Source organism: Chiloscyllium punctatum, unplaced genomic scaffold (assembly GCF_047496795.1).
Source record: "Chiloscyllium punctatum isolate Juve2018m unplaced genomic scaffold, sChiPun1.3 scaffold_202, whole genome shotgun sequence".
Classification (NCBI taxonomy): Eukaryota; Metazoa; Chordata; class Chondrichthyes; order Orectolobiformes; family Hemiscylliidae; genus Chiloscyllium; species Chiloscyllium punctatum.
Window position 1 is genome coordinate 157667 of NW_027309936.1, and position 60000 is coordinate 217666.

The 60000-nt window shown below is 42.3% G+C and overlaps 1 long non-coding RNA gene across 10 annotated transcripts; it reads right to left on the reverse strand.

Moving 5' to 3' along the window:
- Nucleotides 1-1967: 1967 nt before the first annotated feature.
- On the reverse strand, nucleotides 1968-57779 carry LOC140471917 (uncharacterized). Of its 10 annotated transcripts, XR_011957277.1 has the most exons (10): nucleotides 57694-57779; nucleotides 56948-57055; nucleotides 54130-54212; nucleotides 51939-52040; nucleotides 50901-50987; nucleotides 49791-49882; nucleotides 47066-47170; nucleotides 30013-30119; nucleotides 9487-9556; nucleotides 1968-7283 (listed from the first exon to the last, which is right to left on the reverse strand). It is a non-coding gene; the product is annotated as an uncharacterized lncRNA (long non-coding RNA). The 10 variants fall into 10 exon arrangements; XR_011957276.1 differs by lacking the exon at nucleotides 49791-49882; XR_011957273.1 differs by lacking the exons at nucleotides 49791-49882; nucleotides 51939-52040.
- Nucleotides 57780-60000: the final 2221 nt, after the last annotated feature.

Here is a 60000-nt window from a genome sequence, read left to right on the forward strand (position 1 = left end):
CGTGAGCAGTCGAACAGACTAAATGATTTTGCCACAGACTGCGACGGTAAGCTCCGCAAACACGAAATTCTTTAAAGCAGGTGTAAGCAACACAACGTTATTGGGGTACACCGCGTGGAAACAGATACTTCGGTGTATCTCGTCCATGCTCACCACATAGCCAAAATTAAACAAGTCCCATTAAACAACGAGCTCATGGAAACAGAAAGGTGAAAGGTAGAATGGCTTCAACTTTCAGTGCTGTATGCCACTGACCTCCAGCGGGGCTGACCGAGGCTTGTTTCTGTAGTGTAGTGGTCATCACGTTCGCCTTACACGCGAAAGGTCCCCAGTCCGAAACTGGGCAGAAACTGCTTTGCTCTTCAACTGCAGCCTTTGACAGACAAGAACGGAGCTTTCTTGCTTGCTTTCCCATGTGCAAACCTGCTTTCGAGTTTGCTTGAATAAATCTTCTCTCGTAGTGCAATGCAATGCAATTCCATTTTCCATTTACTAACAGTGCAAAGCATTGTAAAGTTTTTCTCCAACCTGGTTCTGATCATATGCCATTCTGTTTGAGAGTGTAGTTACCCCCTTCTGATCCGTCCAAGAAAAGCATTACCGCATTCGCATTCCTTGCGCAGGCGGCCCGGTTCAAAGACAGGGAAGAAGCTGATGCGCTGGTGTCACAGCGCACCACGGATTCCTCAACTAGTCTGTCTGTCAAATGTACCCCAAAGTCGTCTGTGAAAGACCTCATTTGGAAGGTGTCTGTCGTTATTCAACTTGCGAGAATTGGCACCAGAGGTTCTGAATCATGTTTTGGAGCAGTTCGCACGTTAGTGGCTCATTCAATCAGCAACAGCAATGAAAGAAATTACACTCTCAGAAGGACCGTTGGACTTTCACCACAGCTGCAACTTCCTCACTTCCCCACTCGCCCTCGCCGTTTACATTTTCCTGCTCGTCACTGATTTAAAGAAACTCAAATGGATGCGATGTCATTCTGCAGCCTCTCTGGAGATTCCTCCGTTTCAGTTCCAACATGGCTTATATCTCGGGCTGCACCTTAATACTAGCGATGCCACGAAAGCATCCCTGTTACCTCAGTGCGATAACAGGCCATTTGTTTGAATAAAATGACCCTCCAAAGAGTAACCCACCCAAACACTTTTTCCAATCATATTTCTTCATATTTACTGCTGACTAATACACATATCCCTGAACACAATGTGCATTTTAGCATGGCCAGCTCACCTAACCTGCACATGTTTGGATTGTGGGAGGACACCACAGCAAAGTCACATAGACTTGGGGAGACCGTGCAAAGTCCCCACAGTCCCCCGAGGAGAGAATCAAACCAATGTCCCTGGCGCTGTGAGCCAGTATTGCTAACCACTGAGGTACCATGTAATCTTTTGCAATAAGTAAAATCAGTGAAAGATACGTCAAAAACAAGTTTCAAATGAACACTCTCCGGCATTGTCAAAGAATGTCAATCTTGCATTCAATACGAATAGGTGTAATGAAAATAAAAAATACAAAATCCCGCCAATTCATGAATAAACAATAATTAAAAGTTTAATTTGATCAAAGTTCATAACAATGTTTCGACGAATTGCAATTTTTAATGACAAATGTCGGTAATTAGCTGACTAATGAATAATTGGAAGTGGCATATATTTACTTAATGCCGAAGAAAGCGACTTGTTTTCCCTCTTGTTACACAGCAGAATAACAATGTGTGTGTGTGTGTATGTGTGTGTCTGTGTTCGAAATGTTTGAATCAAGCTGTTTCTAACACGAGCACTTAGTCTTGTCAGCTTTAAAACCACAACATTTGTCAAATATTTTCCAGGAAATTACAACCAGAATAACTAGTTAACTTCTTTTCATAGGAACCCAAAGAGAATAAGTAGCGGACACTGTGAATTAGTTGAGTCATTGCAAGAATTCAACTGAAGACAACATCCCTTCTTTCCAAAATGTTCAAAATTTAAAAAATGAAAATTTATTGCCATTGTTGAATGAAAGAATAGAGATGTTAATTCTTTTTCATTTGATTTTGTTGCATGAAACATCCGTAAGCTGTATTATGATTACAAACACAATAAATGTGAGCATTGAAGTCAAATATAATCAATTGAATTCAACTATGTTTCAACAGATAAAATAAAAATTGATATTTACAATGATTGAGAGATTGTGCACTGCAATACATTTGCAGTGGTTCATATACTGTGCCGTAAATCCACATTTGCGCGACCTACTAGATTGAATAATTATTATTTTTATTCTAAATCAGCAACAATTGAATTATCAAAGTCTGTCAATGCATTAAAGAATAATGAATAATCTCTTTTTGCAAGTGATTGAGCAATGTCTGGAAATGAACTGGAATTAATTCAGTTAAAAGTAATTACATTTTCCTGAATTTTAAGACTGAGATGACCGTGATCATTCAAATGAGCTAACATCAGATACTTGCAATGACGTTGGATGGGAAGTCATTGGTTCCTTTGTGGGGTAGGTGACCTGAAAAATAAAGGCATTTTCATACTGTACTATTAGTACTCAGAAATAATAGATTAAATCTAAATGTGAATCTCATTGTATGTGTTCAAAAGACTTATTTAAAAATAATTGTGCCATTATTGTAATGGCAATGACTTGATAATGAATGCTGTATTTTGAAGAATTAAAATGAATCAATATTTCAAAAGCATTTTGCTGTGATGTTGATTGGATATTTATTAAGATCAGTAAATTGAGGCATAAAACATTGTACCTAGCTTTATGGATTGAAGAAAAATGAGCCATTCAGTGATTATTGAGCAAAATTCTTTTTTTAAGTAAAAAATGTACGTAATACAAGAATTGTGAATTTCCATTAGACGGATTCCTTGTAGAGATATGTTACATCAATTAAATGATCAATATTATGATCAATGTTGAAAGATTTGTGTCAGAATTAGGAAGAGAATTCGTAAGTCATGAAAGTGAGCTTGAAACTGAACAATGTAGTCAATGACATGTAGCGTATATGTGATTTTAATAATATTGTCATTTTTGTACAATGATGAATAATGTTGGAATAGAAATGCCAAAAAAATCAACATGGTCAAAGCAGTTCTTTTCTCACAATGAAATGAAAACAATAATCATTTTGTAGCACTCATTATTTGAAATAGCAGGTTTTTAAATGTGACATATACAGTGAAGGCTAACCCTTTTGCAAAAATGTGGGAAGTTCACAAATTTAAAATGCAGTATTTGTTCAATTTGTAATAAAAATGGTTATAATTTGAATTGTCTCTTGTACACACACAACAAAAAAGGAGCTTAAAGATTGTTAGATTGACAAAGATTTGCTTTACAACATTATTGTAGTATAGTCAATATCTGTGATAAAGTAGAATTATTGGTTTAAACAATATAAATCAACATTAAAGACTGAGCTGAAATATAGCACCTCAATTGCATTAACTGCATAGAATAGTAAATAAATGTTTATTGTTGTCATTTGTCCTAGGAACAATAAGATACTTACTCAGGTTATTCCACTGAATAGTAATCAGCTGATGATGAATATCTTTGTGTCGCTTTATGTGCACTGTTTTGTGTGAACATTGATTTCAATAAATTTAGATATTTACATGAATTAGGAACAGACTGATAACTGGGTGTGAAAGATCTTATTTAAGATTCGACAATTTTTCGGAATTCAGGAGGTTTGCTGAACAAAACACTGTTAAGTCCTCATGCAATAAACTGGATTAGAGAGAAATATGCAAATTCAATTTTCAAATGAATGCACTCGGATATTTTCAGAACATTTCAATCGTACATTCAATATAAATAGATGAATGGAAAACTAAAAACAAATTTCAGACAACTCATAAACAGATCAATAACTAAAAATTGATATATAGTAGGAAGTGGCATTTGTTTATTTAACTGAAGAATAACTTAATTTTTTTCTAATATTTATACCTTTGAAGCATCAAGTTCTATCTTTACTTTGCATATTTCATCTTTGTGAATGCAACATTATCAAATATTTTGCAAAGAATATTGATTGAGTGTAATTAGATACATTCTGTTATTAGCGGACTGAAGAATATATATAGCAGATACTGTGATTATTGGAATGAACAACAAATGAAAACATATCTCATGTTGAATTGAAAGGCAATTCATTCGATTCTTAGATATTTTCTTCTCAACATTCAGAGCTGCTCTGGCACAGCTCTGTGCAAGGTGGGAATTGAAATTGGTCTGGTAACAGAGACACGACCAGACAACTCTGGTCTGGTAACAGATACACGACCAGAGTTGCACTAGATTCCTTCATAACATTCCCAACCAGGCTGGGCAGGGCTGAAAACTAATCAGATGTTTATTGCGATAATTGGATTGGAATTAAATGGTTGGATACTGTGTACAATCTTCTGAAAATTCAGTAGTAATTTACAATAATGATGGGAGTTAACAAATGTCTTAATTTAACATGATTTTTATGATCACTTGTGGAACGACAACTTGACAGAATTGTGTGATTACTGTGCATTATAAATAAAAATGAATATAATTATTCTATATGTTCATAAGTTCCACATTTTCAGAAATGCAAATTACAATGCTTTTGATCTACACGTAAATTGGAACAAAATGATGAATTGGTCAATCAATGTGCCTATTCAGCTGAAGACAACTTTCATTCTTTCTAAAATACACGATTTCTAAGTCACCATTTCCTGTGGTTGTTTAATGAAAGAAGAGAGATGCCAACCCTTTTTTGTGTGCTTCAAAAAATTCATGGGGATTTCAATGATTTTGCACGTGAAAAATATTCAATTGTTATTGTGATTAAAAACACAATAAATGTTAACATTGAAGTGATTTCTAATCAAATCAATTCAAAAGTGTTTCCAAGTTTAAAATGAAAAGCAATATTTAGAATGATTGAGTGATTGTGCATTGCAATGTCCTTGCATTAGTTATTATATGAAAACATAGTTCCACATGTACACCCCTTACCGAATTGAACAATTATTAGGTTTTGGCAACAAATCGATTTGAAATATTTTATTAATGAATTTAAGAATAATGAGGTATCTCCTCTTACTATTCCACTGAGTAATGTTCAGAAATGAAGAGAAATATTGCAGTGTAAATTAACTGGTGTTCTCTGAATTTCAATGGCTGAGAAGACTGTGATCTTTCAAATGAGCAAAAGTCAGATACTTACAAATGATGTTGCAATGGTAATTATTGGTCTTTTGTGGGCGTATTGGCCTTATCAAACAAGTTTTAATGTTGTAGCACTCACACTAAGAAATATGGAAGGTATTAAAAGCACATTGTACTTGTTATAAAGCCTAAGTTAAAGTATTGCGTAATTATTGTAATTGATAATTGTTTCTAAAATCCTGATAGATAAATTGACTTAATATTTTGAATGCACTTTGCTCTGATGTCGATTGTCTATTCATTAAGATAAATAAACTGAAAATTAAAATATAAAACGTGGCTTTAATAATTAAAAAATCTCAGCAACAATTGAACATCGTTCAACTTTTTTTTGGTTGGTTCATGTCTATTTTATTAATGTAACTTTTATCATGATAAATGTTTAGATAAATGTCAGAACTAGGAAGAAAATAATGAGGATGGGAAAGTGGGTATTATTATGCACTAAACATAGAGTCAATGACATTTGGTACAGGGAGTCATTTTGTAGCAAAAAAAACTAATAATTGTGTGATTATTGTTCATTGACAACTAATGTTGGAAGAAAATAAAACTACCTCAAAATGAAATTAAAATAAATATCATTTTGGAGGTCACATGATTTGAAAAATGGAAATTGTCACTTAATGTGACATTTGAGCTGAAGAATCGTTCTTCCCCCCGCCACCCCCATGTGTAGTCCTGTCAATAATTTAAAATTTAGTATAAGTTGAACTAAATAACAAATGGATGTTCCTCCATTGTTTTCTTGAAAACAAAAATTTAAAAAATTAACATGAAAATGATATCGCTCTGCAAGGAATAATTTCACAGATAATAAGTGTTTGTATTGAATTTAAATGTCACCATAGCTGTAGGAGTGATTTCCCCTGACAGGGAATGAAGACTGAGGAGATAGGCCGAACTCAGGCAAGTGGAAGATGTTTACTCATGCTGCAATCAGTTAATGCAGGGATCATCCCCCCGAGGCCAATCTAGGAAGGGAGGTCCATGACACACTAATGTGTACAGTAAAAAGCAGTATTTTTACACACCTTCTGTATTACAATGTCCACATGCAATGTGGTTACAGTCGTTCCATCATGATACAGACACCCAATCCTGTAGAACACCTAATCTTGGATGAACATCAATATGGATAGCCCGAATTTCCTATTGGTTCATGGTGTTTTACAGGTGCTATAATCTCCAGGCCTTGGGATCTCTGTGCATTTTATTTCCTCACATTACAAAATTAATTTCTGCAGTCCTTTGGGCCTCTCACTATGCCTTATTTACAATTCTCAAGAATATGTAATTAGAAAAGTTTTAAATGTTCTGAGCAATTTTAAAATAGTAACTATTTCTGACAATCAAACCCTGCCGGTTTCCCTGACAGCCGCTGTGGAAGTTAGCTGGGCTCTATCCTGCAGTTGGTGTTTATTCATTCACTGGGACAATTATTCTTTCATTAATGAAAGTCAGGGTTGGTCATTTTTCTGTGTGCCTGCATTCTCTTATCACTATCTGGTGTATGACTGTCTGGAATTGCATGCTTATGGACTTGGAGTAGGATTGTACAAAATGTTCTTTTTTTAACTTAAGACTGAAACACACTGTTGGTCTTATTTATCTCCCCTCCACCATTTTGTGTTTTAATTCCAAGGCAGGCTGCTCAGGGCTTCCCTACAGCAGCAAATCAATAAGGATTTCAGCATTAAAATAAAAATCAACATTCGCTACCATTAGGAAACTGTACCATGCAATATGCTTACGTCACTGAGACTTAATTCCACACTTAAAGCCGACTATACTGATTTGATCAATGATTACATATTAGATATAAGTAACAATTAGTGTTAAAACTAGTCACTGTAAACTTAAAATGATTAGAAATGTCATATTACAATCCGCAACATGTAGAATTGGAGTCGAAAACAATCAGATGTATCTTCATTTGTAAGGCTGAATATGAATCCAATGATTTCTGTGAACATTCAAATGAGAAGATATCAGATATTTCCTGTCAGTGTTGGATGAGGGATCATTGCTTGGTTTGTGGTTGTGTTGACCTGGAATAAAAGATAATTTTTTCTTAGTAAAATTAGCACTATGAAATAATGATTTAAATTGAAATGTGAATCTCACGATATTTGTTACAAAACCTAAATTAAATTACTGTGTGATTGTTGGACTAACAATGAATTGGTAATCTATTTTAGAACACTGACACATTAAGTGATTCAATATTTCCAAACGGGTTTGCTGTGATATGGTACTAAGCACATATGCTCTTACTTAAAAATTAAAATCATGGAAATGAAAGAAAGATAAATACACATACCATGCGCTTATTGTAAATTCATGCAAAATACAACTGTGGAATATGTTTAAAGCAGTTTTTCCTGAAATGAAAAGATAACTAGAATGATTAGCAGCAGGATGTAATCGCAATAAAAAATCATTCAACGTGACTATTCAGCTGCAGGCAGCTCCCCTTCCTTACACACATGTATAACTTCCAACAATTCAAAATTTACTCTGATAAAGAAAAGAACATACGCATGTAAATTCTTTTTTCTTGTTGACAAAAAAGTCACAAATTTGAATTTTTTTAGCTTTAAAAAATTTAACTATTACTGTGATCAGAAATACAATAAAACTTCATGTTGAAGAAAAATCAAATCAAATCAAAATACACATCGATATTCACAATAATTGGGAGAGTGAACACAACAATATCTTTCCATCAGTTAATGTACTGAGCCATAATTCCACTGTTATATCCCTTACTGGATTGATCAATTATTAGATATTAATAACTAAATTATTAATATGCTATCATTGAACTGAATATTAATGAGAAATCTCATTAATGTTTGAACGAGCAATGTGTCAACATAAACAGTAATTATTAGTGAAATGTCTAAGATATCTCTTTATAAATGAGGCTGAGATTACTTTGATTGTTGAAACGAGTAGCATTCAGATATTTATAATGAGCATTGGCTGCAAATCAATGCTTTTTGGTGTAGACCTGAAAGATTTTGTTATTGTAGTATAGGCAGTAAGAAATTATGATGTGCATCGCACCTTTCTGAATATTTTCAAGTTTTCTAACAGGTTTCTGGTCCAATCTTCAGTTTAACAAGGGTAATTTTGGGTCAGAACATCAATAACTGCAAACAATTTAAACACATCTCCATCAAAGTTGCTAATCTGATAATTCAGAACAAATATAAAAAAATTACCTCTGTAAATTTAATTGACTATATTTTTAGATTATAGTCAAGTTCGTTATCTACTTATTTCCTTCCTATTTCTGACACCAGTGGCTAAATATTGATTAGATTAAATGTCATATGAGATAGACATTAGCTTTCTCTCAAAGATCTGTACAGCACAGGAATGGGCCATTTGGCCCATAATGTTGTGCTGAACATAATGCAAAAGAAACTCATCCCTTCTGCCTACCCTTGGTTCATATCCTTCCAAATTATCGAAATGAACATTAAAGAGCCTTAATGTATCTGCTTCCACCACCAACCCTGGAAGTCCATTCCAGACAGCAATCACTCCCTGTGTACAAAACAAATTGCCCCTTACATGCCCCTTGAACTTTCCCTCCTAACCTTAAACACATGTCACGTAGTTTTTGACGCTTCAACTCTGGGAAAAACTTTCTGACCGTCAACCCTATCTACGTATCTAATGATTGTACAGACTTCCATCAAGTCTTCCCCCAGTCTCCGCCACTTCACAAAAAAGCAATCTGAATTTTTCTCGCCTCTCCAAATCCAGGCAGCATCCTGGTAAATGCCCTCTGTACCCTCTCCAAAGCATCCATACCCTTCCTGGAACATGGCGAACAAAAGTGAATACAATACTTTAAGTATGCCTTAACCAAAGTGTTAAAATGTTACAACATGACTTCCTGACTCTTGTAACCAGTTCCCTGACCAATAAAGGCAAGCATGCTATTTGCCTTCCTAACCACCTAATTACTTGCATGGTCACTTTCAGGGAGCCATGGTCTTGAACGTCAAGATCCCTTTGAATAATAAAGCTGTTAGGGTCCTGCCATTAACTATCTACTTTTTTTTAACATTTGAGCTTCCAAAGTGAAACACCTCACACTTGTATGGATTAAACTTCACCTTTAATTACTCTGCCCATATCTGCAATTTCTCTTTTTCCTGCTGCATTATTTGACAACACTCTACACTGTCCCCAACTGCACTGAACGTTATATCATCTGCAAACTTATTAACTCACCCAATTAGATTTTAATCCATGTCACTTCTATATAATTGCATCGCAAACAGAAGGGTTCCAGTACAGATCCCTGTGGATAAAAGACAGAAAATGAGGTAAATGCAGAATTCTTGAAGAAATGAGGTTTTTTCAATGACAGAATAATTCTGATGAATAATCTTCTAAAGTGAGATTTTTTAAAAAATTAACCCAATATTTTAATTCATTATCCAGTACAAACTGCTTTGAAAATATTGTATCATCTTAAGTGTTGCATTCTCACATTAAATATTATTTAATTGTCATTTCAATTATCACACCATCATGAGATTTACATTTTCGTTCAATCCATTATTTATTAAGGCCAGTATCATAATGAAATATTGACATTCTTTTCAGGTCAACACACCTGCAATCAACCAAAGTTCTCTCACCCAACACTCATTTTAACTCACTCATTCTCTTTTATTTGAATTCTCGTATTAATGGAAGGATCATTAATCAGTCTTATCAATTAAGAAATTGCTAACTATTTTTCACATAAATATTTAATTTTTTTCCAACATATTGCACAATTACATTGCAATAGGGGTTTTCTCATCATTCTTAAATTTGTTATCAGCCATTTTAAAACTAATTATTACCAAAATCTAACCGGTAATCATTGTTGAAATCCAATATCTCCAGCTGTATATGTGGAACTATGTCTCAGTACATCAACTGATACAAACAATATTGCACTCTACAATCTCTTAATCTTAGCAAAAATAATTTTAAGTGTGGAATCTTAGCTGGATTGAATTGGTTGTAAGAAAAAGTGCAGTCTGAAGAAAGGTCACTGGGCCCAACTCTCTCCACAGATGCTGCCAGACCTGCTGAGTTATTTTCCAGCAATTACTGAGTTTGTTTGTGATTTCCAGCATCCACAGTTTTGTTTACAATCTTGTATTGATTGTATTTCACCTCAATTCTAACATTGTTACAGTTCTGATTATTACAATAAGAGCTAAGTACTTTTCATGTTAAGCATTATTTAAATTACACGTGTTCCTTGTGTAAATAAACCAGAATTAACAAATGTTTGTTCTATGCTTTTACAATAAATCTTGAATTCTTAGAAATCACATTTTTTTGAAAATGAGGGAAGTTGTCCATCGCTGAGTAGTCACATTGAATGACTAATGCTTTATTTCCAATTCATGTGCATTAAAAAGCAGGTTAATTTTAACTTATGCACATGAATAACTGCTTCAAACAAATTGACTTACTTGATTATCATGAGATTTATGTTTATTTAAGACCATTGTTGCTTCGTTCCATCATTATTAGAAATTACTAATTCTTTTTATCCATTACACAATGGAACTGTCTAATACAATCCTAGTCCAATTATAACAATAAATATCTGAGCAGTTTTCCCTGTGAATAAACACAGTAAGTATGTGCTTATAGTCCTGCCCTTCCTGCATGGGAATATTATGGTAATGTGTGTACTAGTAGACCAGGAGCCATGGGTTCAATTCCCACCTTCAACAGAGATGTGTCAAAACACCTCAGAGTTGATTAGAAAATATCTAAGTGTCGACTGAATTGCTTTTCAACCAACATTGTCTCAACTTGTAACTGTTGTTCATTATAATGATCACAACATCTTGAATTTATTTGCTTCACATCACTGATTAAAGTATGAATTGGGCTTGGACTGCTTTAGTACCTGAGAAGTAAATTATTTATTAACACTAAATAGTCACGAGATTATGCAAATTCCTTTTTCTATCAAATGTCATGGACTGTATCTTGTGGTCACTCTCATATTCACTTTCATTATCTTTTTATTTTCTTCTTAATTCAGACACAAATGTTTGAACACCGATAAAGTATGAATAAAGTATTATGCTGCTTCTAAATACCTCTCAACTTTTAATAACTTTGCAGTCTTAAAGATTCTACGGTGTAAATAATTTTTAAGGTGAGGAGGAAAGATTTAAAAGGGGTCTGAGGGGCAACTTTTCCACACTGTTTTTCACATATTGGGATGAGCTGTGAGAGGAAGGGCAGTGGCTGGTACAATTACAACATCTAAAAGACTTTTGGACAGTTTATTGGATAGAAAACGTCCAAAGGGGTATGGGAGAAACACAGGGAAATGGGACTAGTTTAGTTTAGGAAACTTGGCCGGAATGCCAAGTTAGGCTGAATGGCCTGTTTCCGTGCTGTATCAGTCTAGCATTCTACAATTCAAACTTCACTGTGATTGGTCAAGGAAAGAACAAACGGGTGTTAATTCTATTTTGTATCCATAAAAAAGTGAGATGAATTTTAAATAATTTTGTCACATGAAATAGTTTGCTCTTATTGTGATTAGAAATACAATGAATGTGAGCATTGAAGTGAAATATAATTTAATCAATTCAACTGTGTTTCCATGGTTAAAATAAAAATTGATATTCACAATCATTGTGAGTTTGTACATTGCAATATCTTCACATTACTTCATGTACTGAGCCATTATTACACATTTATACCCCCTACTGAACTGAACAATAATTAGATAGAGCAACACTTAGATTTTCGAAAATCTATCAGTACACTTGTAAGAAGGAGAAATTTAATTTTGCTACATGACTGTGCAATGTGCAGACATGAACAGGAATTATTGCAGTGAAAAGTCGTTCCAGTTTTCTGAATTCATAAGGCTGAGATTACTGTGATTATTCAAAACAGCAAAAGTCAGTTTACAAAGCGTTTTGCATGCAAAATGATTGGTTCCATTGTGGGATAGTTAACCTGAAAACAATCGCATTGTTTCAATGGATTAAATTAAAATATGGATTAAAATAATATATGGATCTGACGAAACACATTAGAAAGACAAACAAATTATTCTGCAATTATTATAAGGATAGTGAATTCCTAATAAATGTTGTATTCTGAACAAATAAATTGACTCAATATTTTAAAATCACTTTGCTCTGATGTTGATTAGACGTACATTAAGATCGGTAAACTGAAGACTGAAATATAATACTTAGATTGATGGATTGAGGACAATAAATGAGCCATTCAATAGTTATTGAAGAGAATTATTTTTTGTCAAAATGCAGACAATACAGAAGTAATGTATTTCATTCAATTAGTTTACTTGTCGAAACATGCTATGTGATTTTAATTTATGTAATTTTATACTGATCGATGTTCAAACATTTGTGTCTGAATTAAGAAGAAAATAAAAAGATAATGAAAGTGAATAGGAGAGTGACCATAAGATACAGTCCGTGACATTTGATAGAAAAAGGAATTTGCATAATCTCGTGACTATTTAGTGTTAATAAATAATTTACTTCTCAGGTACTGAAGCAGTCCAAGTCCAAGTACAACAAGATCTGGACAATATCCAGGCTTGGGCTTACAGGAGGCAAGTAACATACATGCCACACAAATGCAGGCTATCACATATAAGACATAACCTAACCACCATCCCTTGACATTCGATGGTGTTACCATGACTGAACACCCACTATCAACATTATCCTGTGAATAATCATTGATCAGGAACGGAATTGGTCTCACTACATAAACACAGTGGCTACAAGAGTAATTCAACTCCTGGCTCCTGAAATCCTGTCCAAACGCTACTAGGCACAAGTCAGGAGTGTGATGGAATACTCCCACTTGCCTGGATGAGTGCAGCCCTAACAACACTCAAGAAACTTGATACCATCGGAATAAAGCAGCCCGCTTGATTGGCACTGCTGCTACTGAACATCAGTGGTGGTGAGGGTAGATGTTTGTGGATGTCCTAGCTACAATCTCTGCCTCTTCTTATTAACAAAGATAAAAGAATCTTACATTGCTCAACATTCTCATCAAAACCGAGTACAGTATTCACCCAAGCCCTCTTTTATACCAACCAGCAGCATTTCCACCACCAATAGCAGCTTCTCTTAAAATATTTTGTCAGTAACTTGTAATTAACTGGTTACTACAATTACAACTGAAAATGTGTTGCTGGAAAAGCACAGGTCAGGCAGTATCAAAGGACCAGGTGAATTGACGTTTCGGGCATAAGCCCTTCTTCAGGAAGGTCCTGAAGAAGCAGTGAACCACATTTTGAAATGATCTTTCTGAACATAATATAGATCAGGTTAAAACTGAAGTCGGTGTCTTACACAACTTGCTGAAAGGACACAGACAGTAGAATCTGAGGTGATCCTGAGTATATGGAGGTGAATGTGGGAGACAAGCTGGGACTGTATTGGAGTAGTCACTGTGAGGGGGAACAAATACTGGATGCAGGGTTTCAGCAGCTGATGGACTGACGCTGAGGTGAGCCATCGGAAACTGAGCAAGTGACCACCATCTAATAGGACAGAGAAACTGATCCATCAGCCTGAAACTGACTGACCACGTGGCTGTCAGTGACTCCAACACAAGTGAATGGAAACATTGCTCAGAGCCTGTTTCTGTAACATTCAACACAAGCAGGAAATGGAAAGTGAATAATGAGCTGAAAACAAGGCCACTGCTCTGTTAGAGTCAAAATCATTCAATGTTCAGTTATTGGACATTATTGACTCTCAGAATATTCTAACCTGCAGAATCACAGTAAAAGGGGAAAGTAAACAACATTTTTGGCAAAGACAGAATGAGCCAACTGCTTGTATAAAAACAGCTCAGAACAAATGTGCTGAATCCTCCACAAACTGACAAACACAGGTACCATCAGTTTATAGATAGACAATGAAATTCTTCAGAAAAACCCTTCCCTGTTTATGGTGTGTGGTAGAAAACATTCTCAGTGAGAACTGCCACTTATTTCCTTTGAAAAGAATCTCTGTTTCCCCTCAGAAAAGCAGGTGTGCCCCAAACTTACAGACTGTCTTACAGACAAAGGAAACCTGATCAGGGACTCGCAGGTTAATTAAGCTATGAGTGACAGTCCATTGCACACAACAAGAGCTTAGACCACAACAGATTCTAGTGAAACCAACAATGCAATGAAAAAGGTGAATTAGTCTTAATAATCATGCAGCCTCTCTCAATCAAATAATCCCAGTCAACTTCTAAACATTTTAAAACTATTAATACCAATGTATACATATTTATTTACTTTCCTAATTTCCTCCAAAAAATATATATGACTATTCTCTTTAAAATATATTTTAAATGGTCAATTCATAATCACAATTCAGTTCCAATTATTCTTAGTGCAAAACAACTAGCAAACTAAAATAGTTTTCACGTCAATAATGACACTGGAAACTTTGTTATGTAGTTTACCCATATTTCCAAATATTGTTTTGGTTCATTATTCCAGTGAAGCTAAAATTCAAGTCTATTTATTTTCTCTGATATCCTTCCATTACTTTATTCCCTAATAACAATGCCCATGGTGTAATGGGTGACAAACATTAAATAAAATTGAATTTTCAATGCAAGAACTTGTACAAATAATCACATATTATTCAGTTCATTCATTATCGTTGATTATGAGGGTTATTTTCACTGTATGATCATGTTAAATTCACTTAAATAATCAGAGTAGAATTTTCACCTTTAAAGATATGTAAAGTGAATGTCAAATTATTAATATTTCAAGTAAAACCAAATTCACATTTTGCTCTGTGTTATTCCAGGAATGACAGGATGTGTTGAATTATTATGGGAAACAGGAACAAGTGAAGGTGGTGGCTCTCTGACGTGAGGCCTTAAAGCCAAAGGGCCAGGTGGTAGTTACAGTGGGGGAGGTACCGAGTGCCCCGCTGTCCTCAGAAGGCAGTGAGGATGGTGACACTGACTGGAACGGGTTAGATGACAAAGCATCCACGTATGGACAGAGGGACGACAATGGGTGGGATGACCCACCGCCCTATAAGGTCCAGAAGGCCGTGTCTGTGGCACCACTGGGCATCAAAGGTCAACTTGGACAGACAGTAGGGAGCAACAAAGGGAACTGACAGAAACCAAACATGAACCGTTCACCTGCTGAATAACAGATGTTGGTGTGTTAACACCCAGCCTGATAGAGAAATGGTAATAACGGGCCTTATTGGGACAATATGGATGAATTAGTTGAGGTACAGTCTCACCGATGATGGTGTTAGGCCAAAATCCTTGATGCCAAGATGCCCGGACGTGTACAGCAGAACCTGTCTCTGCAATGAGTGGGTGAGGGTTTGAGCCCCCCCCAGTGCACAGCCGATGAGTGCCTCCAGGCATTCACAGATATTACAGGGATACACTGGGGAGGGGACAGACTGAATGGGCTAAAATAACCTTGGTGTCTCAGGGAACCAAGGGTATTATCGAGGCTCATACAGAGAGGAAGCCTGAGGTGTGTAAGGACCACGGGGGATTACCAAACCCCAACCTGTGATGATGAAATAGGTTTGATGTATTTAACAGATGACATGGGACCCTATTTAACTGTAATTATAAACGTGGGACTGCCAGTGGGAGATCATTCTGATCACATTCTGAATTGGGCCATGAGAGCTGAGACAAACTCAGAAACACAGGGAGGGTAGTACAGTACAGGGAGGGTACTGCAGTACAGGGAGGGTAACCAGACCCACAATGTTACAAGGGAAGCAGGAAAGGGCACATAGACAAGGAACGTAGGCAGAGAGAGGGAGATAGATGTTCACATTGTGTGTGTGCCTGTGTTCACGTAGGCACATGAATATTCATTGACGCTGTGTTTGGGAACCAGCAGAACAAATATTAATAAAAGGAGCATCTATATCAGTTACCGAAACGGATTTGCCCCTCACCCCTCAATTACTAAAATGAGAGCAGTTGGAGAGGGAATCAAGGAAGCTGGATGAAATAAATCTGTCCCAATGCAGATCATCGATATGGCAAAATATATTCAGATATGGGAGTGTGAAACTGAGGAAGGGACCATTCTGGAAGTTGCCATTTTAGAACAGTTCAGAGCAACTATTGATGTAGAGGCACAAACTCTAATATGGGTACAATCTGGCCAGGCCCAGGACAGGAAGCAAAGGAGAGGCGACATCTCCAGAGTAGTTACCTTGCAGGGAGACTGGAACAGTCTCAGAATCTGGGGAGTTATAGCTAGGACCCAAACAGCAGGGCGGGTAACTCAAACAGGAATGTGGGTTATTATCTGTAGATCCTGTAAAGATCGAGGGCCCTCTCACTCCCCACCCAAACTGGATCCCATTAAAGCTGGGGCTGAGAAGGCAATAATTGTGACAGTAACAGATTGAGAGAAGCAGGGAATAGTCAGACCAACAGTATCCCAGACTAACTCACAGAAGCCGGACAGCTCATCCCACCTCACTATTGATTAGACCTCCCTCAGTAAATCTGCCACTAAAGAGTATCCTACAGTAGTGAACCACACCACTTTATTTAATGGATTAAAATTGCAACAGGATACAGTCTCAGCCCTTGATATTGTGAATGGGTTACTGTGGACCTAGAACGGTCAGAATAAGCTAGTATTTACTGTCTGAGGAAAGCAGTAGACCTGGATCCAGTTACCTCAGGGACCTCATAATATTCCAGTATATCCCACCGATATATGGCTGATGGAGTGCATCGATTTAATCTTACCAACACCTCATTGCCTCAGTTGGTGAAGAAAGAACATATCCGGATATTACATAGAGTATTGGGTCAGGTCAGGCAGGCCGGGCTTAAAATTAACCCACAGAGCGTGGGAAGGTAGGGAGAGATGTACCTGGGACATCACATCAGGAAGATCAAATCAGGAACGGAGGGGGACAATCCCAGTGAAACGAAAGACCATGATTTCAAAACTATCCACCCGCACACTGTGAAGGGGATAAGGCAAACTTTAGGATTGTTTAATTATTGGAGGACTTTTTTGGAGAATTACCCAGAAATGGCAGAACCATCACGAGCCCTGACAGAAGCGCGGACATTAGCCAGGTGTCAGGCAGTCAGCATATACACAGAGAGACAGCATGCCTTTGGTATAGTTCATGACCAAGTGATAGCCTGGGCTCGGTGAGGGTAAATCACCCTGTCTGTGGGCACGTAGAGCATGAAGGACAGGTCAGAGAGTTAGTGGAAGCAGCTAACTTTCCCAGTGAAGCAGCAATAATGAGAATTAGAGCTCACAAGGTAGTCAAAACCCCACACCAATGGGGCAGTAAGTTTGTGGATAAGGCAGGTGAATAGACAATAGACAATAGGTGCAGGAGTAGGCCCTTCTGCCCTTCGAGACAGCACCACCATTCATTATGATGATGGCTGATCATCCTCAATTAGTATCCTGCTCCTGCCTTATCCCCATAACCCTTGATTCCACTATCCTTAATCACTCTATCCAATTCTTTCTTGAAAGTACCCAGAGACTTGGCCTCCACAGCCTTCTGGGGCAGAGCATTCCATATACCCACCATCTCTGGGTGAAGAAGTTTCTCCACAACTCTGTTCTAAGTGGCCTACCCCTTATTTTTAAAATTTGTCCTCTGGTTCAGGACTCACCCATCAGCAGAAACTTGCTTCCTGCCTCCAGAGTGTCCAATCCTTTAATAATCTTATATGTGAAATACTGACTGAAATAGTGCAGACATTTGAGGAGATGGCAATGGCCGTAGCTACAGAAGTGAGAGAGGAAGGTTTAAAGATATTCCCAGAAACAGTCCCACAACAGCAGAAACAGGAATGGGAAAAGGGTGGGGCAGTAATAGGACACGTCAGAGTCTGGATGATCCAGCAGTGCCACTACACTGTATAAGACAAACATTATTAAAAACATATCATGGGCTGGCCCATATTGGGGAGGATAAAATGCAATATCAGATGATCCACTACAATCCTTGCCTGGAACAGGGAGAAATACAGCAAGGTTTTGTCGAAGGTGTGTAGTCTGTTCACAGTGTGAGCCAGGGAAAGCAATAAAATGGAGGCAGCAGCAGGGACCCAGGGGCCCATGGGAACAATTACAGATGGATTTTACACACACACCCAATCCCAGGGAAGGAAGTCCTGCTGGGTTTTAGTAAATAGGTTTACTCAATGGGTGGAAGCATTCCCCTGCAGATTCTGACCAAGGGACAAATCTTACAGGGAACATAGCTCTTTAGCTATGTGCCCTGTTTGGTACTGAACAGAAATCCCATCCCCCATACCACCCCCAGAGCTCTGGGACAGTAGAAGGAATGACGCAGACACTGAAAGCTAGTCTGACTAAGGCTCTCTCAGAGACAGGACAGTGATGGGTTAGAGTACTATTTAGCAGCCTAATAAAACTGAGGACAACCCCAGCAAAGGGGACGGGACAGTCCCCCTTTGAATTAGTGACTGGATGGACTATGCAGATACCACAGGGTATGGTAGTGGGAGGACCGGAGATGTGTGGTAGTGGGAGGGCTGGAGATGTGCAATGACAAGGATAGGGTTAAACCATTTGTAAAAGAACTGGCAAAGCAGCCGCATGAGCTGAGAGAATCAGAGACTGGGAAAGGAAACATGGAAATATCCGAGCTGACATTCCAAACTCTGGAGTTCAGGTCAGGGGGATCGTATGAAGTAAACACATCAAAATGCTGGACTTATCTGGGGGAGCCAGAGAGGGACCTTTCCCATCCTGTATTAGTAAGGAGCTCTGAATAAACATTGGTCGTGGTGCTCAGCACAGAACTCAAGGCTCCTCTTTGATATTTCTTCCAGTAACAGTTGTGTAGGGGTATGTTGCTGGCTGGAGGTCTGTGACCAGTGCCTCTGTTCCACAAGGGTCAGAGCTGGGACATCTGTTGCTTGTAATATATATAAATGAAAAGTTTGAAAATGTAAACGTTTTAATTAGCAAGTTTGTAGATGGCACAAACTGTTGAAGTTGTGAATCGTGAAGAATGATGTCAAAGGATACAGCAAGAAAGAGATGAGTCAGAAAGTTTTGTGGGGAAATTGCAGATATATTTTAATTCAGACAAGTGTGAGGTGATGCATTTTGGAAGACACAAAGCAAGAGGAATTTGTACAATAAACGGAAGGGTCCTGAGCAACACTGATATACAGAGGGATCTTCAGTTGCAAGCTGAAAGATCCCTGAAAGTGGTGAAGGAGGTGAATGGCAGGCTTGCCTTCTTTAGTCAGGGGAGTGATAATAAAACTATGATCAGGCCACCTTTCGGGGATTGTGTGCCGTTTTGATCACCACATTATAGGAAGAAGGTGAAGGCTTTTGGGAAGGTGGAAACAGGTTTACCAGGATGTTGCCTGGATTGGGAGAGGTTAGAAAATCTTGGATTGTTCTCTTTGGAAAGTCAATGTCTGTGGGGTGACCCAACTGGCACAGAGTTTGTAAACCATGGTTTACTACAGAAATTGTATCTCTTGTTAAAAAGAAGAAAGAGGCTTATGTGTTGATGAGGCAAAATGGTACAGATGAAGCAATAGAGAGTTACAGATCAGCTAGGAAGGATTTAAAGAGAGAGTTAAGAAAAGCAAAGGGAGGACACGAGCAGTTTTTAGCAAACAGAATTAAGGGTAACCCTGAAATTGACTGCGGTTAAAGTGGGCGGCACGGTGGCACAGTGGTTAGCACTGCTGCCTCGCAGCGCCGGAGACCCGGGTTCAATTCCCGCCTCAGGCGACTGACTGTGTGGAGTTTGCACGTTCTCCCCGTGTCTGCGTGGGTTTCCTCCGGGTGCTCCGGTTTCCTCCCACAGTCCAAAGATGTGCAGGTCAGGTGAATTGGCCATGCTAAATTGCCCATAGTGTTAGGTAAGGGGTAAATGTAGATGTAGGGGTATGGGTGGGTTACGCTTCGGCGGGGCGGTGTGGACTTGTTGGGCCGAAGGGCCTGTTTCCACACTGTAAGTAATCTAATCTAATCTAATCTAATACTGCCCACATTTCTGATCCCCTTATTCCAGGGTTGATGTGATCACACCAGAGAGGGTACAGAGGAGATTGATCAGAATGTTTCTACAATTGGAAAATATCTGCTCTGCGGAAAGATTGGATAGTCTGGGGATGATTTCTGAGGAGGATGAGCTGAGATTTAATTGAAGTGATAAAATGCTGAGGAATCCAGATCGAGTGGATAGGAAGGAGCTATTCATTAACTGACAGGTCAGAAACTGGAGGATTTAGATTGAAACTAATTCCCAGAAAGAAGGGGAGGGGAGAATTCATTTCACTCAGAGATGGTGGGGAGCAGGAACTCATTGATGGACTGGCAGAGGCAGTAACCAGCATCACATTAGAATAAAAGGACATGGATGTAACTGAGATGCTGGAACATGCAGGGCTGCGGACTAAAGTCTGCAGAATGGGATCATTGTGATTGATTTAACATTTCTCCAGAATATTAAAGTCAAGTCCAATTTGAGAATTTATGAACATCATCCGACCTGAATTCCAAATGTCAGAATAAATTTATCAGAAAGTTCAGCACAGATCGAGGACACTTGGCCTATCCTGCATGTGTTGGCTGTAATAGAATGACCCAGGCTTTACAGCGTTATGTACTCACCAATGAGAGCAGCAATTTCAGACTGTGTACCCTGCCCTCTATGTTGTTATAATCTGTTTTTTCAATGTATTTCTTTCAGAGCTGCTCACCTTGTTTCCTGGTTTCTTTCCCAGCCCTAAATCCATTCCCCATGGCCTTGAGGGACTACCATTTCTGCAATTTAATTTCTCCTGCCTTCCCCCGTGTGACAGACTGTCTTTTTGTCCTTGTCTCACCCCCACCTTGCACACAACTTGTTACATTTCTGATGGTTCCCAGACCTCTGTGACTTCACTGCGCATCCTGGGTCAGGGGCACAAGTTGTGAATTCTCTTCCTCATGAGATAATTGGAAATCTGTCTGGCTGCAATTTCCCCCAGATTTTATTTTGTAAATAAAAGAGGATTTGCGTCAGAGTCAAGTATTTGTGAGCCTTCATCCACAATCCTGAGCACTTAGACATAATATGTGACCCTCCCACAGATGTGCAGGTTTGATGGATTGGCTGTGCTAACATGGCCTGTAGTGTGTAGGTAAGGTGGGTTGTGTTAGCCATGCTAAATGTGGGGTTATGGAGGTAGGGTGGGACAGCAGGTCATTGCAGACTCGATGGACCGAATAGTCTCTTTGTGCGCCTAAGGGATTCTGTAATTCTAACTAGTTGTGATTGTTGTCACATTTTCCTAAGTCCAGGTTCATTCATCTCAGGTACACATGCTACCTTTTGTGTTTCTGTGTGTGCCCGTAGTGTTAGGTAAGGGGTAAATGTAGGGGTATGGGTGGGTTGCGCTTCGGCGGGTCGTGTGGACTTGTCCACAGTCTCCATGATTGTGCAGATTCAGTGGATCAGCCATGGGAAATGCAGTGTTAAAAGGATGGAGTGCTCCAGGTGGGATGCTCTTTGGATGGTTGGTGGGGTTTGATGGGCCAATGCTCTCCTGCCACACTGTTGAGATTCTATTCTATGATTGTGGATAAAGGCTATTCTATGATTGAGGATAAAGCAGGGTGTTCTTGGAGAGGCGGTAATAACTGGAAAGCTGAATCCAAAAATCACCACCTTCACCAAAGGAGATTTTCGGAAAATGACAGATAGTCAGGTGGATTAGCATTCCAATCTTAGATAGTGAGGAAGCGTGTAGGAGATAATGATTTTGCAATTTTAAACTGAGGGGAGACAGTGATTTATGGTTTTAGATTGCGTCGTACATTCGCAGTGTGAATATCCATCCTGTACTTTATTACAAAGCCAAGGTCACTGACAATGAAAACCAAAACACCCAGGAAACATCGCCTCACCACGTAATCTGATAAAAGAATTCTGATAAGTCTGGTTGAATTTAGAACAAAGATGAAAAGTTGGAAGATTAAATCCAATCCCAAGATCCAGTGCTTAAACAAAAGGAGACGACAATAGGATGAGGCAGGAGTTGGCTAATGTAGACTGGAAACAAAGACTTTATGGTGGGAAAGTTGACGGACAGTGCGGGAATATCAAAGAAATTTTTTGAAGTGCTCAGCAAAAGTATATATCAGGGAAAAGGAAGGACTTTAGGAAAAAAGGAATAATCTGCCATGGGTGGCTCAGGAAATAAGGGAGTCTATCAAACTGAAATAGAATGCATACAGATTGGCAATGACCATGGAGATTAGAAAAACTTTAAAGATCAACAGAAAGCGAGATGGGATTGGGGGAGAAAAGTGATTAATAGCTATCCCCAGGGCTGGAATAACAGTTTATACTGCTAGAGGGGAACATGATGTTTGGGGAACATATGGCCTCTAATTGTTGAAGCACTTAACTGTTACCATAGAGATAATCCTAAGCAAGTTAAAAATCACAGCACACTCCAAAAGCTTGTATTTCCAAATAAACCTGTTGGACTATAACCTGGTGATGTGTGGTTTTTAAACTTTGTCCACCCCACCACCAGCTCCTCCACATCAGAATCCTGATAGACAGCCCCACTGAAACTGAAGTGCCTATCACATACTTGAGGGAGCCACAGGGGTGTGGGGGAGCGGTGTGTGGTTTAACCACAAAGTGCTGAACTGAACTAGACTTTCTAACTGCCGTTGCCATGGAGATAATACTGAGAGACAGTCTCTATTCAAAGTCCCAAACCACAAAGGTATAAGAGTGGGAGCTGTACATTGGACAGGTGGGGAGTTACTTGATGCTGCCTGAAGGTGTTTTGCTTGTACACTATCCAGGTAACTGCCATGTCTCATCAATAAAGTCTCAAAGAAGACCTCTCTGAGTTCTGTGCCTAGTTATTCCTATCCAGCAGGGTTCAGGAATATGAGCACACAGCAGTCAGTCTTCACAGTGGAGGATACGAAGAACATGCCAGTAATTGATAAGGAGACTGAGGAAGGTGAGGACCTAGATAATAACCATTATCGTGAAAGAGTTAGAACTGGATATGCTAATGTAGCTAAAGGTAGACAAGTCTCATTGCCCTGATGGGATACATCCCAGGATACCAACAGAGTTAGTGGGAGAAATAGCAAATGCACTTAGAGTCATAGAGTCTGACAGCAGAGACAGGCCCTTTGGCCCATGCTGACCAGAAAGTCCATCCACGCTAACTCCATTTCCCTGCACTTGGCCCATTTGCTTCTGACCCTTTCCTATCCATGTATTTGTCCAAATGTCTTTTACCTGTTGTGAGTGTTCCTGCCTGAACCATTTCCACTGGCAGCTCATTCCATATACATACCACCCTCTGTGTAAAACAGTTGCCCCTCAGCTTCCCTTTTATTCTTTCTCCTCTAACCTTCAACTGATCCAATCAAGCCGTCCAATCCTTGAGTTCCTGGGAAAAAGACTGAGTGCATTCACCTTATCCATGCCTCTCATGGTCTTATACACTTCTAGAAAAGAATCCCCTCAGTTTCCTCTGCTCCAAACATAAAATCCTCCCTTGTCCAACCTCTCCCTATAACTCAGACCCCTGAGCCCTGGTAACATCCTTGTAAATTGTTCTGCACTTTTTACAGTTTAATAACTGAAACCTCCATTACATCCATCATATTTCCAGTGTTTCCCTGCGGGGCTGGAACCGACGGGACAATGCCAATGGATTACAATCCATGATCGAGAATGAACCCCTTTACAACAATCCCGTTTTCATAGTGTTCCCCATGGTGCAGGTATCCTTGTGTCTTTCTGGTTGCATGGTTAATTAAAGACTTGTCCTTTTACAAAGCAAAGTTGTGGCTTCATTGTTCCTGGGAAATGTGCCATGATTTTTCAGACTTTCAAAAACAAATGAACTCTCTCTCCACACTCACCACGCTGACATGGACTTGGCTGTGTCTCAGTACTTTTCCAGTCACATTGAGATTTGAAATATTTGCCCACGGACAGAATGCACACCTTTCCATCCAGATGAAAAGGCCAATGATATTCAGATCGGCACGGATCAAGTAACTATCAGATTTGACCATGAAGTTCAATTTGTATTTCTCATCCGCAAATCCACCCTTTCAGTACCATACAACAGTGCACACAAGTTACCACTGTTAATACAGGATGGAAATTCATAAGACAATAGTATTAAACTGTAGTTTTCTTGTTTCCCCCAAAGCTTTAAACCTCAGTCTCACAATTTCTCTTCTGTGAACTGAAATCCAAACCAATCCCCCCACTCCTTTCCTCCACACCCAGTTCTCACACACTCTCTCTTCGAATCCAGTTTCCTAGCTCCTGATGAGAACCATCCTGCATACACAGCTTCCTGCACACTCTGGCCAAGACCCATCTTACTAAAATGAGCCAAATTAGAATTCTAATTGCAGGCCCATCCTTGTCCCTTTCCATAACAACCCTGAATCTTCACAAAAGAGTTCTAATAACTTTCTGCAAAACGCTGCCCCACTGATAGTCTGATCACATATCAGGGTAGCAAGAAGGGGGCCATTCCCCTGGGTCCTGCTCCTAGAGGGATGAAGCTGCTAATGATAGATTAATCCCTCACACCCACAGCCTCCTTCCCAGGCACTGACCTATACTGTGCATAATCCCACAATTGCCAGCACTGCACCCATGCACTTGTCTCCCCTCCTACAGCACGAGCTCCCGATCATACAGGAGTCTGGGTGATTGACAGCAGCTGCTGCCCAATATATCAGAATCCCTACAGTATGGAAACAGGCCCTTCGGCCAAACAAGTCTATACCGACCCTGCAAACAGTAACTTACACAGACCTATGCCCCCTAACTAATTTAATCAATACTATGGGCAATTTCGAATGGCCAATTCACCTGCCCTGCACATCTTTAGATTGTGGGAGGATGCACAAACCCCACACAGACAGTCGCCCGTGGCCGGAATCGAACCCGGGTACCTGGTGCTGTGAGGCAGCAGTGCCAACCACTGAGCTGTCTCTATAGGGTGGAGGGGTCGGGGCTGGAGGACTGGGACAACGAGATTGTAAACAATGAATGAATGTGGTGAACACTGGGGGATGGACAGGTCAGTGAGGGACAGGAGCAGTGCAGCAGCAGGAGGGGATCCTGGACAAACTGAGCAATGGGAGAGTCTGACAGGAGAGAAACTACAGGAAGGGTCTGTTTGGAGTCTCAGGCAGGGACAGCTGGGAGACAGTATGGCCTGGTGGCTTGGGCAGGTTTACTAATCAGCCTCTTCAAAGATGCTGTTACTCAACTCTGAGCCTGATCCTCCTGATCCAGAGGTAAGGACACGTACACTATTTCCTGGTGGGCAAGGGATACAGGGACTGCCTTTCAAAAGGAACTCCCCTGTGTTGGTGACATGAACAAGACTCAATACAGACTCACTGAGAAAATGCTGGCGTCCTTGAACTTCATCCAGAATATTAACACCTATAACTGGGCAACGCAGACCCCAATGTACAGAGTTAAATCCTGGATACCAATAACAGCTTTGTGCATGGGAAATCATATCTCATGAATTTGACTCAGTTTTTTTGAAGAAGTAACAAAGAGGATTGCTGAGGTCAGAGCATGGACATGATCTACATGGACTTCAGTAACGTGTTTGACAAGGTTCCTCATGGGAGGCTGCTCAGCAAGGTTAGATCACATGGAGTACAGAACTGGCCCGAAGGTAGAAGGCAGAGGGGGCTTTTCAGGCTGGAGGCCTGTGACCAGTGGAGTCTCACAAGGATCGGGGCTGGATCCACTACTTTTCGCCATTTATATCCATGATTTGGATGTGAACATAAGAGGTATTGTAAGTAAGTTTGCAGATGACACCAAAATGGGAGATGTAGTAGCAGGGAAAAAGATTACCTCAGAGTACAAGAGGATCTGGATCAGATGGGTGAATGGGCTGAGGAGTTCAGTTTAGAAAAATGCGAGCTGCTGCATTTTGGAAAAGCAAACTTTAGCAGGACTTATACAGTTAATAGTAAGTTCCTGGTGAGTGCTGCTAAACAAAGAGTCCTTGGAGTGCAGGTTCATAGTTCCTTGACAGTAGAGTAGCAAGTCGATAGGATAGTGAAGGCGGCAGTTGGTCTGCCTGTCTTTATCAGTCAGAGCATTGAGTATAGGGGTTAGGATGACATATTGTGACTGTAGAGGACATTGCAAAAGTTGCCGAATCAATATTCCATTTAATTCTGTTCTCCTTCCTATCAGGTGGATGTTCTTAAACTTTAAAGAGGTCAGAAAAGAATTATAGCATGTTGCCAGGGTTGGATAGGCTGTTTTCCCAGGAGCGTCAGAGGCTGAATGGTGACCTAAAGAGGTTTTTAAAATCAGGCTGGGCATGGATAGGGTAAATAGACAAGATATTTGCCCTGCAGTGGGGGAGTACAGAACTAGGGGACTGGGAAGGAGGGTCGGCAGACAGAGGGTGGTTGGATCGAGAAGGGTGGGTCAGAAATGGGTGGGGAAAGAGAGGGGGGGATAGAAAGGGGTGGCACAGAGACAGATGGGGACAGAAAGTGGGTTTAGAGAGGAGGGGAACAGACAGGGGGAAGGGGGGGGGGGCAGAGACCAACAGAGGTAGGGGGAGAGACAGACAGACAGGGGGGAGAAAGAGAACAGACTGTTGGGGGGTGGGGAGACAGAGCGTGGGGAACAGACAGAGTGGGGGGAGGGGGAGAAACAGAGTGGAAAGATGGAGAGTCATTTTGTAGATCTAAAACTCAACCCAGTTCCTGTTTTCTCATCCTGACCTTAATTCCCTCCGAAGAGCTCAGAACAACTGCTTAGTTCTTGGAAAGTAGAGTTTCAGAGAGATCAGGTGCTGAACATGGCATTTGGGACACTAACATTGAATGGAATGCGCTGACCAATAAATGGACTCTGGTTCGATTCCACTGTCTGTGCGGTGTTTGCACATTCTCCCTGTGTGTCTGCGTGGGCTTCCTCTGGGTGCTCTTAATTTCCTCCCACAATCCAAAGACACGCAGGTTAGCTGGATGAGCTTTGGGTAATGGTAGGGTACAGAGTTAGGGTGGAATGCTGTTCCGATGGTTGGTATGGTCCCATGGGCCGAAAGGCCTGCTTCCACACTGTAGGGATTCTGTCACTGAGTATAGGGGTTAGGAGGGCACGTTGTGGCTGAGTAGGGCATTGGGGAGGCCAGTTTTAGAATATTACATTCAATTGTGGTCTCCCTGATTTCAGAAAGATGTTACCAGAATAGGACTCAACCTCTGAATGACAAGTTCCTGGGAAGTGTTGACAGACAAAAAGACCATGCAGTGTGGGTTGACAGTTCCTTGAAAGTGTGGTTGAAGGTAGACAGGTCAGTGAAGGTGGTGTGCGGTATGCTAGCTGGTATTGGGCAGTGCATTGAGTATAGGAGTTGGGAGATCATGGTTCGGTTGTACGGTTTATTGGCTCGGCCACTTTTGGAATCCCCAGACTGCTTTCAATTCCAGTCTCCCTGTTATAGGAAAGATGTTGGGAAACTTGCAAGAGTTCAGAATGGTTTTACTAGGGTGTTGCAAGTATTGGAACACGTGAACCATAGGGAGAGGCTGAATCGGCTGAGGCTATTTCCCTGCAGCACTGGACACTTTAGGTGGCTTTATTGAATTTTATAAAGTTATGAGGAGCAATGATAGGGTGACTAGCCATGGTTTCTTTTTTCCTCAGGGTAGGGGAGACCAAACAAATGTGAATCTTTTTTCCAAGGTGGAAATGACAAATTCTATAAGAGAGATGGCAAGTTTCAAGGATATGAAAACCGAAACAACTGAAGATGCTGTAAACCAGGAAGAGAAACAGAAGTTTCTGGAAAAGGTCAGCAGGTCTAGCAACATCTGTGAAAAGAAATTAGAGTTAACGTATCTGAGGAAGGGTGACCAGACCCGAAACTTTAACTGATTTTTCTTCACAGATGCTGCATGATCTTCTGTGCATTTCCAACAACATCTGTGCAAGTTTAAAGGGAGTTGTTTGGAGTATATACCTGAGAGGAACTTTATAAAGTGCGAGTCAGACCACATCTGGAGTAATGACAGAAGGTTTGGTCCCTTTATTTAAGGAAATACATCATTTCATCAGAGGCATTTCACAGAAGATTGACTGGGATGAACCCTGGTTTGCAGGGATTATTTTTTAAGAGAAGGCTGAAGACGTTGGGACTTTACTCACTGGATTTGGGAAGAATGAGAGGGGATCTCATTGTAACATGTAGGATTCTTAAGGAGTTTGACAGGGTAAATACTGAGAGGATGTTTCTCATCATGAGGGAGTCTGGAACCAGATTCTGGGTCAGTCACAGAATCACGGATTCTGTTTTGGATTCGTCAAGTTTAAGGCAACACCGACACAGGTCAGGGGTTTCATAAGCAATGGAGCTGGGGTGAGGTGGAGAGAAGCAACATTTTAAGAGATTGTAATTCCTGGTGTTTGTGATTGTGTAGATGTCTGATCAGAAGGTCACCTTGGGGTCAGATATGAGAGCAATATTGTCAAGAGTGTGGTTCTGCCTCAGACAGTTCCCAGGGAGAGTGAGGGGCTCAGCAGTAAGGGAAAGTGATTTGTAATAGCAACTGAAGGCAATGGGTTTAACCATTGCAATGTTCCGTTGCAGGAAATTGCAGCCAATCGCGTAGTGGGAGCGTGATGAGCAGATTGATAACTGAGTAATGAAGAGGGATGATGGCGAGGGATAGCTGGGCATTGTCAGTGTACATGTGAAACCTAACACGGTGCTTTTGGACAATGTCACCTCCTGGCAGTATGTAGGTGAGAAACAGGAGGGACCGAGGAGAGATCCTTAAGGGACACCAAATACAAGGAATTCAGAAAGGAAAGGGAGAGTCAGGATGGAGTAGGTTTTTGCAACAACGGTGGGGTCAAATATTAGTTTGTAGCAGAATGGGAGAGAAGGACATAACCAGAAAAGACAGACAGGTAGAACAAGGAACAATATCTGTGAATTGGGGAGGGGGGGTGATGAGGAGGAGGAGCAGCCCAACTCCAAAAGCACTATTCCTACATTAGTGACATCACCCAACTCCACCCTAGTCTCAGCTCATTTACTGAAATACTCGTCCATCCCTGTGTTATCTCCAGACTTCATGATCCAAACACACTCCTGGCCAGCCTCCCACATTCAACTTCCATGTAATCTCAAGAGTATCTAAAACCCTACTGCCCAAGCGCTCACTTGTACCAAAACTTGTTGATTCATCAAAAGGCTCCTATTAACAAGCAACAATTTAAAATTCTCACCCTTGATGTAATTCCTGGCTGTGAACATCCCTGTCTCCCTGAACCACACAATCTGTGAGACCTCGACAACTCATTTTCTTTCAGACTCCCAACGATATGTTTAATCAATGCTTCACCTGTCTAGCTGTTTCTACCGTTGCCAAGGCAACACGGTATGGAATTCCCACCCTAACCCCCTCAGACCTGCTTTCCTCCTTTAAGGTATTCCTGAAAACCTGCTTATTTGGCAATTCTTTTGATCACCTGACCTAATATCTCCAGCTGTGGCCTTATGTCACAAGTTCTCAATCATATGTCTGTGGAATTATAAACATGATAAAAAAAAACAACTGTTGTTGATTTGCACACATTTTGTCAATTCTTCACTGTCGCTGAGTGAATAATCTATAACAGCTCTTACCCAAACACATTGTAGGAGCACCTTCACCACACGAACTGTAGCTGTACAAGGAAGTCAAACATCACCTTCTCCACAGGCAATCGGGCTTTAGCACTGATCACTGGTATCTGTGGACGGAGAAACACATAGTTGATATTTCAGGGAGTGCAAAATGCATTATCGGGAGGGAAAATGGTGCAGAATTTGGGATTTTTAAATTTGTGTTTTACTACGTGCACCAAGTTCTGTAAAACCTCTCATCCCATACCATGAAAATTTCCTCCTCTTCCTGGTCAATATGTTTTTCCTTCCCCCTGCCCTGCACCTTCACACATTTCCAATGCCTTGGTCACAACAACACTGTGCTGTCAGTGAAGTTTATCACGTGGTTGAGTATTGCCCCGCCCCTCATTCATTCTGATTGGTTGAAGGACCAACGAGCACCTCTAGCCACAGTTCCCCCACTCTTATTGGTCCTGCGCTGATATCAATAATCCGAAGCCCACTGTGGGCTGGAGCATGCTCAGTGCTTCCTGCTTTTACTGCTGTTCATCAGGTATGAGAGAGAGAGGGCTCATCCCTGTTTCTCCTGAGGTCAGACAATAACAACAACTACCTGCATTGTATGGAGCCTTTCACATTGACAAATCTCCTCAAATGCTTCACGAATGATGGAAACGTTGATTAAAGAGAACGATTTTTAGATACATCTTTAAGGCGGAGAGAGGGAGTTAGGGAGGATATTCCAAAGGTTCGTGTCCTCGGCAGCTCCAATCGTGGAGTGATATAGGTGGGGAACAGCTCACAATGGAGACAGCTAGTGGCTAACCATGAGTTGGATTAGTGGTGCTGGAAGAGCACAGCAGAACAGGCAGCATCCAACGAGCAGCGAACGTCGATTTCGCTGCTCGTTGGATGCTGCCTGAACTGCTGTGCTCTTCCAGCACCACTAATCCACTATTTGCTTTCCAGCATCTGCAGTCATTGTGTTTACTTCATTGATGCTAACCATAAGTTAACAACCTCATGTCGTAGCCCCCTACCCCACACACCAGTTCTCACAGTCTGCCATTACACACTACCTATAGTTAGCCACTAAAGGTCTCCATTAACAGCTAATCATCCTCCCCCAGACAGATTGTTATCCACTCCTTTACCCAACCGTTCTTCTCACTCTATCCCCACCTATCGTTTACTCCTTTTATCCTCCCCCCACACTAACTTCTGCACTAAAACTGACTTGTTTTCTCAGTAATATCTGTCCTGAGGAAGGGACACTGGGTCTGAAACTTTATCTGATTTCTCATCACAGATGCTGCCAGACCTGCTGAGCTTTTCCAGAACCTCCTGGTTGTTGTTTCTGATTTACATCTTCTGCAGTTCTTTTGGTTTTAATTTACCGGGAGTTTGTAATTCAGGTCCCACAGCCTCTGCCCCAGTCTCTGCTGTCTCTCCCAACCCCAAACAGTGACACGGCATCTGCACAGCTCATGGACAGGCGCTGTCTTGCTGGCCACACCCCTCATTCACTCCCATTGGCTGCAGGACCACACAACCTCTCCTATTGGTCTGGAGCTGTCGTTAATTAAGCTGGCGCCGATTGAGAGTGGTTGGTTCCTCCCTGTCTCTGCCCTGGGATGAGCTCCATCATTCACAGTGAATGGGGCTGTATCACAGAGCACAGGGGCTGGGGGCTATTCAGCCCATTGGGGCTGTATTCTCTCCCTCTGGAGATGCTGCAAGTCGGTCCCAAGTCCCCTCCCATGTGCCCACGGCCCCCCAAATCTTACCTTAAAAAGTAAAATTCCAAGTCTGTTTCAGAATACCTGCTGAATCTGTGTCGTTCAGACTGTTCCAGATGCTCAGAACTTACTGAGGAAAATAGTATTCACATTTTCACCTTGTATTATTTGCCAATTACTTGAAAGTAGTTACTAAAAATTGTGACAGTGCTAACAATTCCTCTCTCTCTCTGCAAATTCAAGACCTTGGAACCAAATCTGCACCAGGTCGAAATCACTGCTTCACCTTCTCAGCTCCAAGGATATTTATGTTTGCTTCAGCTAGCTCGCCACAAAATAGAGGAATGCATCTTAATTTATTAGGATCAAAGAAACAGACCTTCGGTCCAATTCGTCCATGCCAACGAGGAATCCTAAACGAATGGATTCCCATTTACCAGCTATTGGCCTGTATCCATCAAAACCCTTCCTATTCATGGACCCAATTGGAAGCCTTTTAAATGTTGTGATTTTTCAGCCTTCACGACTTCATCTGGTAACCCCTCCCATACACACACCACACTCAGCTTGAAAACGTTGCCTTTTAGATCCCTTTTAAATGTTTCCCCTCTCAATTTAAACCCAGGTGCTCTAGTTTTGGACCCACCTAACCTGAGGAAATAGGACCCCGGCTGCTCACCTTATTCACACCCCTCGTGATTTTATATATCTCCATGAAGTCACCTCTCAGTCTTTGACTCTCCAGAGAAAATAGCCCCAGCCTATTCAGCCTCTCCCTGTCGGCCAAATCCTCCAATCTTGGCAACGTTTTTGTAAATCTTGTCCAAACCTTTTCAAGTTTCACAACATCCTTCCCAGAACAGGAAAATTCAAACTGAAAACAGAATTCCAGAAGTGGCTTAACCAATGTCCTGTCCAGCCACAATATGACATCCCAGCTTCTGTATTCAATGCATTGACCAATAACGGAGAGCATTAATGGAGTCCCATTTGCCAGCGGTTCACCCTTATCCCTCTAAATCGTTCCTCTTCATGTACCCAATCAAATGCCTTTTAAATGCTGCTGTACTAGACTCCACCCCTTCCTCTGGCAGTTCACTCCATACTTGCAATGCCCTCAACATGAATAAGATGCCCCTTAGATCCCTTTTAAATCTTTTCCCTCTCACCTTAAGCCTGTACCCTCTAGTTCTGGACCCACCGAACTTGGGAAAAAGTCCCTGACTGCTCACCTTATCCATGCCCTTCATGATTTTATAAGATCACCGCTCAGACTCCAACTCTCCAGGGAAAATAGACAGCCTATTCAGCCTTGCCCAATAAGTTCAAACCGTCCAACCCTGGCAAAATCCTTGCAAATGTTTTCTGAACCCTATCAAGTTTCTCAACGTTATTCCGAGAACAGAGAGATTGGAACTGAAAACAGAATTCCAGAAGGGCCTCAATCAGTGCCCTGTCCAGCCACAATATGACGTTACAACAGCTGCATTCAATGCATTGACCAATAACGGGGAGCATACCAAATGCTGCATTCACTCCCTTACCTACCTGTGACTCTACGTTCAAGGAACTAGGAACCTGCACTCAAAGATCTCTTTGTTCAGCAATGTTCCCCAGGACTTTACCATTAAGTGTATAAGTCCTGCCCTGATTTGCCTTTCCAAAATACAACAGCTCACATTTATCTAAATTGAACTCCGTCTGCCATTCCTTGCTCCAATGGCTCATCTGATCAAGATCCTGTTGTATTCTGAACTAACCTTCTTTATTCTACACATCCAATTTTGGTGTCTTCTGTAAACCTACTGACCATACCTCATATATTCACATTCAAGTCATTTATTTAAGGGCCCAATATCCATCCTTGCAGCACATTGCTGCTCACAGGCCTCCAGTCCGCAAAGCAACCCTCCATCATCATCCTCTGTCTCCTACCTTCCAGGCAGTTTTGTAATGGCTTGCTCTCCCTGCATTCCATGTTATCTAACCCTGCGAACCAGTCTGCTTTGTGGAACCTTGTTGAATGTTCATATAAACAACATTCACTACCTGGCTTAATCAATTTTCTTTGTCACTTCAAAACACTCACTCAAGTTAGTGAGACCCAATTGTGCATGTACAAAGCCACATTGACTCTCCCTGATCATTCCTTACCTTTCCAAACACATGGATATCCTGTCCCTCAGAATCCCTTCCAACAACTTGCCTGCCACTGACTTCAGGCTCACTGTTCTCTTGTTCCATGGCATCTCCTTACCACGTTTTTAAAAATAATGGCACCTCACCTGTCGCTATCAATGATACAAATACCTCAGGAGAGGCCCAACAATCACTTCCCTAGATTTCCAGAAAGTTCCAGGATACACCTGATCAGGTTCCAGGGCTTTATCCACCTTGATGCGATTTAAGACATCCAGTACCACCACCTCTGTAACATGGACACTTTTCAAGTTACCAGTGTTTATTTCTCCAAACTCTCGAGCTTCATATACTTCACCAATAAAAATGACGTGAAATATTTGCATATCTTTTGCACCCCCTGTGGTTCCATAGACAGCCTTGTTCAAAACCATACCCTGAGCCCATCTGCCTGACCTGTCAGGTCTCTTGCACTGAAATAAATGCAGTGTAACTGGTCCATCGCACCTCATTCTGTGACTTGCTCTTGCCTGCCTTGACAGTCTGACCTGTGAACAGTACCAGCCTCAGACTCACCTCTTTTCTCACTATCCCTTTAGGATTACCCCGACTCCCTCACTGGTTTAATGCCTCCCGAGTGGCACTAGCAAATCTCCCTGCTCGTCAGGACCCCATGCTTTCACCTTCCTACGCCATTGGTACCAATGTACAATGACCTCCCACTGGTTATTTTCCCTTTTGAGAATATTCTGCTCCCTCAGAGACATCCTTGACACTGGCACCAGGGCGGCACCACCCCATTCTGATGTCTCACTGTCAGCTGCAGAAACGGCAGACTGTGCCCCTGACTAGAGAGTCCCCTCTCACCATCGATCGTGTGGAACTGGATATACTTCACATTATGTTAGAAGCCAGTCTCAGTACCAGTAACTTGGCTGTCAGTGCTACATTCCCCTGAAAGTGTATTACCACCTACATTTTCCAAAACCGTATACTTGTCTGAGATGGGGATAGCCACAGGAGACTCCTGCAGTACCAACCTACCCCTCCTAGCTTTCCTGGAGGTAACCCATCTACCTGACTGTATCTGCAGTATCCTGCATTCCTGAGACTGCCACCTATCACACCGCCCACCCCACCCCCGGCTCCTGTCAATTCTTCACTGCCTTTAATCACTCCTCCACCAATCCATACGTTCCAATAGGATTTGCAATCACACTTCCTGCAGACAATTATCAGGATCATTGAAACTCTCCCTAATCTCCCTCATCTGACAGGAACAGCACGCCACTCTACAACAGGCCATCTCTCCGCCTTAACAATCGACAGACCAAGACAAAGGCACAGTCTTACTGCTCGAAAAATACTGCCCGAGAATAACTTAATGCTTACGTTTTATATCTTAAACATTTAATCAAGAGACCCTAAGACATTAAAAAGAAATAGTCACCTGACTCACGATTGTAGATTTAATAAAATAAAACCGACTAAGATTGATATTTGAAGAGACTGAAACTCACTGAGCTGATCCCCGGCTCTGAGTACTTCCAAGGGTGAGGTCTCTCTGAGGGCAGCTGTGAAATGTCACTGTTTCTCTTCTCTGCCCACTCCATTTCCAGAGAGGTTTTTAACTTCACAACAAGTCAGCTCAGAGAGGTCACTGCTTGGTTTTATTCACTGGGGGTTGCCCTTGCTGCCCAGACCAGTATTTATTGGCCACCTTTACTTGTCTTGGAGAAAGTGGTGGTTAACCGCCTCCCTGAAATGCTGCAGTCCATGTACACCACAGTGATGTTTGGACAACAATCCCCCTCTGGCCCCACAACCCTCCCTGTCTCTGTAATCCCCCTCCAGCCTCACCACCCTCCCTGTCTCTGTAATCTCCCTCCGGCTTCAGAAATTACATGGCCGTGGCTTAAGGTTTTTATTTGGATTCATTTTTGTTTAATAACCCACCCCCCCCCCCGAAAAATAAGTGAAATATTTCGCCCTCAAACAAATTTCTGTTGATTGACCTTTTGGAGAGGCTGACACATGGACGTTGCAGTATTTTATCTCACATTGTACACGTAGAATGATGGAACTTTATTTTAAACATTGCTAAAAAGGGAGGCAATGGCTTAATGGTATTCCTGCCAGATGAGTGATATGTACAGTGTTCCGAGGATTAGGGATAGAATCCCAACATGGCTGATGGCAGCATCGGAATTCAATACAATCTAGAATGAAAAGGCGAATGATGACCATGAAACTATTGTTGATTGTTAGTAACCCATCTGGTTTACTAATGTCCTGTAGGGAAGGAAACGGTCATTCTCACCTGGTCTGGCCTACATGTGACTCCAGACCCACAGCAATGTGGTTAACTCTCAACTGCCCTCAGGAAAAAAATACTTTAAAAACTGTTAAAAAAATACTCCGCAGGTATCACTTAAAAACTGGCTGTTCCCATTGGGACTGTGAATTTCTGAAAGGCCTGAACTAAAACTGAGTTTCAGCTTCACCTTCTCCCTGTCTCACCCCACTCTGTTTACACCCAACTCCAAAACACTCTCATTGAGCCAAGCAGCCCTCACAGTGCAGCCCTGTCATTTTCATTGTCTGCTCACACCTACACTGCCCTCAGCCTCCTGTACTGTTCCAATGCATCTCAATGGGAGCTCAGGGACAGCACCTCATCTTTCAATTCAGCCCTTTGTAACCCCAGAGTCAACATGGACCTCAGCAGTTTCGGAATGAACAGACAGTTGTCAGAAGCTGGAACATTCCACCTGAAAAGGTAATGGAATTTTAGTCCAAAAGGATTTTTAATGGGAAGTTTACAGGTAATTAAAAATATGAAGTTTACAGGTTAACATCATGAAGTGGGTGATTGGGTCTAAATCTGAGAGTTCTTACAAAGAGACGAGGTGTAATTTGGATAAATCTGTGCTCCCTCTCAGGCTTATATCTCCTTCCTCAGCTGTAGGGCCCAGAACACAGCAGATACCCAAAGGGTGACCCAATCATGAATTTGTACATCTTTCTTCTTCACAAAAATATTGGAGATATCTTCCCACAAACAGAGCAGAGAAACCTTTCTCCTTCCACAGTTAAATGCCAATAACATTCAGATCCTGCTGACCCCATTGACTGTAAAAACTTGCTTTTGAGATCCCAGCCCCAATTATTCTCATTTAATATCCTATGAAATGAATTCACAAAACAAAACTCAGTCAGTACAGGAAGAATATAAAGACACATTTTTTTCTTGGTATGTGCTTGATGTGTAAATGCCTCTTTTCAAGTTGCACGCCCCCCCACCACCCTAGGAAGGTGACATGCACATGCGCCTCACTATACCTTACCCCCAATAAAAATGGCGGCCATATCCCAGGACCTTTCACAGCCTGAGGGCCGCAGCCACTTTCCCATCTGCTGCAAACGGGGGATTAAGAGTTTCTAGTTCAGACTTTCAAACCGCACAGAGTGTAATTAAAACTTTCCAGTCGAAAGTGACTCATTATCTCCGTCTCCAAGGCCACTCTCCCCTTCCCTGTTTGTGTCTCCCACATTCACCGACGGCCGAGTTACGTGGCACTGCATCAGCAGAGTTACTGGTGACGTGTCATCCCACTGGCCACGCCCCTCATTCACTCCCATTGTTTGGATGACCAACTAGTTGCACTTGGTCCACCAGTCCCACCACCTTTTCCTATTGGTCCGAAGCTGCCATCAATCAGCTGGACCCCATTGTGAGGTCAGTGGTGGGATCCTCCCCCTGTCTGAATCAAACCCCGAAGGTGTATGGATGGTGTCAATCAGGAACAACAAGCAGATGGTGCTGGGAAAGCTCAGCAGGTCTGGCAGCATCTGGGAACAGGAATCTGTCCAGTGGCCATTCCTCAGAACCGATGGAGCTGGGAAAATTAGAATTCTGACGCTGTGGAAACAGGCCATTTGGCCCAAAAGGTCCGCAGCGTCCCTCCGAAGGGTATCCCACCCAGACCCATTCACCTACCCTATTACTGTATATTTCTCCTGACTAATGCAACTAACCTACACATCCCTGAGCATTATGGGAAATTTAGCTTGGCCAATTCAACTAACCTGCAGATCATAGGGGTTAAAGAGTAAATAATAGGCAGGGACATAACCCAAAGAGAGACTCGAACATTTGGAAAGACAAAGGAGTGGATTACCATCTGGCTTGGGGGGGGGGGGGGGGTGCATAGCTGTTAATGGAGGGGACAGGAACCTGTGTCTGGCAGCATCTCAGTGGAGGTGGCGGAAATGGCGACTGATGATCTACGTTCTGCTGCAAAAACAGACCCCGAGCTTCCAGCTGCCTGCCACTTTAACACACGAGCCTGTTCCCTGGCCAACATCTCTGTCTCATGCTTACTGCAGTGTTCCAGTGAGGCCAGAACATACCAAATGGCCCCATATTTCAAGGAGTGCAATTTCCCCTCCCATGTGGTCAATACCATCCACTATATCTCCTCCACTTCCTGCACCTCTGCCTTTGAAACCCACACCTCCAATTGCAACAAGGATAGAACACCCCCCCCCCCCCCCACCCCAAGTCCTTACCTTCCACCCAGATACAACACATCATCCTCTGCCATTTCCACCAGCAACAATCAGACCGCACCACCAGATTCTTAAGGGGTTTGACAGAATAAATACTGATGTGTCTGAGGGTAAATACTGAAAGGGGAGTCTGAAACCAGATTCTGAGCCAGTCACAGAATCAAGGGTTCTGCTTTGGATTCGTCAAGTTTAAAGGTAACACAGACATGGGTAAGGGTTTTTAGTAGCAATGGAGCTAGGGTGAAGAGGAGATAAGCAACGGTTTAGAGATTGGAATTCCTGGTGTTTGGGATTGTGTAGATGTCTAATAAGAAGGTCAGCTTCGCGTCAGATATAACAGCAACATTGTGAAGAGTCTAGTTCTGCTGCATAATTCCCAGTGAGAGGGAGAGGTTCAGCAGTTAGGAAAAGGAATTTGTAAGGCAATGGGTTTAACTGTGACAATGTTTCATTGGAGGAAATTGCACCTAATCAAGTAGTGGGAATGTGGTAAGTAATTTGATAACTGAGTAACAGTGGAGTAATGGAGAGGGATGATGGGGAGGGAGAGTTGGGCAACATCAGTGTACATGTTAAACCCAACATGGTGCTTTTGCACAATATCACCTCCTGACAGTATGTAGGCAAGATACAGGAGGGGCCAAGGATAGATCCATGAGGGACACCAAATGCATGGAATTCAGAAAGGAAAGGGAGTGTGGAGATGGAGCAGGATTTTCCAACAAACGTGAGGTCAAATATCAGTTTTTCACAGAATGGGAGAGAAGGACCATAACCAGAAAAGACAGAACAAGGAACAATGTCTGTGAATAGGTGAAGGGGACTGATGAGGTGGAGGAGAAAAGAGAGTTGGAAAGTCTATGGTTTAGTGAGATTAGGGTAAAGGGTCAAGAGGAGCTCTGATAAGGCTTGACAGGAGATGAGATTGGAGAAAAATGTAGGTTTGGACAAAAACCAGGAACACCACGTGAGGGGGGGGGGGGGAAGCAGCAGATCGGATTATCTCAGTCTTAGTGACAGAGAACCTCCATGTGCTCCAAACTCTTGTTGTTGGAGAGAAGGATGGAGGAGACAGGATGATGGACAGTGTTTCACAAAGAAACCAAACCTGGGTAAGTGATATTTAAAGTGAGTGAACAAACCTAATGTATTTAAATTTTATCCAAAATATTAAAACAAACGACTGAAGTCCTGGTTCGAATCCCATCTTGGCAGATGGTGGAATCTGAATTCAAGAAAAAATAACTGGAATTAGGAATCTCCTGATCTCCATGGAAACATTGTCAATGGCAGAAAAAACCCTCCCAACCTGACAGTGGCCCAGCCAGCTACTCACTGTATTAATCACTGCAAAGTCTTAACAAAGGAATGAAACTGGATGGACCACTCGTCATCTAAGAAGGCACTAGAAAATACAACCACAGAATCAGCCCTCTCAGTGGTGCAATGTCCTCCAGACTAACATCTGGAGTTTGGTGCCAAATTGTGCCGAGCTGTCTCACAGACCAATCAAGGAACAGCCCGACATACTCATACTCATGAAATCAACCCTTACAGACAATGACCAGACACCACCATCACCATCCCAAGAGATTGAGATTGTAGTGATGGAAAAACACAACAGGTCAGGCAACATCCGAGGAGAAGGAGAATCGATGTTTCGAGCCTAAGCCAGTTATCAGCCTGACCTGCTGTGCTTTTCCAGCACCAGACTCTTGACTCTGACCTCCAGCATCTGCAGTCTTCACTTTCTCCTGAAATCTCTGGATATGTCCTGCCCCACCAGCAGGACAGACCAGGCAGAGGTCATGGCACAAGACAGGGAGGATTTGCCCTTGGAGTACTCAGCATGGACTCCGGACACCAGGAAATCTCATGGCTCCTGCTGATTACCACGTACTGTCCTCCCTTGGCTGATGGATCAGTTCTTCTTCATGTTGAACAACATTTGAAGGAAGCACTGAGGAAGTAAAATGGTGTCAAACGTACTCTGGGTACAGGATTTCAATGTCCACTATCGAGACGAGCTCTGCAACAGAATTACTGACTGAGGTGGTCAGGTCCTAAAGGGTATAGCTGCTCAACTGAGTCTACAGCGGGTGGTGAGGGAACCAACAAGAGGGAAAAACAAGAGTGATCTCATTGTTATGAATTGACCAGCTGCAGATCCATCTGTCCATGACAGTATCAGTACGAGCGACCATCACACATTCCTTTTGGAAACACAAGTCTGAGCTTAAGGTTGAGAAAAACCTCCATCGCGTTGAGTGGCACTATCACCGTTCTAAATGGGACAGACTCTGAAGAGATGTAGGATCTCAAACTCGGTATCTCTGAGGCACTGTGGGACATCAACAGCAGCAGAACTGTACTCCAGCACAATCTGTAATCTCATGGGTTTGCAAATCCCGCTCTCACCCATCACAATGGACAGGAAAGGAGGGCATGCCATGAGCAGCACCAGGCAGACTTAAAAATGAAGTGCCAACCTGGTGAATCTACCAAACAGGACCATCTGCATTTCAAACAGCATCAGCAGCAAGCAACAGAGCTAAGTGATCCTACATCCAGTGGAACCGATCGGAGCTCTGCAGTTCTGCCACACCCAGTTGTGAACGGTGATGGACAGTTAAACAACTCACTGAAGGAAGCATCACAGATATCCCCACCCTGACTGATGGAGGGGCCTCACACACCCATGCACCAGATAAGACAACAGCATTTGCAGCAATCTGCATCCAGAAGTGCAAAGTGGGATGATCCATCTCAGCCTTCTCCAGTGGTTTCTAACATCACAGATGTGAGTTTAAGCCAGTTCGGTTGAGTTTGAATAACATCAAGAAATGGTTAAGTCGTGCAAAGGCTATGGGCCCTGCAAATATTCTGGCAATAACACTGATGGTTTGTGCTCCTGAACTTGCCACCCACCAAGCCAAGTACCGCTCCAGCACTGGCATCGACCAACAATGTGGAACATTGCCCAGGGATGTTCAACACAAAAACACAGGGCAATACAACCCAGCCAATTTCCATCTATCAGTCCACACTCGACCAGCAGTAAAGTGATGGAAAATGTTATCAACAGGGCTATCAAGCAGCAGCTGCTCAGCAACAGCCAGCTGAGTGACACTCATTTTAGGCTCCACCAGGACCACTCAGCTCCAGATTGTGTTACCGCCCTGATTCACAACCTGACAACCAGCTGAATCCCAGAGGCGAGGTGAGGGTGACAGCCCAGTCCCACTCTAAGGCCACTAAGCTGATTCCACCCTTGTCTCAGCTCATATACTCTCATCCACCTTGTGTTATCTCCAGACTTCATTATCCAAACATACTCCTGGCCAGCTTCCCACATTCAACCTCCCTGTAATCTCAAGAAAAACTAAATCTCTATTGCCCAAGTACTCCCTTGTACCAGAACTTGTTGATCCATCAAAAGGCTGCTATTCATAATCAAGAACATAGAGCTACAGCGATGTATAGCTTGGAAACAGACCCTTCAATCCAACCCGTCCATGCCGACCAGATATTCCAACCCAATCTAGTCTCACCTGCCAGCATCCGGCCCACATCCCTCAATTTAAAATTCTCACCCTTGATTTAATTCCTGGTTGTGATCATCCCTAGCTCACTGCGTCACACACCCTTTGAGACCTCGACAACCCATTCTGTTCGAGACTCCCAATGATCTGTTAATTCATTACTTCACCAGTGTGGCTGCTTTCACAGTTGCCAAAGCAACACGTTCTGAAATTCACAGCCAAAACCTCTCAGGTCTGCTTTCCTCCTTTAAGACATTTCTCAAAACCTGCTTATTTGACAACGCTTTTGGTCACCTGACCTAATATCACCATCTCTGGCCTGATGTTTAAAATTCGAAATAATATTTTTGTGGAATTATAAGCATGACAATAAAAATATGAACTGTTCTTGATTTGGACATTACCTTCAGATCTTTACTGTTGCTGAATGAATACTCTGTAATGTCTCTTAACCAACCACATTGTGGGAGCACCTTCACCACACAAACTGCAGCTGTACAAGAAAGTCAAACATTACCCTCTCCCAGGCAACAGGGCTTTCGCATTTATCACTAGTATCTGTGGAAGGAGAAACACAGTTGATGTTTCAAGGAGTGCAAAATGGATTACAGGGAATGAAAATGGTGCAGAATGAGATAGTCAGAAATGGAAGGAAGATACACTTGCTTATTGGAAAAAGGAATTCTCGACCATTAAAGATTTTCCGGAAAATATTGATAAGCAGCACATGGTCAGGGGCTGGGCGGCAGTGAAAAATTAACTTACAAAAATGTCTGTAACAATAATAGTAAAAAATCAAACAGACCAAAAATACACCCATTGTTCAAGATTGAGGAAGCTAGATATTGACAAAGTGGTCATGAGGGAACCCAGAGATGAAGCAGAGCAGTATAAGCTGTTACGATCCCACAGTCATAGAGATGTATAGCACCGACACAGACCCTTCGGTCTAACTCATCCTTGCCAAACAGGTATCCGAACCTAGTCTATTCCCATTTGCCGGCACTTGGCCTATATCCCTGTAAACGCTTCCTAAACATATCATATGTCTAGTTAGATGCCTTTAACATGTTTTAATTGTACTAGCCTCCATCACTTCCTCTGGCAGCTCATTCCACCCACTGCATGAAAGAGTTGTCCTTTAGGCCCCTTTGAAATTTTCTCCGTTCACCCTAAAGCAATGCCCTCTAATTCTGGACACCACCACTCCAGGGAAAACACCTTGTTCATTTACTCTATTCATGCCCCTCATGATTGTATAAATCTCTATAACATCACTGCTCAGCCTATGGCACTCCAGGGAAAACAGCCCCAGCCTTTTATGCCTCACCCTGTAGCTCAAATCCTCCAACCCTAACAACATCCTTGTAAGTCTTTTATGAAACCTTTCAAGTTTCACAGCACCCTTCTGATAGGAGGTAGGCCAGAATTGCACACAATATTCCAAAAGTGACCTAACGAATGTCCTGTATAGTAATATGACCTCCCACATCCTATACTCAATGCTCGAATCAATAAAGGAAAATATACTAAACACCTTCTTCAGCATCCTATCCTTGACTTGCAAGGACTATGAACCTTCAGTCCAAGGTCTCTTTGTTCCGCAAACATCTCCAGGGCCTTGTCATTCAGTGTATAAGTCCTGCCCTGATTTGGTTTTCCAAAATGCAGCACCTCACATTTATCTAAATTATACCCCATCTGACCAATATCTCATTGTAATCTGAGGTAACGTTCTTGATTATCCACAACACCTCCAATTTTGTATGACCTGCAAACTCATTTACGATACCAAATCATTTAAATGAATGACGAAACAAATCCAGAAATAAACATCCATTTCTCTGAGATTGAATGTGCTCTGTGTAAATCCTGCCCAATGACTCTGTACCAGAGAAAGGCTGCACATGCGCCTGGCTGCACCTTGCCCCCTAAAAAACTGGTGGCTCCGCATGTTTCCAGTGAATTCTTGCCCCAAATAAAGATGGTGGCGCGCACCCATGCCTGCAGCCACACAGAGGCAATTCCCCGTTTACTGAAAACACAAGACTGTGATGTTCAAATTTGTGTTTTCCGATGTGCACATTTTGTTTGTAAAACCTCTCCGCTCATACAGAATCTCTCTCACCTCCTGCGGTTCCACAGACAGCCTTGATTTGCGGTTACCTATTATCTGCCTGGTTACTCATTTGTCCTTAGTGTATTTGTACAATCACCTTTGATTCTCCTGGGGGGGGGGGGGGGGGGTGGAGAATAACAAATAGACTCGTGAAAATTCACTAAAAGTTGGTGGATTCTGGAATGGTTTTCACAGACTGGAAGCTGCAAATGTGGTGCCACTAATTTTCAAAAGGACCCGTTAGCTTAATATCTGTAGTGGAGAAAATGCTTGAACCTCTCAAGGAAGTAGTGGTGAGATATCTGGGTAGAAATTGTCTCATTGAGCAGACACAGCATGGATTCAGGAAAGACAGGTCATGTAGAACACATTTACTGGAATTATTTGAGGATACGACGAGTGCGTTGGACAAGGTGGACTCGGTGGATGTGGTGTACCTGGATTTCCAGAAGGTATCCGATAAGTTGCCACACAAAAAGCTGCTGAATAAGGTAAAGATGCACAGCATTATTGGTAATGTATTATCATAGATACAGGATCGGTTAACCAGCAAAAAATAAAGAATGGGGATAAATGGGTGTTTGGATTAGTGTTGGCACTACAACTGTTTGCAATTTACACAAATGTTTTGGAGTTGAGGACCAAGTGTCCGGTGTCAGAGTTCACATTTGATACAAAGATGAGGTAGAGCAATGTCTGCAGAGGCCACTGTCAGTCTGCACAGGGATACAGATAGGTTAAGTGAATGATCTGGCAGATGGAGTTCAATGTTGGGAAATGTGAGGTCATCCATTTTGGTCGTACGAACAGAAAACTGGATGATGAAATGGTGAAATCTTGCAGCATTCTGCTGTGCAGAGAGAGCTGGGTGGCCTTGTGCATGAATCTCAGGAAGTTGGTTTGCAGGTGCAGCAGGTAATTATGGCAGTGAAGGGAATATTGTCCTTCATTGCTAGAGGTATGGTTATGTTGCAGCTGTACAGGATGCTGGTGAGGCCACACCTGGAGTACTGTGTCCAGGTTTGGTCCCCTTACATTAGCAAGGATGCACTGGCACAGGAGGTTCACTAGTTTGAGTTGGGAGTTGAGAGGGTTGGTGTATGTGGAGAGATTGAGAAAACTGGTTCTATAGTCATTGTAATTTAGAGGAATGGGAGGTTGGATAGGAAAAAATAAAATTATGAAGAGAGTAGATAAGACAGAAGCAGGGAGGCTATTTCCACTGGGGTCGGTTCAAACTACAGAGCATTACCTCAAAATAAGGGGGAGCAGATTTAGGACTGAGTTCAGGAGGAGCTTCTTCAGCTAAAGGGTTGTGAATCTGTGGAATTCCCTGCCGAGTGCAGCATTTGACGTTATCAACTTGAATGCTTTTAAGGCAAAATGTCGATTTGTGAACAGGAAAGGAATTAAGGGTTATGGTGAGAGAGCAGGAATGTGGAGCTGAGGCCATGAAAAGATCAGCCCTGATCTTATTGAATGGTAGAGCAGGCTTGAGGGGCCAGATGAAAGTTCTTGCCTTGTGCCATCAAAATTGGCCTTTGTCCAATTCAGAACCTTAACTTTTGAATCTGGTCTATTATTTTCTGTAAATATTTTAAAAATAGAATTATCAGAGAATCCCAACAGTGTGGAAACAGGTCATTCAGCCCATCACATTGATACTGACCCTGAAAGCCTCTTAACCTGCCCCTGTAACAGTGCATTTCCCAGAGCCTGCACATCCCTGAACATTACGGGCAATTCAGCCTGGATAATCCACCCAACCTGCACATCTTTGGACTGTGGGAGGAAACCAGAGGGCCCAGACGAAATCCATGCAGAAAACCCCAATAAGGTGATCATCCCATTCTCATTTCCCAGTTCCACCTAAATAACTTCACTGACCATACTCCCAGGAATATCCTCCCTAAGCAAAAACATAATGCTATTTCGAATCAAAAATGCCACTCCCCCTCCTCTCTTGTCCCCCTTCCTATCCTTGCTATAGCATCTATACCTTGGAACATTAAGCTGCCAGGCCTATCCATCCCTGAGTGATGCCTCTGTAATTGCTATAATATCCCAGTGCCATGTTCAAAACCACACCCTGAGCTCATCTGCTTTCCCTGTCAGGCATCTTCTATTGAAGTAAATGCAGTGCAACTGCTCAGTCCGTCTTCATTCTGTTCCTTGCCCTTGCCTGCCTTGACTATTTGACTTCTGAACTGTACCAGCCTCAGACATACCTCTATTCTCACTACCTTCTTGGGTTTATACCCACTCCCTCACTGGTTTAATGCCTCCCGAGTATCACCAGCCAGTCTCCCTGCCTAGATATTAGACACCTTCCAATTGAGGTACAATCCATCCTTCTTATGCAGGTCAACTCTACTCCAGAGGAGATCATAATGATCCAAAAAACGTGAATCCTTTTCCCCTGCACCAGCTCCTTAGCCACCGATCCAGCACCACCTCCTCCTCTGTAATATGGACATTTTTCAAGATGACACCATTTATTTCGCCACATTCTATATCTCCCATGTACTTCTTCACAGTAAACACTAATGCAAAATACTTGTTTCCTATCTCGCCCATCGCCTGCAGCTCCACTCAATGGCTGCCTTGCTGATCTTTGAGGGTCTCTATTTTCTCCCTAGTTAGCCTTTTTTTTTCCATGTATTTACAAAAGCCCTTCGGATTATCCTTAACCCTATTTGCCAAAGCTATCTCACGGCCCTTTTTTGACTCCTGATTTCTCTTTTAATTATACTCCTACTGCCTTTATACTCAAAAAATTTTTTTGATTGGAATAAATGCAAAATATAACATCCTGACAAAACAAACGAGGGCAGGACTTACACTCAATAAAAGTAGAGCCTTGAGTAGTGATATGGGAACAAAGCGACCGAGGGCTTCAGGTCTTTGAAATTTGTGTTACATGTAGACAGGGTGGTTAAGAAAGTGCTTAGCACACTTACCTTCATTGTTCAGACCTTTGAGTCCAGGAGTTGGGACGTTATGTTGAGGATGTACAGGACGTTGGGGAGGCCTCTTCTGGAATACTCTGTCCAGTTCAGGTGGTGCTGTTATAAGAAGGATATTAAATTGGAGCAGGTTCAGAAGAGATTTACCAGGATGTTTCCATGAATGGAGGGATTGTGTTCTAAGGAGAGGCTGGATAGGCTGGGAATTTTTTTCACTGGCGTGCACGAGGTTGAGGGGTCACCTTATTACAGGTTTACAAAATCAGAAAGTGTTTTGCTGGGGGGGGAGGGGGGGGATTCAAAACTGTGCTGCATTCATTTTGAGAAGAAATTAGAAAGATTTCAGAAAAGACATTAGGGTTTTTAAAAAAATTATACATGTGAAATGAACTTCCAGAGGAAGTGGTAGCTGTGAATACAATTACAATATTTAAAAGACATTCAGATAAGTACATAACTAGGAAATATTTGGATGGATGTGGACCAAGCGGAGGCAGGTACAATTAGTTCAGTTTGGAATTATGGTCGGCATGGACTGGGTGGACCACAGGGCCTGTTTCCTTGCTGTATAACATTAGGACTCTAATCCTCACTAACTCTAAATTCCTCCATCCTCACAACTCTCCCGATCACTGTCACTTCATCCAGCCTCACAACTCTTCCTGATTTATATAATTCCTCACCAGCCACAGAACGCTCCCTATCTCATGTCCTCCAGTTTCTCAGATCTCTGCGATATGTGCCTTTCTTTAGCTCCAGCCTTGAGGATGCCCTCATTCACTCCAATTGGTTGGAGGACAAACTGGTACAACCTGGTCCTCCAGTACTGCCCTCTGCCCCCTATTGGCCTGCGCTGATATCAATCATTCGGGGCCCATTGTGAGGTGAGTGGTGGGATCCTCCCTCTCTCTGCCCTGGGATGAGCTTCAACATTCACAGTCAATGGGGGCAGTATCACAGAGCACAGGGGCTGGGGCTATTCAGCACATTTGGGATGTACCCTCTTCCTCTGGAGATGCTGCAAATCTGTCTCAATTCCCTTCCCCTTTGCCCATAGCCCCCCAAATCTTCCCTTAAAAAGTAAAATTCTAAATCTGATTATGAATAACTGCTGAGTCTGTGTCCAGCTGCCATTCAGACTGTTCCAGATACTCAGAACTTACTGAATAAAATAATGTTCACATATTCACATTATTTGCCAATTACCTGAAAACAGTTACTAAAATTGTGACATTGTTAACAATTCCCCTCACTCTGCAGATTAGATATCCTAGAAACAAATTTGCACCTGGTCAAAATCACTGCTTAACCTTCTCAGCTCCAAGGACAATTATCTGTGCTTCTGCTCGCTCTCCACAAAAGAGGAACACATCTTATTTTCATTTATTAGTGTCATAGAGATGTACAGCACAGAAACAGACCTTTGGTCCAATTTGTCCATGACAACGAGGAATCCTCAACAAACGGAGTCCCATTTGCCAGCTATTGGTCCGTATCATTGGAAACTCTTCCTATTCACGTACCCAATCGGATGCCTTTCAAATGTTGTAATTGTATCAGCCTCCACTACTTCATCCGGCAGCTCATTCCACACATACACCACACACAGCTTGAAAACTTTGCCCCTTAGATCCATTTTAAATCCTTGCCCTCTCAACTTTAGTCCATGTGATCTTGTTTTGAACCCAACTAACTGGGGGGAAATGACCCTGGCTGTTCACCTTATCCATGCCCTTCATGACTTTATCGATCTCCATGAAGTCACCTCTCAGTCTTTGCCTCTCCAGGGAAATTACCCCTGGCCTATTCACCCTCTCCCTGTAGCCCAAATCCTCCAACCCGAGCAAAGTCTTTGAAAATCTTGTCTGAACTCTTTCAAGATTCACAACATCCTTTCCAGAACAGGGAATTTCGAACTTAAAACATAATTCCTGAAATGGCTTAATCAATGTCCTGTCCAACCAGAATTTGACGTCCCAGCTTCTGAACTCAATGCATTGACCAATAAATATAAGCATAACAAACACCACCTTCACTAGTCTGCCTACCTTCGACTCTACTTTCAAGGAACAATGAACCTGCACTCCATGGTCTCTATGTTCAGCAACATTCCCAAGGACTTTACCATTAAGTGTACAAGTCCTGCTCTGATTTCCTTTCCAAATTCCAACAGCTTACATTTGTCTAAATTGAGCCCAGTCTGCCATTCCTCGCCCCAATGGCCCATCTGGTCAAGATACTGTTGCATTCTGAACTAACCTGCTTCATTGTCCACTACACCTCCAATTTTGGTGTCTTCTGTAAACCCACTGATCATATCTCATACATTCACATCCAAGTCATTTATTTAAGGACCTAATACCCATTCCTGCAGGACAATGCTGCTCACAGGCCTCCAGTCCGCAAAGCAACCCTCCATCACCACCCTCTGCCTCCTACCTTCAAGCCAGTTTTGTATCCAAATGGCTAGTTCTCCCAACATTCCATGTTATCTAACTTTGCTAACGAGTCTGCTATGTGGAACATCGTTCAGTGTCCATATAGACAACGTCCACAGTCTGCCTTCATTAATCATCTTTGTCACATCTTCAAAGAAACTCAATCAAGTTAGAGAGAGAGAATTTCCCACACACAAAGCCATGTTGACGAGCCCTAATCAATCCTCGTCTTTCCAGATACATGTAAATCCAGTCCCTCAGAATCCCTTCCAACAACTTACCTACCACGGACGTTAGGTTGACTGTTCTCTTGTTCCCTGGCCTTTCCTTACCACCTTTTTAAAATAATGGCACCCATCTTCCAGCATCTCACCTGTCACAAACAATGATATAAATACCTTAGGGAGGGGCACTGCCAACACCTTCCTAGCTTTCCACAAATTTCTGGAATACACCTGATCAGGTCCCAGGGATTTATCCACCTTGCTACTGTTTAAGACATCCAGTACTTCCTCCTCTGTAATATAGACACTTTTCAAATTATCACTATTTATTTCTCCAAACTCTCTAGAATAGAATAGCATAGTATTTCTCCCACCTCCTGTTGTTCCATAGATGGTCTTGTTGATCTTTAAGGGGTCCTATTCTGTGTCTGGTTATTATTTTATCCTTAAATTATTTGTAGAATCTCTTTGGATTCTCCTTAAACTATGTCCTAGAGATATTTCAAGTCCCCTTTTTGCTCTCCTGATTACCCTCGAGTATATTCCTGTAAAAATGTGATCCTGCACTCTCAATTCCGCCGCCTCTGCCATATCTGCTCCCAGGAGAAGCAATTCCACTCCAGGACATCCCAGAAAGGTTTCCTCTTTCAAGGACCGCATTTCCCTCCCACTTGATCAACAATGCACTCCAACGCATATCCTCCACTTCCTGTACCTCCAACTTCCCCCCCCCCACCCCTCCAACAACAATAAGAATATAATCCCCCACTCCTCACCTGCCACCCACTAATCTCCAGTAACCTCTGCTATGTCCGCTACCTACAGTCAGACCCCACCACCAGGGATATATCTCCCTCCCCAGCCCTTTCTATCTTCCACAGAGACCATGGGATCTTTGGTGCTGATGTGCTGCCCCACGGATACCTCAGTCACTCACCCTGCCAAATGACCGAGTGAGATTATCACTAGATGGATAATCCAGACACCCAGATAATGTTCTGGGGCCCAGGGTTTGGATCCCATCACAGCAGACAGTGGACTGTGAATTCAATAAAAATTTGGAATTAAGAATCTATTAAAGACCATGAATCCATTGTTGATTATTGCGAAAAGCAAAACTCATCAGATTCACTAATATCCTTCAGGCAAGGAATCTGCCATCCTTACCTGGTCTGGCCTACATGTGACTCCAGACCCACAGCAATGTGGTTGACTCTTTACTGCCCTTTGGGCCCAGCCAGTGACACCCTCATCCTGTGAATGAATAGCAAAGAAGGTCAAGTCTTGGAAACAACCATACTGTTCTTACGGATAAGTGATCTCTTAGTAAATTTGCTTCTCAACTCCCTGCTGACTATTGGGGAAGTGGGGGGCAGTCAACATTACCATCCCAATAAGGAGATCATCCCTTTCTTATTTCTCAGTTCCACCTGTATAACCTGCCTGGATGTACTCCCAGGAATACCCTCTTGAAGCCCAGCTGTAATGTTATCCCTAATCAAAAATACCTCTCCCCCTGCTCTGTTGCCCCCTTTCTATCTTTGCTATCGCATCTATACACTGGAACATTAAGCTGCTGGTCCTATCCATCATTACGTCATGCCTCTGTAATTGCTATAATATCCCAGTGCGATGTTCAAAACCATACCCTGAGCTCCTCTGCCCGACCTATCGGGCCTCCTCCATTGAAATAAATGCAGTGAAACTGCTCATTCTGTGCCTTGCCCTTGTCTGCCTTGACTGTTTGACGTCTGAACTGTACCAGCGTCGGACCGAGCTCTTCCCTCACTCTCTCTCTAGGTTTACCCACATTCCTTCACTGGGTTAATGCCTCCTGAATAGCACTAGCCACTGTTCCCTTCCAGTGCCAGTACAATCCATCCTTCTGATGGAGGGCAATTCTACCCCACAAGAGATTCCAATGATCCAATAATGTGAACTCTTCTATTCCTATGTCATTGATACCAATAAACAACAGCCTCTCCTCAAAATGGTTATTCTCCCCTTTAAGAATATTGTGCTCCCTCTCTGAGGCATCCTTATACAAAAATTACACATCCGAATAATAAACCTTACACTCATCAGGTCATCATAAAAGGATTACATGACACATTGAAGGTTTGGGGAGACCTTTTGAGAGAATGCGATGATTCAAAGGAGAATCTTAAAGCAGCAAATGGGATTGATCTGGAACACAATACTCACACACACAATGCGAATATCCATGTCCTGATATACTGAGTAATTCAATTAGAGTTTAGCAGAATATTTACTGAGATTACCATCTGAATGTCCACCTGTAATATCCTGTAATACAAGTTTATAAAATCTATCACTATCAGTTCAAGTTAGAAACTCACACCATCCCCTCCTCGTGGCCCAGGATTACTGTACATATTACCCTTGAGGACATCAGCAGTCAACTCAGAGGGAAATCTGTGGGTTTCTAGGAGATTCCAACTTGAGATCTCATGTGACTGAACACAGCAGTTCTTTGACACATTGGAGAAAATCATCCAAGCGTCAGGGAGATATGGGGAACAAGAATGACTTTCTTTTCTTTCATTCCGTGCTGCCGCTCTGCCTCATCAATAAGACATGGGTGTGAAAGGCTAATGCCTAACGATGGGCAAGTTGTCTCCATCCTGACCAATGGGTAGGAAGATCCTCCCAATCACTCCAAAGCGTATCCCTAAAAAGATAGCAACTCTGTCTGCTTCCCACTGCCCAGTGCTCCCAGTAAATGTTTGGAAGAATGGGAAGGGGGGATATCTCCTAGAAAAGGCATAACTGTAGAGGTCTAAGAGGGTTATGAAAATAGAGAGATGCACAGGAGAAAGAGGCAACAAATTGCCAGATGGGGTGTAACTTGGGAAAAATAGGAAATTGATCATTTTGGAGGAGATAATAAAAGAACAAAGTACTATTTAAATGGTGGAAACTGTAGAAAGCTGCACAACAAAGGGACCAGGGGTAATTGTTCAGGAAACACAGAAAGCTACCACACAGTTACAACAGGGAATCAGGAAGGGGAATCGAATGTTTTGTTTCAAAGTTTTTCAGTATTAGAGTTTGGAGTCTCTACCTGAGAGTAATGTGTGGAAGTGCTGGTGAGACCACCATATCTGCAGTAATGAGAGCAGTTTTGGTCCCTTTAGATAAGGAAATGTGTCACGTTATTGGAGGCATTTCAGGGAAGATTCAATGAGATGATCCCTGGTTTGGAGGGATTATCTTTTAAATAAAGGCTGAAAAGGTTGGGACTCTACTCACTGGATTTTGGAGAAAGAGAGGTGATCTCATTGAGACAGATGGGATTCTGAAGGGGTTTGACAGGATAAATACAGAGGGGATGTGTCTGAGGGTAAATACTGAGAGGGGAGTCTGAAACCAGATTATGAGTCACGGAATCAAGGGTTCTGTTTTGGATTCAAGTTTAAGGTGACACAGACGTGGGTAAGGGGTTTCAGTAGCAATGGAGTTGGGGTGAGCAACATTTAAGAGATTGGAGTTCCCGGTGTTGTGATTGTGTGGATGTCTGATCAGAAGGTCACCTTGAGGTCAGATATAACAGCAATATTGTGAAGAGTGTCGTTCTGCCTCAGAGAGTTCCCAGTGGGTGGGAGGGGCTCAGCAGAAAGGTAAAGGTAAGGCAATGGGTTTAACCATGACAATGTTTCATTGGAGGAAACTGCAGCTAATTCAGTAGTGGGAATGTGATAAGCAGTTTGATAATTGAGTAACAGTGGAGTAATGGAGAGGGATGATGGGGAGGGCGAGCTGGGCATCGTCCGTGTACATGTCAAACCTAACACAGTGTTTTTGGATGATATCACCTCCTGGCACAATGTACGTGAGATACAGGAGAGACCAAGGATAGATCGTTAAGGGACACCAAATGCAAGGAATTCAGAAAGGAAAAGGAGAGTGGAGATGGAGCAGGATTTTCCAACAATGGTGAGGTCAAATATTAGTTTTTCACAGAATGGGAGAGAAGGACATAACCAAAAAAAGACCAACAGACAGAACAAGGAACAATATCTATGAATTGGCAAAGGGGAGTGATGAGGCGGCAGCAGAGGAAAGAGAGTTGGAAAGGGAGTTTAGCGAGATTAGGGTAAAGGGTCAAGGTGAGCTCTGATAAGGCTTGACAAGACACTGGAGAAAGATGTAGGTTTCGGACAAAAACCAGGAACACCACGTGAGGCAGTTTGACTCAGTGGGCTAGTGGGAGGGAGAGAAGCAGCAGATCGGATTATCTCAGTCTTAGTGACAGAGAAACTCCATGTGCTCCTCACTCGTTGTTGGAGGGGAGGATGGAGGAGACAGGATGATGGGCAGTGTTTCACAAAGAAACAAAACCAGGGTTAGTGATATTTAAAATGAGTGAACAAACCTGATGTATTTAGGTTTTATCCAGAATATTAAAACAAACGACTGAAGTCCTGATTCGAATCCCATCTTGGCAGATGGTGGAATCTGAATTCAAGAAAAAAAAACAACGTATTAGGAATCTCCTGATCTCCATGAAACAATTGTCAATGGCGAAACAAATCCTGCCAACCTGACAGCAGCCCAGCCAGCTACTCACTGTACTGATCACTGCAAAGTCTCAACACAGGAATGAAACTGGATGGACCAGTTGGCAACTAACACAGCACCAGAAAATACAACCACAGAATCAGCCCTCTCGATGGTGCAACGTCCTCCTCACTAACATATGGTTTTTGGTGCCAAAATGTGCCGAGCTGTCTCACAGACTAGTCAAGGTACAGCCTGACATAGTCATACACATGGAATCATCCCTGACAAAGATAACCAGACACCACCATCACCATCCCTAGATATCGAGAGTGTGGTGCTGGAAAAGCACAACAGTCAGGCAGCATCCGAGGAGAAGGAGAATCGACGTTTCGAGCCTAAGCCCTTCATCAGCCTGACCTGTTGCGCTTTTCCAGCACCAGACTCTTGACTCTGATCTCCAGCATCTGCAGTCTTCACTTTCTCCTGAAATCTCTGGATATGTCCTGTCCCACCGGCAGGACAGACCAGGCAGAGGTGGTGGCACAGTGGTGTACAGACAGGGAGGATTTACCCTGGGACCACTCAGCATTGGCTCCGGACACCAGGAAATCTCATGGCTCCTGTTGATTACCACGTCCCGTCCTCCCTTGGCTGATGGATCACTTCTGCTTCATGTTGAACAACATTTGGAGGAAGCACTGAGGCAATAAAATGGTGTCAAACGTACTCTGGGTACAGGATTTCTATATCCACAATCGAGACTAGCTCTGCAACAGAATTACTGACTGAGCTGCAGGTCCTAAAGGATATAGCTGCTCAACTGAGTCTACAGCGGGTGGTGAGGGAACCAACAAGAGGGAAAAACAAGAGTGATCTCATTGTTATGAATTGACCAGCGGCAGATACATCTGGCCATGACAGTATCAGTAAGCGCGACCATCACACATTCCTTTTGGAGACACAAGACTTGGCTTAAAGTTGAGAAAAACCTCCATTGTGTTGAATGACACTATCACCGTTCTAAATGGGACAGACTTCGAAGAGATGGACGATCTCAAACTGGGTATCTCTGAGGCACTATTGGACATCAACAGCAGCAGAACTGTAATCTGTAATCTCATGGCTTTGTAAATCCTGCACTCACCCATCACAATGTACAGGAAAGGAGGGCATGCCATGAGCAGCACCAGGCAGACCTAAAAATGAAGTGCCAACCTGTTGAAGCTATCAAACAGGACTATCTGCACATCAAACAGCATCAGCAGCAAATGATAGAGCTAAGTGATCCTACATCCAATGGAACAGATCAGAGCTCTGCAGTTCTGCCACACCCAGTTGTGAACGGTGATGGACAATTAAACAACTCACTGGAGGAAGCATCACAGATATCCCCACCCTTACTGATGGAGGGGCCTCACACACCCATGCACCAGATAAGATGACAGCATTTGCAGCAATCTTCAGCCAGAAGTGCAAAGTGGGATGATCCATCTCAGCCTTCTCCAGTGGTTTCTAACATCACAGATGTGAATTTTCAGCCAGTTCGATTCAGTTTGAATAACATCAAGAAATGGTTAAGTAGTGCAATGGTTACGGGCCCTGCAAATATTCTGGCAATAATACTGATGGCTTGTGCTCCAGAACTTGCCACCCACCAAGTCACGTACCCCTCCAGCACTGGCACCTATCTACAATGTGGAACATTGCCCAGGGATGTTCAACACAAAAACACAGGGCAATCCAACCCAGCCAATTTCCCTCTATCAGTCCACACTCGATCAGCAGTAAAGTGATGAAAGTAGTCATCAACAGGGCAACCAAGCAGCAGCTGCTCAGCAACAGCCAGCTGAGCGACACTCATTTAGGCTCCACCAGGGCCACTCAGTTCCCGATTGTGTTACCGCCCTGATTCACAATCTGGCCACCAGCTGAATCCCAGAGGCGAGGTGAGGGTGACAGCCCAGTCCCACTCCAAGATCACTAATTCTAGCTGATTCCACCCTCATCTCAGCTCATTTACTAAAACTCTCATCCACCTTGTGTTATCTCCAGACTTCATTTTCCAAACACACTCAGGGCCAGCTTCCCACATTCAACCTCACTGTAATATCAAGAAAGTCTAAATTTCTGCTTGTTGATTTATCAAAAGGCTCCTAATTATAATCAACATACAGCCATAGAGAGGTACTGCAAGGAAACAGACCCTTCGGTCCAACCCATCCATGCCGACCAGATACCCCAACCCAATCTAGTCTCACCTGGCCAATATCCCTCAATTTAAAATTCTCACCCTTGATTTAATTCCTGGCTGTGATAATCCCTAGCTCCCTGCACCACACACACTTTGAGACCTCGACAACCTATTTTCTTCGAGACTCCCAACCATTTGTTAATTCATTACTTCACCTGTGTGGCTGTTTCTACAGTTGCTGAAGCAGCATGGTCTGAAATTTGCAGCCAAAACCTCTCAGGTCTGCTTTCCACCTTTAAGACATCCCTCAAAATCTGCTTTTTGACAGTGCTTTTGGTCACCTGACCTAATATCTCCATCTCTGGCGTAATGTCTAAAGTTCTCAATAACATTTTTGTGAAATTATAAGCATGATAATAAAAATACAAACTGTTGTTGATTTGGACATTATTTTCAAATCATCACTGTTGCTGAGTGAATAATCGATAATGCCACTTACCCAACCACATTGTAAGGAGCACCTTCACCACACAAACTGCAGCTGTACAAGAAAGTCAAACATCACCCTCTCCACAAGCAACAGGGCTTTGGCATTAATCACTGGTTTCTGTGGAAGGAGAAACACAGTTGATGTTTCAGGGAGAGCAAAATGGATTACAGGGAATGAAAATGGTGCAGAATTTGATCGTCAGAAATGGAAGGAAAATACACTTGCTTGTTGGAAAAAAGAATTCTTGACTGTCAAAAATATTCAAGAAAAAAGTAATCTGATAATAGAGCAGTACATGGTCAGGGGCTGGGCTGCAGTGAAAAACTCATTTACAAAGGGTCTATAAAAGTAATAATACAGGAGTAAACAGACCAAAAATACACCCATGGTTCGAGATTGAGGAAGCTAGATCGGACAAAGTGGTTATGATGGAGCCCAGAGGTGAATCAGAGCAGTATTGGCTGCTATGATCCCAATGACTCTGTACTAGACAAAAGGCTGCACATGCGCCTTGCTGCACCTTGCCCCCTACAAAGATGGCGGCTCCGAACGTGTCCAGTGAATCGTTGTCCCGAATAAAGATGGCGGCGCTCAATCAGACCTGCAGCCGCGCTGAGGCAACTCTCTATTTACTGCAAACACGGGACTGGGACGTTCAAATTTATGTTTTCCGTCGTGCACAATTTGTTTGTAAAACTTCTCCGCTCATAGCAACACAGTTTTTATCCCATTTCCCTGTTTATTTCTTTCCTTACCGTATCCTTTCTCTCCATAACTTCCCGAGCATTCATTACGGCGACTCTGCGCCGCGCGCAAGGGTGATCACATGGTTTAGTTTAGCTCCGCCCTTCATTCACTTTGATTGGTTGGAGGACCAACCTCCCCTAGGTCCTCCAGATCCGCCCACCGACCTTTCATTGGTCCAGTACTGACATCAATCACCCGCGGGTCATTTGTTGGCTAGAGCATGCGCAGTGCGTCCTGCTTAACTAATATGTTGGGTAATGTGATGGGAGAGTTTACTGAGGGTCAGAATTCCCTTTGTGTGAGCTCTGCAGTAGATTTCCTTTATTCATGGAGGGAATTGCCTTCCCACTCATGACTGTATAGCTGTAATTGATGAATCAATGCCATCTGAATCAGTACATAAACAACTCATTTTCACTGCTTTTCACAACATCTTCTTTCGCACATTGTATCACACTCTTCTTTGAAAACAAAAAAAACATGAAACGGAGCCTCAAGGAGCAGGCGTAGGGCATTCATTCCCTTCAGCTTGTTCCCCCATTCTATCAGATCATGGCTTGGCCAACCCAGACCTCAACACTTCTTTTATGCTTGATCCGCATAGCCCTCAACTGCTCAATATTTCAAAAGTATATCTGCCCTCTTTTAAAATAATTTGAGATAGAATCACAGATTCCCTACTATGTGGAAACAGGCCCTTCAGCCCAACAAGCCAGAACAACCCTCCAAAGAGTAACCCAACCATTCCCCTCCCACATTTAACTTTCACAAGTTTTTGGGCGAGAAAATTCTAGCCATTATCTGAGAAAAAAAATCTTTACTTTTCCTAAAATGAATGTTCCCTTATGTAATGTCCCCTGGTTTGAGACTTCACTGGTGCTAAAAGATCTAGTCAACATCTACCCTGTCAAGCTCCTCAGAATCTTGTTTCCATAAGATCACTTCTGCTTATCTATTCTTGATAGGCCAACCCTTTCGTCCTCAAAGCAGCTAAGTGAATCTTTTTTGAATGGTCTCCGATGTTAGTTTATTCTTTATTAAATATGGGAGCTAACATTGTATACAGTACTCCAAGTGAGGACTCAGCAACAGCCAGTGTGGTTAACCAATCCTCAGTCCATACTAATACATTACGCTGATACCATGAGCTCCTAAATTGTGCAATTAACTTTTATGTAGCACCTTATCATTTACATTTTTAAAATCCAAATACAGAGCATCATTGGATTGCCCTTTATCAGTCCTGCTTGTTCTCTCCTCAATGAACTGTCATAAATTTGTCAAATATAGTTTCTCTTTCACAAAACCCAGTCTACCATGTTTAATGATAAGCTTTTCTAAATATCCTGCAATTTCTTTCTTTAATATTTGACTCTGCAGATTATTTCAGTAAATGTGCTAAGTACGATTCCCCTCTCTTAAATCCATGCAGACTCTGTCCAATCCTGTCTCTGTTCAGTAAGAAATTTGACTGTTCTCCAATATAGTTAGTAAATGTATCTGTATTTATTTTTAAAAACTGATTACTTACAAATGCTGGACCCATGCAATATCAATGAATTAGTGACTCTGAATTGGGGTTATAATTTTTTTTGTTAGTTCCTTTTCATACTGTGTTATGCAGACAGCACCAAGTGATCACTCTTAATTGTGAGGAACTTTGAAAATAATATATTTTAAAAATGACATCCCAAAATGCTGCCTCATTAGTGTGCAAGGAGGATTTGCATTCAATAGTTTGCAGATGAAATTGAACAGATTTTTGCTGCATTTTGGCCAGACTGCAGGTTACACCAAAGTGGCAACTCTGTTGTCAAATTCTTACTTGACACTGCCCGAGGCGATACTGATGGGACTTCACTTTGCCATTCTTGTTCACCAGCTTTATTTCCAGGTTTAATCGTGTAATCATTCTAGAGCTTGTAATTTTAGACAACTTCTCTTTTAGGAACATATGTAAGTATCATACTGAAATGTTGCACTGAATGGTACCAAATCTGAAATTAGTCTCTAATCTGACCCTTCTACAAATGTATTGGCATAAGTCTATGCCAGTTATTTTTCTGAAGCCTATGATTCCTGATGAAGGGCTTATGACCGAAACATCAACTCTCCTGCTTCTCGGATGCTGCCTGACTTGCTGTGCTTTTCCAGCATGACACTTTCCGACTCTAATGTCCAGCTTCTTTGGTCATCACTTTCTCCTTTGATCAACAAAAATTATTCTTGGTTTAATCTTCTCAAAAGTGCAATAGGAACCAATTCATGAAATTCAGATATCGCACATTTACCTTAACTATGTGAAGTCTAAATTA